Source organism: Phoca vitulina, unplaced genomic scaffold (genome assembly GCF_004348235.1).
Source record: "Phoca vitulina isolate PV1807 unplaced genomic scaffold, GSC_HSeal_1.0 scaffold35, whole genome shotgun sequence".
NCBI classification, from domain to species: Eukaryota; Metazoa; Chordata; class Mammalia; order Carnivora; family Phocidae; genus Phoca; species Phoca vitulina.
In genome coordinates, this window is record NW_022589738.1 from 19,984,475 (window position 1) to 20,053,275 (window position 68,801).

Sequence of the window (68,801 nt, forward strand, 5' to 3'; positions counted from 1 at the left end):
AAAATGAAAACCCAAATTCGAAAAGATATATGCACCCCTATGTTTATCGCAGCATTATTTACAATAGCCAAGACAGGGAAGCAACCCAAATGTCCACCCACAGATGAATGGATAAAGAAGATGTGGTACATATACACAATGGACTATTACGCAGCCATAGAAAAGAATGAGATCTTGCTATTTGTGACAACATGGATGCACCTAGAGGGTGTTATGCTAAGTGAAATAAGTCAGACAGAGAAAGACAAATACCACATGATTTCACTTATATGTGGAATCTTAAAACAAAACAAATGAACAAACAAGCGAAAAGCAGAAGCAGAGAACAAACTGGTTGGTTGCCCCAGGGGTAGGGGTGGGAGGATGGGCAAAATGGGTGAAGGGGAATAGGAGGTATAGGCTTTCAGTTATAGAATGAGTAAGTTATGGGGACGAGAGGCACAGTGTAGGGAATACAGCCAGGGGTATTATAATGTGTTGAATGCTGACAGATGGGAGCTACACTGGTGGTGAGCACAGCATAATGTATGGAGGAGTTGAATCACTATGTTGTACACCTGAAATTAGTGTCTCATTGTGTGTCAACTCTACTTCCATTTCAAAAATAAATAATAAAAAAGGAATTCCCACAATTCAATAAGAAAACCAACAACCCAATTTTTTAAATGTCCAAAGATTTGACCAGACCCTGAACCAGAGAGGAAATACAGACGGCATTAACATGTGAAAAGATGCCCTGCATCATTAGCCATTAGGGAAATGCAAAATAAAACCACAATGAGGGGCACCTGGGCTTCTCAGTTGGTTGAGTGCCTTCGGCTCAAGTCATGGTCCCAGAGTCCTGGGATCGAGCCCTGCATCGGGCTCCCTGCTCAGCAGGAAGCTTGCTTCTCCCTCTCCCTCCGCCGTTCCCCCTGCTTGTGCTCTCTCTTCTCTCTCTCTCTCTCTCTCTCTCTTTCTCTCTCTCTCAAATAAATAAAATATTTTAAAAAAATAAGTTAAAAAATAGGGGCGCCTGGGTGGCTCAGTCGTTAAGCGTCTGCCTTTGGCTCAGGTCATGATCTCAGGGTCCTGGGATCAAGCTGCGCATCGGGCTCCCTGCTCGGCAGGTAGCCTGCTTCTCCCTCTCCCACTCCCCCTGCTTGTATTCCCTCTCTCGCTGTCTCTCTCTCTCTGTCAAATAAATAAATAAAATCTTTTAAAAAAAGCTAAAAAATAAAACCACAATGAGATACCATCGTACACTTACTAGAATGACTAAACTGAAAAAGATCAACCATACTAAGTGTTGGGGAAGGACAAAACCCTCCTACAATGTTGGTGCGAATGTTAAATGGTAGAGTCACTTTGCAAAACAGCTTGGCAGTTTCTCAGAAAGAGAAACATACATTTGCCACATGATCCAGCAATCCCAATCCCAAAAATGATAGATGTCATTTATCCAAGAGAAATAAAAACTTATGTCCACACAAAAAAACGTACACCAATATTTATAGCAGCTTTATCTGTAATCACTCCAAACTGAAAACAACACAACCCAAGTATCTTCCTTTCTTTAAAAAAAAAAAAAAATTTTACTTGGGTGCCTGGGTGGCTCAGTCGTTAAGCATCTGCCTTCGGCTCAGGTCATGATCCCAGGGTCCTGGGATCGAGCCCCGCATCAGGCTCCCTGCTCGGCGGGGAACCTGCTTCTCCCTCCCCCTCTGCTGCTCCCCCTGTTTGTGCTCTCCAGCTCTCTCTCTCGAATAAATAAGTAAAAATCTTTTTTTTAAAGATTTTATTTATTTATTCGAGAGAGAGAGACACAGCGAGAGAGGAAACACAAGCAGGGGGAGTGGGAGAGGGAGAAGCAGGCTTCCCGCCGAGCAGGGAGCCCGATGCGCGGTTTGATCCCAGGACCCTGGGACCATGACCTGAGCCCAAGGCAGACGCTTAACGAGTGAGCCACCCAGGCGCCCCTAAATAAGTAAAAAATCTTTAAAAAAAATAAAAAATAAAAGATTTATTAATTTATTTGAGAGAGAGAGAGAGAGAGCACGCCAGCAGGGGGAGGAGCAGAGGGAGAAGGACAAGCAGACTCTGCACTGAGTGCAGAGCCCCACTCGGGGCTTGATCCCACGACCCCGAGATCATGACCTGAGCCAAAATCAAGAGTCGGGCGCTTAACCGGCTGAGCCACCCAGGAGCTCCCCAAATATCTTTCAACTGGCAAAGAAACTAATTTAGTTTCTCACTTAGTACTCAGCCATGAAAGACAAACTACTGATGCATACACCATAGACGAATCTCAGATGCACTATGCTAAGTGAGAGAAACCTGAATACTAAGGTTACATACTATATGATTCCGCTTACATGGCATGCTGGCAAAGGCAGGACTATGGGGATAGCAAACGGATCAGGGGGTGCCAGGGGTTCAGGGTGGGGGGAGGGGCTGACTTCAAAGTGGTCCCGCAAGGAACTCTCCTGAAGTGAGAGAATTGCTCTGTGTCCTACCTATGGCGCCAGTCAGCTGACGATTTCTGTTTGTCGAGCCTCAGAGAACTGTAGGCTACAGCGGGGAGATTTTAATGTATGGAAAATATATCTCAATAAACGTAACTTCTTACATGCAATATTTTGCAAACAATAAAGAATTCTTTTTTAAGAGAGAGCACAAGCAGGGGGAGCGGCAGGCAGAGGGAGAAGCAGGCTCCCCACTGAGCTAGGAGCCGGACGCAGGGCTCGATCCCAGGACCCCGGGATCATGACCTGAGCTGAAGGCAGCCGCTTAACCGACTGAGCCACCCAGGCGCCTGCAATAAAGAATTCTATGTCTATAAAAAGGGCACTTGTTGGGATGAGCACCGGGTGTTGTACGGAAGTGCGGAATCCGTATATTCTACCCCTGAAACTGATATAACACTGTATGTTAACTGACCGGAATCCAAACAAATACTTTTTCGGGGCGCCTGGGTGGCTCCGTCAGTTAAGCGTCTGACTCTCGATTTCGACTCGGGTCATGATCTCAGGGTCCTGGGATCGAGCCCTGTGCCAGGCTCCCCACTCAGTGGGGAGTCTGCTTGTCTCCATCTCCCTCTGCTCGCTCTCCCTGTCTCTCTCTCTCTCAAATAAGTAAATAAATCTGAAAAAAAAAAATAAAATGAAAACTTTTTCAAAAAAGGGCGGGGGGCAGCTGTGATCGTTCCTCTTGTTATGCCTCCTCTCCATGTGGTTTCTGCACAGACCTGTCTCAGGAATGCACCCGAGGAAAAGGAGGAGCTGTGGTCAGACTAGGTAGTGCTTTGTTGACTATTAGGATCTGAATTGTGTCCCCGCTACCAAAAAAAAAAAAAAAAAAAATTCACATGTTGTGCCCTAATAAAGGAGATAAGGCCTTTAAAGAGGTAATAAAGATTAAATGAGGTCATAAGGGTAGGCCCTCATCTTAGGGGACCGGTGGCCTTATGAAGGAAGTGGGAGAGCTATCAGCGCACTCTTCCTGCGCACGCGTGCACAGAGGAAAGGCCAAGTGCACCCACAGCGAGAAGGTGGCCATCTGCAAGCCAGGAAGAGAAACTTCACCAGACACCAACCCCTATGGCACCTTGATCTTGGACTTCCAGCCTCCAGACTGTGAGGTTATAAACGACTGTTGTTGAAACCCCCAGTACGGGGGCATTTTGTGATGGCAGCCCAAGCAAACCAACGCACTGCTTCTCAGTTTCAGATCTGACTTCAGGAGACTCATCTTGGCCGCAGCTGAGGGCAGCGGGGTTCCAGGGGGGAAAAAGAAGAATTTGGCGCATCCTCCTCGTCCAGGTGAAGGGGGCGCTCAGAGAAGGGCCACGCAACCCAAGGGAACCCCGCGGGTTGCAATCCGCCGCACTCCCGACGGTCAGCTTCCGGGAGCTGTGTCCACACTGCAGTATGAGTAAGAATTGTTTGGGAGATTTCAGAACTGCCCCAAGTGTCCCTCGAAAGCCCCACCCAAGCCTGGTTCATGCCAGACTGTTCCCCCACGGAACACGTATGCAGTTTTCAAGCTGTCAATGCCTTGCTTCAGGAGACCATCTGTAATGGTGTAATCTCAGGCCCAGCGGCAGCCCCAGGGAAGGGACAAATGTCTGCGTCTCTCTGGATGACAGGGGCTGGGGCAAGCTGGAGTGAATCATGGGTCACAGCCCACATCCCGTGTGAAACTTCTGCCAGATGCAGGATCTGGGAGCAATTACCAGCCAGGCAGGGGTGGTGAATGAGAGGCTCCAAGGGTAACTGGGTGTGCGCGTGCCTGCACGGCCGTGTGTGCACATGCATGTACATCTCAGCATGTGTAAAGGTACGTGCACCTGTGCATGCTGTGCTTCTGCCTGCGTGTGCGTATTTACGGTGCATTCTTACGTGCGTGCATGGGGGTACGTGTGTGCGCTCAGGCTTTGCTGGGTTGGACGCAGGTTGGACATGCGTACGTGTGCTACGCAAGGGCAAGTGTGCGTTCCCCCGGACATGCTCGGGTGCAGAGGAGCCCAGCAGGTGCAAAGGGGCCTGTACGCTGGCAAAGGTGTTTTTTGAAAAGTAATCGTGCGGATGCATGAGGGTGTGCTCGCGCACGAGATTGCGGCTCAAACTGCAAGCTGTCTGGGGGTGTACGTGTGTACCCCAGGGTGCACGTGCGTGGCTGGGTACGAGCGCACAGGTACAGGGGAGCCCACTGGGCTCTGTGCATGTATATACCCTGGGTGCCCGAGTGCGTGCAAGCATGAGGAAGCCCGTGCACACATGGGGATGGGAGCGGATGGCGACACACATGTACCCCCGGGAGCCTGTAATTGGTGCGGCTGTGTGCATTTTTGTTGGCCCTGGTCTGGGTGTCTGCGCTCATGTATCTTTTGGTGGCCATCAGTGCATACATGTGTGCAAAGATGCCACAAATGTCTAGGAGCCTGGACCATGATGTCTGCGCTGGTGTACCTCTGGGCACCGTGAACAGGTGCATGCATGAGTGCAGGTGGGTCCATGGGCTCAGGCCCGGGCGTCTATGAACGTGTACCCCTGGGTGCCCATAAACACGCGTGTGCACAGGTGCATATTTGCCCATGGGCCTGGGCCTGGGGCTTTGTGCACATGGACCCCGTGTAAGTGTGCATGTGTGTGTGTGCATGGTTTCGGGTGCAGCCATAGGCTTGGCTCGGGGCATGTGCGTATGTGTATCCCCAGGGGCCCGTGTATGGGCACGCTCACGAGTTCAGATGTGCCTATGGCTTGGAGCGTGCTGTGTGCATTTCTCCTTGGGGGCCCACGTACGCCGTCTGTGCGTGCCTATGTGGCCGTGTGGGGAGGATGGGTCTGCAGCTTCACTTCCACCTACACCTGGTGGGGGCTTGTAAGGGAAACCAAGGAATGCGCTTTCTAGAGGAATCCAGGTTTTGGCAGAGCCAGGGGAGTGAAATTCAGGACCATTTTGCTTTTCTTAAACCTGGTCACTTGGGGGCGCCTGGGTGGCTCAGTCGGTTAAGCATCTGCCTTCGGCTCAGGTCAGGATCCCCAGGTCTTGGGATCGAGCCCCGCGGCGGGCTCCCCGCTCAGCGGGAAGCCTGCTTCTCCCTCTCCCACTCCCCCTGCTTGTGTTCCCTCTTTTGCTGTCTCTCTCTCTGTCAAATAAATAAGTAAAATCTTTAAAAAACAAAACCTTGTCACTTGGGACACAGCTAGAGCTTGGAAAACGCCCCTTCCTTCATTCAGCCCTATGCTCCCAAGTTGAGAGCTATGCTGGGCTCTGTGGTAACCCAGAGACTGACTCCGGCCAGACTCCAGACTCCGGGAAAGATGAGCAATGCTTTTAAGCCACCACGTATGAAGCAGAAGCACCAGAAGCCACTCAGGGCAGGGAGAAGAGACTCAGGTAAGGCTTCCCAGAGGGTGGGGTAGGAAGGCGCAGGAAAAGGGGGGCCCATGGCAATGGGGAGGACGTGGACGCGCAGGGATGGGAGTAGGAGAGAGAAGCCAAGGTAAGGGAACCTCAGAAGACAAAGGCCTGGCAGTGAAATGGTAGTATTCATTTGGTCAGGAAGATGCTCCTGGCTCTCTGGTCACTTGGAAACCAAGTGCCCAGGCCTAGGAGGGGCCCAGGGGTGACGGAGGATTGGCGGGGGGAGCTGTCTATCTGTCCCCGGAACAAGCAGCTTACACTTAGGAAGCAGGTTAGGGTCCCATGGGCCCCTGGAACCTAGGGTAAGCTACCTGCCCTTTCTGAGCCTCAGTATTCTTCACGGTCAAATAGCTCGCCTGTCTGCAGCCCAGGCCCAGGGAAGAATTTCGCCTGAGAGAGTAGCCCAGGGGCGGTGAGCAGGCAGGTGCTCCCCAGGATTGGGCCACCCTCCTGCCCCTCTGCCATCTCTGCGTCCCTCCACTCTGCCCCCAGGGTCAAGGCTCGGAAATGGGCTGGGGAAGCAGCAGGGAGGCCAGGCCGGGTTGGTGCCGCACCCCTGGGCTAGGAAGGCATGCGTGCCTATACCAACAGCCCTGGTTCCCCACCACCCCACCCGAATATATCAGGGGAGGCATACGGACCCCGATACTCCTGGCTCCGGTTGGACGAGGAGTGACCGCCGCTCCTGAATTCCAAGTGTGGCCCAGATGGAGAGCAGGGTCTCCCTTTCCGCCTTTCCAGTCTCAGCCCCCCGGCCCCGCTAGCTTCCCCTGCAGAAAAGCCCCTCAGGCACGGCGGCCGGACCTTCCTGTGCTCCCACGTCAACCCCAAGCCGATGGCTTTCATCTAGACCCTCCAGGGGGTCACCGCGACTGACTGGGGAATGTCAGGCAGCCGCAGGCCACGGAGGGAAGCGGGGACAGAAATGCAGCCTGGGCTTCTCTTGCATCCCCGGGTCCTGGGCTTGGGGCTGTGCCCATCGGGAGGCAGGAGCATCCTTGTCTGAGGTTCACAGAGGCACTAGGCGAGCTAGTGGTGCCCCTCAGTGTCTGGGGCTTTAAAGGCAAAGTTGGGGGCGCCTGGGTGGCTCAGTCGGTTAAGCCACTGCCTTCAGCTCAGGTCTGATCCTGGGGTCCTGGGATCGAGCCCCGCATCGGGCTCCCCCTGCGCTATGGGGAGCCTGCTTCTCCCTCTCCCTCTCCCTGCCGCTCCCCCTGCTTGTGCTCTCCCTCTTTCTGTTAAATAAATAAATAAAATCTTTTTAAAAAAAAAAAAAAATAAATAAAGGCAAAGTCGGGAGACGAGTCCCAAATGTGGACGTCGCTCCCCGGGCTGGAAATGCCTTAGCCCGGGGATGCCTCTGAGCTGGAAAGCGTCTCAGTCATTGTCTGGTCCAGCCCCTTACATTGTCAGAAAAACCTCGAAAGACTCTTCAATGGACAAAACTATTCCCAGGTGTCCTTTCAAGGAACGCTGGTGTCATCGAGCAGACCTTTATGGCTTATCTGATCTACAGGGGGCAGCAACCTCGTCTGGGACTGGGCCATTTCGAAACTCTACAAAGACAGGAGTTAACGTGTGCGGGGCTGATATCTGCTCATAAACATGCAAATGGGTTTTGGCCTGTTGAATTACCACTGACGGCTGCCCTGAAGAAAAGATGAGTCCAAATATAATTATAGATTCCAGCGCATCTCTTGGCAACTTCTACCCACACCACTAGCCCTGGTCCCCACCCCCACCCCGCCCGAACCTATCCGGGGAGGCATAGGAACGGCAAATTCGTTTCAGTGTCCCAGGTAGCCCGTATATGTCAGTTCCCCAGACTTTCCTTTGAGTAGATTGCAACGTCTCACCAGTTCTCTCTCCTTCCCAGAAGACCTAACTAAAATCTTTGACACGTGTTGACTTTATATTTGTGTGAGTCATGATATTACCATTTGGGAAATTATCCTTTAACTGCATCTACCAGCTCCTAGCACAGATGAGATCACCCGAGGGGGGAGGGGAGGCCCTTGCCTGAAGTGACCCTCAGGGGCTGGGGCTGGGAGACAGAGCTGGATCCAGGCCATTCTGAGCTCTGTCCTGCTCCCTGAGTGGGGGTGGGGGGGTGGGGGGGGTCGTGCTTCGCACAGGCTGTGGAATGGGGGCTGTGACACATCCCCTACTCTGGGGATGTGGAATGACCCTCTGGGGTGAGGGCCACTCCCCCCCGCCCCGCCCCATTGGTTCCCACACTCTGTGTTGGGCCCTGATGCGAATCTAAGACAGAGCAGCTCCCCGACCCCAGGCCATCCTGGCTAACTGCCATTTGGGTGGGTTTATTGAGGACACACAGGTGCTGAAATGCACCCCCCCCCCCCCGCCCTTCTGGGCTGTTGCGCTGCTGATAACCCTGGGGGAAAGACTTTATTCTTGGGTGGGTTGTTTCGACTGCTGGGCTTCAGCTTTCTTATCAATAAAATGCAGGTAATTATGGTTCCTGCCTTCCGGCGGCAGCGTGGAGATAAGTGAGATAGTGGATGCGAAGGTCTTCAGAATAGTCTGGTGCAGAGTCCGCGCTCGATAAATCTCAGCTGTCAGGCATTCAGTCTGTTAGCTTTGCACAACTTCCAGGGGTAGACATTTTTTAAAAGATGCTTCGAGACGCCTTCCAGATTCTGGCCTAGCAGGACCTCGCTCCCCTATCCTTGGCTCAGATCCCCAGTAAGGGCTCCCTGGGTGGTGGTTCGGTGAGTCAGAGCCCTGGCCGGCAACGACACGCCCGGCTTGCTCTCGCAGGCGCCCCCATGCCGCCACCCAGGAGATCCCGGGACCCAGAGGACACAGCGGGAAGAGCACAGGGAAAGGTGAATACCTGCCAGGTAACTGTGGGGTGCCCTGGGGCAAGTCACCTGTCAGGGCCTCGGTTTCTCCCTCTGTACAATGGGCCCGTTGGAGCTGGGACTTTGCTGAGGACCTTGGCAGCCACCATGTAGGGAGAAGCAGACGGTCTCTGAGAGCATAACAGCTAGAAGTCGAGGTTCTCCCAGGCCAGGACTTGCTTTCAGTTGACAAAGCCGAGCAGACAAAAAGGGAGAGGCACTCCCACGCACACCACAGGAAGTGGCCCAGCAGGTTGATTGGGAGAGTTGGCTGAGAGCCCAGGTGGCCAAGTTTCTTGGCTTAGTGAGGAGGAAGATTTGGTTCAGCTCACTCCTGAGGCCTGCCAGGGGAACTTAAACAGAGGCCAGGGGACAGACTCCATGGCCTGAGGGGGTCCAAGGTGGATGTATTCTTCGGGGATCTCTGGGCTGTGTCAAAAACACAAGCCAAATCAGCCGAAGGCAAAGGGACTTACTCAAATGAAGAGACCTGGGCAGGGGGTGGGGGCGCGGGGGCATGCACCCGCCTCTCACCGGGAGTGAGCTCTGTGTTTGATAGCTTCATCCTCAGTGGGCTCCCCTCATGTGGTGGTCGCCTCACCTCCACCCGAACAGGACCGAGAGACATCGTTCCCTGAAGTCCCAGCTTTAGGTCATGTGGTGCGGCTGGGGTCACACGCCCCTTCCTGACCTGTGGTCAGGAGGACAGATTGCTCTGATGGACCAGGCTAGTCGTGGATCTACTCCTGGAGCTTTGGGCAGGGTGGGGCCAGGGGGAATTAGCCCCATTAAAAACCACATGCCCTGGGGTGGGGTGGGGAGTGTTAAAGGAAGAGTGAAGGGGTGCTGAGTTTGACCAAAAGAATGCCTGCTTACTGCTGCAGGCCACCACTGAAACCTTAAATGGGATCCCTGGTGGCCTTGGTCCCTCTCTGCCCACCTTTTGGAGATCCTGGGGTTTATGCAGTAAAGCCGCCTCATTTCTCTCAGCCACCAGAAATTCTGCCTCCCGTGACAGATGAAAAGGTCGTTTAGATTCAAATGTCAACAATCTTCCACAGTGTTTTGTGACAGAGGCTGTCCAAAGCACAGGAAAAAATTCGATCTCATGGTGGGATTTAGGGCAGTGGGGTGGCCAAAGGGCAGGGGAGATCTCCGGGGAGATATCCAAGGATGCAGTGGACGAAGCAGCATAAAGGTAGCCCGGGAGGAAAGAGAAACCTTCCCATCTTAGATCTCCGTGCAAGACGGATGGTCCTCCCGGGCATGTCTGAGTTCTAGGCTCTTCTGCTCCCTTCCTCTGAGGGATCTGTCTGTCCAGCTGTCAGCCCGTCCTTTCAGCTCTGCTCCGAAGCTATTAGATTGGTGTGTATTCATCAAGCATCAATTTCTAACACGGAGGAAGGATCTTTCTAAAGAGGGAGAAGGTCTGTTCTGGATGATTACAGATAAGTTCTGTATGGGAAGGCCAGAGGGGAGGCTCCTGGAAGCAGATAGGACAGGTTAGAACATTAAAATAGTCATGGTCTAGCCTTCTGTCCGTCCACCCACTCACCGATTGCCCAGCCACTCACCTAGCCTTGCACCCATTCATCCACCCATCAGTGACCCACCTACCCATTCTTCTTTTCATTCATCTACCCACCCACCCATACACCTACCCAACCATCCACACGTCCGCCTACCCACGTAATAACTGGTGACTGCTGTGCTTCCATCTTGGGCCATTCATTGGGAACACGGAGATGAGTCATGTCCACCCCCTGCCTTTTAAGCCTCCCAGTGTAGCTGGAGAGAAATCCTCGGGCATATCTCACTTCATGATTCTCTGATCAATGCTGTGGAAACCCCAAGGAGTGTCGTGACAATGACACGTTAGCTGGATGTTGATAGATCCGTTGGTGTTTGCCAAGAGAGAGGAGGAGGAAGGGCATTCTGGGAAGCAGGAAGAGCATGGGTGAATTCTGGGAGGTGTAAGAGTGTTTGAAACATAGGGTAGATGGAGGGCTGAGGCAGAAGTTGACATTAGAAAGCTGAGCAGGGACCTTTAATTCCTGGCCCCAGGAAGCCAGGGACGACATCTGAGCCAAAGAGCCAGCCCACAGAGAGTGTGGCCAGAGACCTGGGAGTGGCCAGCCCACTCTTGCTCCAGGCCTCGATGAAACACGCCTGCCAACCCACAGTTCAAAGAAACAAAAGACTCCAAACCTCAGGAAGGATGCCGTTAAGGGAACGGTCCCTGAAATGGACGGACAGAGGGACGGATAGATGCATAGAGCACTGGTTGGTATGCAGATGCAATTAAGAACTCTGGTCCAGGGACGCCTGGGTGGCCCAGTTGGTTAAGCGTCTGCCTTCGGCTCAGGTCATGGTCCCAGGGTCCTGGGATCGAGCCCCACATCAGGCTCCTTGTTCAGCGGGGGAACCTACTTTCCCCCTCTGCTTGCTGCTCCCCCTGTTTTTTTTTTTTATAAAAAAAAAAAGATTTTCTTTATTTATTTGACAGAGAGAGACACAGCGAGAGAGGGAACACAAACAGTGGGAGAGGGAGAAGCAGGCTTCCCGCCGAGCAGGGAGCCCAATGCGGGGCTCCATCCCAGGATCCTGGGATCATAACCTGAGCCGAAGGCAGACGCTTAATGACTGAGCCACCCAGGCGCCCCTAAATAAATAAAATCTTAAAAAAAAAAGAGAGAGAGAGAGAACTCTGGTCCATTCCACGCGCTCTGGGTTCATGTGCCAGGGACCCAATACGGTCTGGGGCATTAGGCATGAGCCTCCCAATGGAGCTCGCTCTACAAGGCTGGGGGGCTCACAAGAGACATGGCCATATTGCTGAGGGAAGAGAAGGGAAGGGGTCTGAAGGCCGTGGCCAGGGCAGCCGTGCTGCTGAGCGTCCCTCCCCAGAACGTGGAGGCCTCACCCAGCTGGGGCTCTAAGAATTTCCTTGAGCAAAGCAGCTCCTGGTTTTTCCTGAGCATAGCTGAAGTTTTATCTAAAAGACCCATCCTAGGCCTCTCGTCGGCAGCATCCCCGATTCTGTCGGGTGGCATTGTCTTCCACAGGGAGCGCGAGCCAGGAGGACAGTCGAGGATGTGCCCCGGGGATGACATCCCTGGCAGGGAACCGGGCTCAGGGGCTAACAAAACCCCGTGCGGCAGACTTCCAGGGTCAGGCCCAGTCGGGAAAGTGCCACGGCATTAACAGCTTGATGTGAGGTCAGTGCGGTCAGATCTTGGGGCACCAGAGGGAACTGGGGCAGGGGACAGGAGCCGTGGAGAGGCCCACGCTGGCTCTGGAAGGAAGGAAGCAGCAGCTTGAGGGTGGGGTGGTGCAGGAAGCTGAGGGCAGTAAAGCTGCAGCGTGAAGAGGAGCCTCAGTGTCCCCCCCAATCCAGAGATGGATTTGGGGGCCCCATCCCAAGTACAGAGGCCAGCAGCAGCCACCCTCCCGCACTTCCGCTCTCCAGTTACTTGATGGAGTCCTGTAGTCAACACTTGCTGGACAGGCCCCGGAAGCCCAGCCCGGCCCAGTGCAAGCACTAGGGTCCCAGGTAGACAGAGGCGCAGGCCCTGCCTCGTGGGGACACGGGCACTTCTGTATGATGAGGCTTTTGAAGAGAGGGTCTGTCAGGGTGTGGGCGTCACAGAGGCAGGAGGTGGGAAGGGCTTCCCCCACCTCAGAGGTAATACCGAGCTGGATCCTTTTTTAAGATTGTATTTATTTATTTGAGAGATCGAGAGTGAGAGAGAGTGCTCACAAGGAGGGGGGAGGGGGAGAGGGAGAAGCAGACTCTCCACTGAGCAGGGAGCCCGATGCGGGGCTCCATCCCAGGACCCTGGGATCATGACCTGAGCCGAAGGCAGACGCTTCACCGACTGAGCCACCAGCTACCCCACCGAGGTGGATCCTGAAGGGAAATTATCAGAGCTCAAGGATGAGAAGCGGAAGGCATTCCAAGCAGAGGGCATGGCATGGGCAAAGGTGGGAAGGTGTGCAAAGGGAAACAGAGACAGGAATTCGGTGTGCTCCTGATGACAGGTTCTGTGAGGGACCCGACTGTAGGACACGGAAGATGGAGCCTCTTTGGGCTGAGACCTCACTGCCTGAACCTCCTTGAGGGCAACCCAGGTGTGGGGGTTCCCTTATTCCTCACCTCAACCTGGAATCTTATTGCTCTACAGAAAGAAAACAAGGCAAAGAGGAAAAGAAGCCATGCTTCAGAGATGAGCATGTGTGTGTCCTGCAGAGACTTCTGTGGCCCATGCACGAGGGACCACGTGTTCGAACTTGCCTGGGCCAGAATGGGCTCGGGGATAGGCCCTGTGTCTGCTGGACAGACCTCCCCTCGGGGTCAGCCACCATGGTTGTCAGTTTCCACCCAGCTACCAGCTCGTGGTGGGGCTTTGAGGAAGTCACTGTCTGTCTAGACCTCGGTTTCTCAATCTGTTTAAGGGCATTACTGATGCTCTAGGCTCAAGGCCACTTGATTAGGAGTCTGTGGACTAGTGGCTCCAAAGAGGCCTTGAACTTGCAGCAAACTCCGTAAGTGCCACCAAAGCCCTCCAACCAAAGACCCCCAGGAATACATCTGTGGCTCAACAAGTTGGGTTGCTTGCTTGTTGCAACGAGAGAGAGAGCACACTGTGGGCAATCATGGGGTGTCTCAGTCTCAGGTGTTGGAGAGGACTTCTTCTAGGATTTGGGCTGGTGTTAGGTGATTTGGTGGCAGGTTTAAGGGAGCAGTGCTTTGCTCTGGATTGGAAGAAGGGCATTCTATGATTGGGTATCTTAATAAATCTTATCTAGAAGGAGGGAAGACGAAGTGAGGCTAAATTTGAAATTGGTAAAGGGGCACCTGGGTGGCACAGTCGGTTAAGCGTCTGACTCCTGGTTTCAGCTCAGGTCATGATCTCAGGGTCGTGAGATCAAGCCCTGTGGCAGGCTCCACGCTCAGCACAGAGTCTGCTTGAGTTTCTCTCTCTCCCTCTGCCCATCACCACCACCCCCCCACACCCGCACTCACATGTGCACTCTCTCTCTCTCAAATAAATAAATAAATCTAAAAAAAAGAGGGGCACCTGGGTGGCTCAGTCATTAAGCGTCTGCCTTCGGCTCAGGTCATGATCCCAGGGTCCTGGGATCAAGCCCCGCATCGGGCTCCCTGCTCAGCAGGAGGCCTGCTTCTCCCTCTCCCACTCCCCCTGCTTGTGTTCCCTCTCTCGCTGTGTCTCTCTCTGTCAAATAAATAAATAAAATCTTTAAAAAAGAAAAAAAAAAGAAATTGGCAAAGAAGCAGCCTATTAGCCAGGTTAGGGGACTGTTTGGTCACTTTTGTGGCTTGGACAATGCTCATGTTCCGTCTGTTTTCAGACGCAGTTATGGAGTGGTCTTGTTTTTGTCTTGATCGATTGCAGTTGTAGAGTGGCCTTCTCTGAGGCTGATGTTCTATGAAATTGTTCATGTTCAGCAGGAGGACACCAGGGGCTGGCTGTGTGTGCAAGGCCAGTTCCTGGATGTGAGTTTTTTTCCTCTTTCTCGGTGTGTTCCTAAGGAGAGAGCTTTGATCAGATTTTCTGGGATCTCACAAAAAAACAAATGCTTAATCTCTAGAATCACCTATAGCCCAGACAGGCTTTGCATCACAGATATCTGTTCATTGATGGCGCCTCCCACGGCTTATCACACGTGACCTCAGTGGCTGCCTCTATGAAATGGGTGGTTCCTGTGACAGCATCACGTTGTGTGGGGCAGGGTGCAGCCACCCACAGAGGCTTCAACAATGCTGGTGAAATTAAATCACTCTGGAAAAGCCACTTTTTGTGAAATTAAATCCCTCAATCTTAAAACCAACATGGACTATTGAATGGCAGCAAGAAAGTCTGTTTGGTTTCTCTTGTGAATAGTAGCTTTTCTTCTCTGTGTGTGTGTGTGTTTTTTTTTAAGATTTTATTTATTTATTTGAGAGAGAGAGAGAGAGGGTGAGCTAGCAGGGGGAGGGGCAAAGGGGGAGGGAATGAGAATCTGAAGCAGACTCCGCACTGAGCACGGAGCCCATGGAGCCCGACTTGGGCCCAATCCCATGACCGCAAGATCATGACTTGAGCCGAAACCAAGAGTCGGACACTAAACCGACTGAGCCACCCAGGCGCCCCTCTTCTCTGTGCTTTTATAAATGTCCTTTTTACAACCCAAATGGAGGGGAATTTGGCATCTAATAAAAATGCATACGTGTTTCTCTTTTGCCCCAGCAATCCCACTTCCAGCAATTTGCCCCTGAAGATACACCTCCAGCAATGTGAAAATATATAGGCACCGAAGCATGGTTAGTAACTGCAAAATATTGGCAACAATATCAGTTCCTATACATAGGCAGTGGTTGAATAAACTGTGGTACATTCATTCATTCATTCCATAGAGTCCTACACAGCTCTAGAAAGATCAATGCTACAAATTGATGAGGAGTGATTCCAAGACATATGTTTTTTTTTTTTTTTAAAGATTTTATTTATTCATTTGAGACACAGAGAGAGAGAGAGCATGAGCAGGGGGAGAGGCAGAGGGGGAGGGAGAAGCAGGCTCCCTGCTGAGCCAGGAGCCCGATATGGGACTCGATCCCAGGACCCTGGGATCATGACCCGAGCCGAAGGCAGACGCTTAACCATCTGAGCCAGCCAGGTGCCCCTCCAGGACATATGTTAAGTGGAAAAAGGAAAGTGCACAGAAATATCTGGACCTAGAGGGTATTATGCTAAGTGAAATAAGTCCCACAGAAAAAGACAAATACCATATGATTTCACTTATATGTGGAATCTGAAAAACAAAATAAACAAACAAACACAGAAATAAACTCATAAATATGAAGAACAAACTGGCAGTTGCCAGAGGGGACGGGGGTGGGGGGGTGAAATAGGTGAAGGGGATTAAGAGGTACAGACTTCCAGTTATAAAATAAAGAAGTCACAGGGATGAAAAGTGTAGCATAGGGAACATAGTCAATAATACTATAATAACTTTGTATGGTGATACATGGCATCTACACTCATCATGGTGAGCATTGTACAATGTATAGAATTGTTAGGTATGTTGTATACCTGAAAGGAATATAACATTGCATGTCAACTATACTTCAATTAAAAAAAGAGAAAAGTGGGGCATGTGGCTGGCTCAGTCGGTAGAACATGGGATTCTTGATCTCAGGGTCATGAGTTCAAAGCCCCACACTGGGCATAGAGCTTACTTAAAAAAATAAATAAATAAATAACATTTTTTTATTTAAAAGATTTTATTTTTATTTATTTGACAGAGAGAGAGGGAACACAAGCAGGGGCAGAGGGGGAAACAGGCTTCCCGACTAGCAGGGAGCCCCATGTGGGGCTCGATCCCAGGACCCTGGGATCATGACAACTGAGCCACCCAGGTGCCCCATAAATAAACATTTTTTTGAAAGAGAAAACTGTCTACAGTATGCAACCCTTCATGTAAGAAACAAGAGGATTTAAGGAAACACGTATATTTGCATATCTTTACAAAAAGAAACATAGGAAGGATAAACCAGCAACTATTAAAGTTGGTTGCCTAGAGGGGCTGGGAAGGAGCCGGCTGGAAAGAATAGAATGGAGAAGGGATACTTCTCTGAGTATACTTGTTGGTATAGTTATGACTTTTGAAAGCACGTTAATGTTTTACATACTTAAAAAATAAATAAAATTAGGGGGACCTGGGTGGCACAGTTGGTTAAGCGTCTGACTCTTGGTTTCGGCTCAGGTTGTGATATCAGGGTCATGAGATTGAACCCCATGGTGGGGTCCGCACTCAGTGCAGAGTCCGCTTGAGACTCTCTCTCCCTCTGCCCCTCCCTCCCCAAAATAAATAAATAACTCTTTTTAAAAATTAAAATAAATAAATAAGTAAAATTAACTTATTTAGGATGGGGAGGATCCTAAAAAGGAATACAAACAGAAACAAATTAACCTTCACTGTATTTCAAACACAGCCTCACTGAAGGAGAGCAGGAAGAACTAACCCAAGTAACTTTTGAATATAGTATCCATAAGGCTAAAGACAAAAAGGACTATGACAAATATTGACCCCTGGTTGGTAGACTTGTCTTCCACAGTAGTATCAGTTAGTGAATCTGAAACTACTGAATGTGTATCTTGGGATTGAGATAAGTAAATTCTTGTGGATAAAGAGAATCAGGATTCTCACTGCTGGAGAAGGGAGTTAAAAATACAGAAAAGGAAAAGGCTAGGATGAATACTCTGGTGTTGGATTGGTATTGTAGATATCAGTAGGAACTCATAGATTTTAATATATAAGCAGAAAGATAGATGTGTATATGGACTTATATATGCATGTGTATATGGATTCACTACATATATGCATCTATATTTATATCCTACCTCTGTCCTTTGAGAGGGCCTAGAATCAGCAACACTATTAGAAGCAATGAGCACTTCTAGTGCCCAGATCTTGGTTTCCTAAATGCCATTCTCCATTAAAAGGAAACAAGGCTTCTTGGGGGAAATGGCTGAGCCTGAAACATCCTGATGTGATCTAAAGGAAAGATGTACTCAAAAAAATGATGGAGATAGGTCAAAAGGACACAGGAACCAACTGGAGGAGACTCCCACTGGCCAAATCTAAAACAGTTTGAGCATTAAAATAAATGAGCATTCCTTTCAACAAATGGTGCTGGGTAAATTGGATATCTACATGCAAAAGAATGAAGTTGGAATCGTACCTCACACCATGTACAAAAATTAACTCAAAATAGATCAAACATCTAAATATAAAGGACTTCTTAGATGAAAACATAGGGGAAAGCTTCATGACATTGGGTTTGGTAATGATTTCTTGGATATGATACCAAAAGCACAGGCAATGAAAGAACAAATGAATAAGTTGGCTATGTCAAAATTAAAACCTTCTGGGGCACCTGGGTGGCACAGTCAGTTGAGCATCCAACTCTTGGTTTTGGCTCAGGTCATGATCTTTGGGTTGTGGGATCGAGCCCCACATCAGGCTCTGTGTGGGCACAAGGTTTCTTTTTGGGGTGATTGAAATGTCCTAAAAATAGATTGTGGTGAACTTTATACAAGTCTATAAATATACTACCATTGCATTGTACAACTAACACGGGTGAGTTTTACAGTATGTAAATTATATCTCAATTAAGCTACTTTTATAAATAAAGATAGGAACTGACATTAACCTTTTTTTTTTCAAAGATTTTATTTATTTATTTGACAGAGAGAGACACAGCGAGAGAGGGAACACAAGCAGGGGGAGTGGGAGAGGGAGAAGCAGGCCCCCCGCCGAGCAGGGAACCTGATGCGGGGCTCGATCCCAGGACCCCGGGATCATGACCTGAGCCGAAGGCAGACGCCCAAAGACTGAGCCACCCAGGCGACCCTGACTTTAACCTTTAAATTAAAAGAAGAACCCATGAGCCCTATACTAATACAAATAAACAAATGAATAAATAAAGACATGGGGAGGGAGGGAAAACTCTTCCTTACCGTAAAATCCAAGCTATACATGTAAAAGAAAATCATCATTTGGCCACCATCATAGTAGTAATTGTTTCAGGTAAGAATCACCAACGGATGCTAAATTAGTAAGTGGAAATTCGAGGAACAGTAGCAGAGTTATGTAATCTCAAAGTATGTCCCTACAAGATACACATTTTTTTTATGTTCTTTATTTTTTCTAATTTTTTAAAAATTAACATGTAGTGGGCGCCTGGGTGGCTTAGTTGGTTAAGCGACTGCCTTCGTTCGGCTCAGGTCACGATCCCAGAGTCCCAGGATCAAGTCCCGCATCGGGCTCCCTGCTCAGCAGGGAGTCTGCTTCTCCCTCTGACCCTCCCCCCTCTCATGCTCTCTCTCTCTCTCTCTCTTATAAATAAATAAATAAATAAATCTTTAAAAAATAAACAAATTTAGGGGTGCCTGGGTGGCTCAGTCATTAAGCATCTGCCTTCTGCTCAGGTCATGATCCCAGGGTCCTGGGATCGAGCCAGGCATCGGGCTCCCTGCTCTGCGGGAAGCCTGCTTCTCCCTCTCCCAATCCCCCTGCTTGTGTTCCCTCTCTCACTGTGTCTCTCTCTGTCAAGTAAATAAATAAAATATTTTAAAAAAATAAAAAATAAATTTAAAAAATAAATTAACATGTAGTGTATTATTAGTTTCAGAGATAGAGTTCAGTGATCCATCAGTCTTATATAAAACACCCAGTGCTCATTACATCCCATGCCCTCCTTAATGTCCATCACCCAGTTACCTCATCCCCCCAACCCCCTCCCCTCCAGCAACCCTCAGTTTGTTTTCTAGAGTTAAGAGTCTCTTGTAGTTTGTCTCCCTCTCTGATTTCGTCTTGCTTTATTTTCCCCTCCCTTCCCCTATGATCCTGTTTTGTTTCTTTTTTTTTTTTTAAAGATTTTATTTATTTATTTGAGAGAGAGAGTACAAGCTGGGAGAGAGGCAGAGAGAGGGGGAGAAGCAGACTCCCTGCTCAGCAGGGAGCCCGATGTGCAGCTCGATCCCAGGACCCTGGGATCAGGACCTGAATCGAAGGCAGATGCTTAACCGACTAAGCCACCCAGGCTCCCCTCTCTGTTTTGTTACTTAAATTCTACATATGAGTGAAATCATATGATATTTGTCTTTGTCTGACTATTTCACTTAGCATAATACCCTCTAGTTCCATCCATGTTGTTGCAAATGGCAAGATTTTATTTTTTGATGGCTGACTAATAGTCCATTGTGTGCGTGTGTGTGTGTGTGTGTGTGTGTGTACCACATCTTTTTTTTTTTAAGATTTTATTCATTTATTTGAGAGAGAGAGAGAGAGAGCGCAAAGCTGGGGGGAGAGGGAGAGGGAGAAGCAGACTCCCCCTGAGCAGGGAACCTGATGCAGGGCTTTATCCCAGGACCCTGAGATCATGACCTGAGCCAAAGGCAGCCACTTAACCAACTGAACCACCCAGGCACTCCCACATCTTTTTTATCCATTCATCTGTCAGTGGACATCTGGGCTCTTTCCATAGTTTGGCTATTGTGGACATTGCTGCTATAAACACTGGGGTGCAGGTGCCCCTTCAGATCACTATGTTTATATCTTTGGGGTAAATACCTAGTATTGCAATTGCTGGGTCATAGGGTAGCTCTGTTCTTAAGTTTTTGAGGAACCTCCATACTGTTTTCCAGAGTGGGTGCACCAGCTTGTGTTCCCACCAAAAGTGTAAGAGGGTTCGCCTTTCTCTGCATCCTCACCAACATCTGTTGTTTCCCGACTTGGTAATTTTAGCCATTCTGACCGGTGTGAGGTGGTATCTCATTGTGGTTTTGATTTGTATTTCCCTGATGCCGAGCATTTTTTCATGTGTCTGTTGGCCATTTGTATGTCTTCTTTGCAGAAATGTCTGTTCGTGTCTTCTGCCCATGTCTTGATTGGATTATTTGTTTTTTGGGTGTTGAGTTTGATAAGTTCCTTATAGATTTTGGATACTGGCCCTTTATCTGATAAGACATTTGCAAATATCTTCTCCCATTCTGTCGGTCGTCTTTTGGTTTTGTTGGCTGTTTCCTTTGCAAAAGCTTTTTATCTTGGTGAAGTCCCAGTAGTTCATTTTTGCCTTTGTTTCCCCGGCCTTTGGAGACGCGTCTAGCAAGAAGTTGCTGCAGCCGAGGTCCCAGAGGTTGCTGCCTGTGTTCTCCTCTAGGATTTTGATGGATTCCTGTCTCACGTTTAGGTCTTTCATACAAGATACTCATTTATATTTTTTTAAGATTTTATTTATTTATTTGAGAGACAGAGAGTGTGAGCGGGAGAGTATAAGCAGGGCGAGCAGCAGAGGGAGAGGGAGAAGCAGGCTTCCTGCTGAGCAGGGAGCCCGACGCGGGACTCGATCCCAGGACCCTGAGATCAGGACCTGAGCCAAAGGCAGACGCTTAACGAACTGAGCCAGCCAGGCGCCCCACAAGATACTCATTTAATTACAAAGGGGAAATAGTGCTTTTACAATGGAGAAACCTGGAAGGCACCACCTTAATCAAATGATCAAAGCTAACACCAACAATTTTGCAATTAACCAGTACTTTGAGCTTCCGGATACGCGGAAAAGAACACAGTCACTTCTGTGGAATTCCTGCCAAAAATGCATAATGCAAATCAAATCCTGAGGAAACATCAGATAAACCCAAATTGAAGGACATTCTTCCAAAGAACTGCCCTGTGCTCTTCAAAAACATTAAGATCATGCAAGTTAAGAGAAGACCGAGACATTGTTCCAGATTGAAAGAGATTAAAAAGACCAGATAACAGAATGTATCTTGTGACCTAGGATTTCCTTTAACTATAAAAGGATACGGGTGAAATAGGTGAGGGAAATTAAGAGGTACAAACTTCCAGTTATAAAATAAATAAGTCACAGGGATGAAAGGTACAGCATAGGGGATATAGTAAATAGTATTGTAATAACATTGCATGGTGACGGATGATAACTACACTTATAGAATAGTCAAATCACTGTGTGTACACCTGAGATTAACCGTAACATTGTATGTCGACTATACTTCATTTAAAAAAAAAAGAACATTATTGACACACTCACTAGGATGGCTATAATCAAAAAGTCAAATAACAAAGTGTTGGTAAGGATGTGGATAAATTGGAACATTCCTACTTCGCTGGTAGGAACGGAAGAAAATGTCCTTGTTCTTAGTAAATTCATATTAAAGTATTCAGTTGAAAGGGTATCACGCTTGCAACTACTATCAAATAGTTTAGAGAAGGGAAGCCTGGGTGGCTCAGTTAAATGTCTGCCTTCGGCTCAGGTCGTGATCTCGGGGTCCTGGGATCGAGCCCCGCATTGGGCTTGTTGGTCAGCGGGAAGCCTGCTTCTCTCTCTGCCTGCCGCTCCCCCTGCTTGTGCGTGCTCTCTCTCTCTCTCTCACTGACAAATAAATAAATGAAATCTTAAAAATATATATAAAAATAGTTTAGAAAAAATATAGATAGAGATGATAGAGATATAGAGGCAGAGACAGAAAGAAAGAGAGAGAGATGTTGTTATTATTATGAGACTTGCATTTTTTGCCAATCTAATAAGTGAAAAATGGGATCTCATTTGTCTTAATTTGCATCTCTTTAATTACCGGGAGACCATTTAAAATGCCTCAGGAACCATAATCTGGAATGACCACAAAGGCTAAAAGATTTGGCAGATAACCCCACCCTTTACTAAGCTCCAGTGATAAAAATATGAAACACCAATCCAGTAGATGCGAAATGGAATCTAACTGTTGTTTTAATTTTTTTAAGATTTTATTTATTTATTTGACAGAGAGAGAGCACAAGCAGGGGGAATGGGAGAGGGAGAAGCAGGCTCCCCGCTGAGCAGGGAGCCCGATGCAGGGCTTGATCCCAGGACCCTGGGATCATGACTTGAGCAGAAGGCAGACACTTAACCGACTGAGCCACCCAGGCACCCCTAATTGTCATTTTAATTTTGCATTTCACTGACAACTAAAGAGATCGGGTTATTTTTTCATATACTATACATGTTGGTCATTTCAGGTGTCTTCTGCTCTGAATTACCTACTCGTGTCCACATTCCATTTTCTAGTGTGTTGTTTGTTTTTCTCTTATTGATTTGTAGACGTCCTTTAGATGTCCTAGAGTCTAGATACTAGTTCTTTGTCACACACATCAAAAGACTAGATGGAAACAATTAAGTCTGTGAAGCTCAGGGGCATCCATAGTGAGGATCTTCCAGTTTAAATGCTAGGTCTTACAACTAAGGGAAATATTTCTGGCATATGGTGCCGGTCACTCTTGACTCTACTTGAGTATGTTTGAAAACTGAGGAAAAAATTAAAATGATAATTCAAAAAATGTATGGTCTGTATTCTGCTGTTAAGGAAAGGAATTAGTGTTTGTGTCTGGACCATGTAATCATTCATTATACATATGTGTATATATATATATATTCTTACTGTGTTAAATATTTTTCACTTATAATATATGAATATTAATTTTATGAGTTAAATGCCTATTTAACTTTATGTTAACATTTTTTATTTTTATTTTTTAAAGATTTTATTTATGTATTTGACAGAGAGAGAGAGAAAACAAGCAGAGGGAGCAGCAGAGGGAGAAGCAGGCTCTCCGCTGAGCAGGGAGCCCCACGTGGGGCTTGATCCCAGGACTCGATTCCAGGACCCTGGGATCATGACTTGAGCCTAAGGCAGACGCTTAACCAACTGAGCCACCCAGGCGCCCCTATGTTAACATCTTTTAAGGAGTTGAAGCATCCATTCTCTTCAACTGCCATCGGTATTTCCAAGCAAAGAAGAGGTAATCCCACTCCTGTTTAACAGAAAGGGACACTGAAGCCCGGTGTTTTATCAATCTGATTAGACCCTGTTTTCCTTAGTCCCTCAGGTCACGGTGGGGTCCAGCTTGACCTGGGCTTCCTTCTCTCTTCCAACTCCTGCTAAACATGCAGTATGTGCCCAATAAATGCCCCCCTTTGTAATAATAAACCCTTCATCAGCCTAGGGACAGAGTGGAGTGTCAGACACTGCAGGGTAAGGGAGGTAGACACCAGGTGCAGCATAAATCCTCAGTGTCGGTGCAGAAGAAACCCACAAGAAATCATTGTTGAGGGGAACTGTTAAGCGCTTTTTAAACATGCTCCCGGATTGATGCTCTGTGCTAGCCTCCTAGTTCACAGCGAACACTCACTACTAGTTGCTGGGGTCACCCTCAGGGCAGGAGTGAGTCCAGTAGGGAGTTATGCAGGCGTATCAGTTCTCAACGACAAGCCAAGTGCTCACGAGGAATCCCTAGGGGAAGCACAGGCGCCTAATTCGTGCTCCTAGGTGACACAGTGATTACGCTTCTGGCCCGTCTCTGCGGGTGGGTAGGGCTGGAGATTCCTTTAGTTCCCTCACTGGATGGGGAAGGAGCGATCTCGATTTATTTTCCCATCTGGGAAATGGGGGGGGGGGGGACAAAAGTGGCCAGAAGACTTGCGCGGGTGGGCAGTCTGGCCGGGTCGCGGGAGCGGGCTTTCCTTCTCCCTCCCCCATCTCTCCCGTCTCAGCTTCTTCAAGGATTAGGAATCTGACGCCTGGAAAGTTTGTTCCCGGGCCGCCAGAAGACCTCCCGGCGCGAACCCTCAAGGGGCTGGAACGGCCCCAAGAGGCCGGATAGGTGCGGGCGCAAACGTTCCGCGCGCCGACGTCCTCCTGCGCCCCGCTCCTCTCAACCTCCCGCTCCTCCTTCCCTCGCTCCTCCGGCTCCCCTCCTCCTCCGTCCCCGCCCCTCTCCTGCCCTCTCATTGGCCGAGCTGGCCGGCCGGGCCTCCCCGGGATTTAAAGGGCCCGCTCTCCGCGCCGCCCAGGGAGCCGCAGCTGGTCCCGGCCTTGCGGCCTGCGGGGGAGGCTGCCCGGAGGAGGCGGCGACGGTGGCGGCGGTGCGTCCCCGGCCCCCAGGACCGCGGCTTCCTTCCTGCCAGGTAAGTCGCCAGCAGTCCGCGTGCGGCTGCCCGGCTCCCATCCTGAGCCGGCCTCCCCGCGCGGGTCTGCAGCGCGTGTCCTGGGGCCCCCTCTCCATCACCTTTCCCACTGCTCCAATTGCTACATCCCCTAGTGCCAACTTCACCTCCCTGCAGCTCCGGGGCTTGGGCAGAGCTTTGTTGGCGGCTGCAAGAGGCCAGGTGGGGGTGAGATGGGGCGCGCGGGGGATACAGGACACCCCCCACATCCGTAGAAGAAGAGATGCACACGGCCCCCAAGTGTCACAGGATCTCCCTCTCTGCCCTCCACACACAGTGACTCTACCTTGGAAACCAGGGGGGCCCCCGCATTTGATATGTGGGCCTAGAATGTACACCGTTCAATTACATCGGACCCGGACTGTTCACAGCATACGAGAGACACGGGTCCTTCATTCACCACAGGTCATGGGCTGTGTGTGTGTGCACCCAGGACGCCCATTCACACACACAGTTGGTGGCTCAGTCTGATGTACCTGACGTTCACACCCTCCCCCAGCCCCCCAGGACCACGACTCCACATGGACAGCCCCAAACTGAAATCTGAGTGTTCAAGTCCATCCCTTGAGCATGGTCTGCCCCATGGACATCCTGGCTCCCTCTGTCCCCACTTTGACAGGTCTGTCCATCTGTCCATCCATCCGTGGGGGTCCGCAATGGCCACTTTCAGCCGCCAGGAATTTTTCCAGCAACTGCTGCAGGGCTGTCTCCTGCCTACTGCCCAGCAGGGCCTTGACCAGATCTGGCTGCTCCTTGCCATCTGCCTCGCCTGCCGCCTCCTCTGGAGGCTTGGTAAGTGCTTGCCGCACCAGGTGCCGCCACACGAGGCCATATCACACCTACCACATTTCATCCATCCCAAGCCACATTTTATCCTGCTATATCTTGCCATGCCAAGCCGGACGCCAACGTGTCTAGCCCACCACATCCCACCAGCCCAAGTGCCATTCCATTACACCACGTCCCGCTATGCCCAGCCACCCCATGCCACACCACACCAAGCCACGTCCTGCCATGGCAAGTCATGTCTTTCAGTACACCTGGGTTCTGGGATTCTAGAAAGCTGAGCTTCTTGGATCTTGGGATCCTGAAATGTCTCCATCCCAAGGTTACAAGATTCTGGGATGCTGACGTCAGCTATAGAATCCCAAAGTACCATGTTACAGGGTTTGGGCATTTTGACAAATTGAAATTCTCACATCCTAGCCTTCCAAAATGCTGGCATTCTGGATTTCGAGACTCCGGGCATGATGAGATTTCTGGATTGTAGGATTCTGGAATGTTTCCACAATCGTGGCAAGCCTATATCCAAACGATAAGATTCCAAGTTCCCAAATTTCCCATAGGATGCTGAGAATTTTAGAAATCTGAGATTCAAAGCTTCTATTACTTTCTTTTTCTTTTCTTTTTTTTTCAAGTTTATTATTATTATTTTTTTTAAGTAATCTCTTCACCCAAGGTTTGGCTAAAACTCATGACCCAAGATCAAGAGTTGCACGCTCCTGGGCGCCTGGGTGGCTCAGTTGGTTAAGCGACTGCCTTCGGCTCAGGTCATGGTCCTGGAGTCCCGGGATCGAGTCCCGCATCGGGCTCCCTGCTCAGCGGGGAGTCTGCTTCTCCCTCTCCCGCTCCCCCCTCTTGTGCTCTCTCTCTCTCCCATTCTCTCTCTCAAATAAATAAATAAAATCTTTAAAAAAAAAAAAAAAGAGTTGCACGCTCCCCTGACTGAGCCAGCCAGGCGCCCCCCCCTTTTTTTCTTTTATTTTAAATGGATGTTTTTTTCCCCAGGTTCATCATTTTGAAATATTTCGAAGTTACTGAAAAGTTAAGCTGAGAGAATAATGTTATGAGCACCGATATATGCATTACCAGATTCTCCAACTGTCAACATCTTGACACGTTAGCTCTATCTATATATCAATCTACCTATCATCTTCCTAAATCTTGTGAAGAACGTGCTGACACTTCACCCCAAACCCTTCAGTGTGTGCGCCCCCCAAGAACAAGGACATCTTCCCCCAACAAGCACACCCTCCACCCTCACGTCTCAAGAAATGTAATCTGGGTGCAATAATAATTATCCAACAGAAGTTGATATTCACATTTCCCCCAGGGTTCCCAAAATGTCCTTTATAGATGTTCCTTTCCTTTAAACCCAAGCCCTGCCACCTCTCCGGCTCCCCTCTCAAACTCACTCGCTTCAGGGGCCCCCCTGCAATCTCACCGAACGTTCCAGCCTCTCTTCTGCCCTCTGCCCACTTGCCCTCCCTTCCTCCCAGCCCACCCAACTTCCCTTTCCTGTTCTCTTTCTCTCTCTCTCTCTCTCTCGCCCCCGAAGGGTTGCCATCCTACCTGAAGCATGCAAGCACCGTGGCAGGTGGGTTCTTCAGCCTCTACCACTTCTTCCAGCTGCACATGGTTTGGGTCGTGCTGCTCAGCCTCCTGTGCTACCTCGTGCTGTTCCTCTGCCGACATTCCTCCCATCGCGGCGTCTTCCTCTCGGTCACCATCCTCATCTACCTACTCATGGGGTATGGGCGCGAGTCCTCCTCCCCGCGCCTTCGGCCAAGGGGCCAGCGGGGCCCCCAGGCCACTCCTCCGTGAGGCTGTCCAGGACAAGGAGGGCATAGGGGATGGGGGGGCAATCTGGGAGACTGGTGCTTTCTGAAGGCTCCGGTACTGGACAGGCTGGGCTTGGGCTCCCCCTGCAGGAGGCAGTCCTGGAGAATTATTCCTCCAGGAGATTGTGCGGGACGGGAGCGGGCGGAATATATAGCCTTCTCTGCACCGTGGTTTCCCCCACTTTGTGGTCTCTGAGACTGTGGGAGTCATGGAGCCAAGACCACCTTTTTTCCGTAGTGAGATGCACATGGTGGACACTGTGACATGGCACAAGATGCGAGGTAGGCAGCCCTGGCCCTCTCACCTGCCCTGGTCGTCCTGCCCCACTCCACAGCTCCTGATTCCCCCAACCCTGTCTGTCCTTCCCCGCTTTTCTCCCTCATCCACCCGCCCCAGTGGACATGCGGGCCTCAGATTCCCCTTACATCTGTGTCTCTCCCATGCCTCCCCCCCTCCCCGCCGTCCATCTGTCCTATCTCATGTACGCACGCGCCTGACACTTGAGTCAGGGCGTCTGCTGGTCCTGGGCCCACCTGCTCACCTGCCTGTCTGACACCGTGCCCACCTGTTCACACTTGACCTCCTCTTTTCCTACCACCTCTCACCCGGTGCTCCCCATTCCCCAACGCGGACCTGCTCTTTGCCTGTCCACTTGACCATGGGCGCCACACATAGGGGCCCAGATGATCGTGGCCATGAAGGCGGTGTCTCTGGGCTTCGACCTGGACCGGGGCGAGGTGGGTGCCGTGCCCTCGCCCATGGAGTTCATGGGCTACCTCTACTTCGTGGGCACCATCGTCTTTGGGCCCTGGATATCCTTCCACAGCTACCTACAGGCTGTCCAAGGCCGCCCGCTGGTGAGGTCCTGGGTGGACAGGTGGGCAGGAACTGTGGGAGCCACCGTGGGACAGTGTTCATGGAGTCTTGATCCCCACAGAGCCGCCAATGGCTGCAGAAGGTGGCCCGGAGCCTGGCGCTGGCCCTGCTGTGCCTTGTGCTGTCCACCTGTGTGGGCCCCTACCTCTTCCCATACTTCATCCCCCTTGATGGTGACCGCCTCCTTCGCAAGTGAGCACAGCCTTTGAGGCCTCTGCCCAACAGTGAGGGGGTTGGGTAGGGACTTGGGGTCTCCCCGGCTCTGAGTCTGTCTCTTAATCCTTCTATCTGTCTTCTGTTACTACAGCAAGAAACGCAAAGCCAGGTAAATGAAGGCAGGTGCTAAGGGCGAGTGGGGCTGACTGGGGGTTGGGGGGGTCGCAGTCTGTGGCCGGTTTGTTCTGTAAGTCCGAGACTGGCCGACCATCTGTCCCACAACTAGACAGAGACTTGAGTGTCTATGGCTGTTGTTTGACCACGATTGGCTCTGTGACTCTATATGACTGACACTCCAACACATAACTGTGCCTGGCTGTCCATCTAGTCCATGGCTAGGAATAAATTATGTGACGACAATGGGGAGTGACAAGTATGTATTGGTGGGTGACGCCAACCTGCCTGTGACGCTGGCTGGGGGTGTATATGGGTTGTTTGCCTGTCAGCCACTCACCCTCCACGTGGGACTGGTGTTCCGGCTGTCTCGCTGTGCCATCGTCGATGATGGGATGTGTGCCTGTCCCTGGATAAGATAAAGCGGGGTCGTCCATAACTCTGACTGGGAATGGGTCTGTTGTGTGTCTGTCTGTGATGGATTCCGCCTGTGAGTCTGCCTTCTCTGGCCATCTGGTGCTGTCTGGCTGAGGGCTCATGACCGACCGTGTGTCTGTGCCTGTCTGTGGGACCGACCATCCACCTCTGGTGCGACTGTAGGATTTCATCCGGCTGTTTGATTGTATGACCCAGTGCCCCACTCACTGGCCGCTGATGGTGGCTGATGCTGAATGAAGCTCCCAAAGGGTGGAGGGACTTGCCTGGTGTCACCCAGCTAAGCAGCCGGACATTATTCCCAGGCCCGATTCCAGAACCTACACTTTTTCCGAGACGCGGTCTCTTTTTCACCATGTCTGATTGTTCAGCTGACAGGATGACTGGATTGAGCGTAGCACTGTGTACGTGTGCAAAGCAGGGTGCTTGGTGGTGTCTGTGCCGGAGTAAAGGACTCCGGGGTATCTTCCGGTCACTGGGTCAGACTGCAGAGCTGCGAGGCTGGGAGTCTGAGAGCGTTTGTGCCCGGCCCCGTGGCTGTGTCGGTGTGTGGCATGGTGAGGTCGGGCCTCTGACGGTGGCTGGGTCTGGATGTCTGGCCACGTGAGGCTACAGGACCGGGTCATACGGTAGGGCGGCTCACACTTCTGTTTGGGGCGTACGTATGCGTGTGACTATCTTTTGCCGCCATGTTTCTGTCTTGTCTACAAACAACTCCAGCCAGCCTCCAGGTCCTCTCTGACTCTCTTTCCTTTCTTCTCTGCTGCCTTCCTGAACCCTGGGGGCCCTAGGGGCACCATGGTAAGGTGAGTCTGCAGAGTGGGGCTGGGGATGCTGACACGTGGCGGGGTGTCATGCCGGGGGCCTAGGAGTGATCCCTCTCTCCCCCCCTACTTTCTCCCCAGGTGGCTGCGAGCCTACGAGAGTGCTGTCTCCTTCCACTTCAGCAACTATTTTGTGGGCTTTCTGTCCGAGGCCACGGCCACGTTGGCAGGGGCCGGCTTCACCGAGGAGAAGGATCACCTGGAATGGTGGGGAGGGCTGGGGGGGCCCCCCCTCCCACAGGGTGCTGCCTAGAGGAGCTGCAGGGAGGGGGGAGGGAGTCCTGGGGGAGGGAACCTCCAAGACGAAAGTATGGAGGTTAGATGGATGGGTTGAGACCCCAAATGAATTTGCAGGTCTCTTTTGCCTATAGGGACCTGACGGTGTCCAAGCCACTGAACGTGGAGCTGCCCCGGTCCATGGTAGAAGTTGTCACAAGCTGGAACCTGCCCATGTCTTATTGGCTAAATAACTGTGAGTCACCAAGTCACCACTCCAAGAGAGCTGGGAGTCCTCAACCCAGGCCCTTTTCCATTCATATAACAAACATTTACTGAGAACCTATTGTGTACTAGGCACTGAAGATACTGCAGGGACGAGAAAAAAAAAAAAAACCAAAGTCCCTGGCCCCTGTGGAGTTGGCATTTTCGTGGGGAGAGCAGACAGAGAAAAAAAAAATACGTAATAGTTCAAGTAGTGACAGGTGCTATGGTAAAAAAAAAAAAATGAAGCAGGTAAAGATGATCTGGGAGTGTTGGCAGGAGTGGGGGCAGGGAGTGTTGCAATTTTAAATAAATTAGCCAGAGCAAGTCCTACTGAGGAGGTGACATTTGAGCAAAGACCTGAGCAAGGTGAAAGAACAAGCAATGCTGATGTGTGGGGCAGGAGGGGAGCAGATGGAGGGAACAGCCAGTGCAAAGGCCCTGAGGCAGCATACTGGGCATGTGTCTGAGGAACAGGGAGGAGACCGGTGCAGTGGGAGCAGAGTGAGCGGGGGGATCAATGGCAGGAGGGGAGGGCAGAGAGGTGACAGGGGCCTGGAAGGCTTCACTGGCCACGGTGAGGATTGGGGCTTTTTCTCTGAGAAATGGAGGCACAGCAAGGGTGTGAGCGGGGGTGGGGGGGGTGGCGCTGAGGGCTGACTCGGGTTGTAACAGGGCCTTCTGGCTGCTGTGAGAGCAGACAGGGTGGAAGCTGTAAGGAGGCCATGGCAGTAGTCCAAGCAAGCTACGGTGGTGGTGGCAGGGGATGTGGAGAAGAGAGGGCAGATTCTGGATACGTTCTGAAGGTAGAACTGACAGGGTGTGGTGGGAGTTGGCGTGTGGAATATGGGGGGGGGGGGGCAGAGCGAGGGTGATTCTAGGATTTTGCCCTGAGGACCTGGACGAGTCTCTTGGACATTGGCTGAACTTGGGGGCGCTATGGGAGGAGCAGGTGGGGAGGGAAGATCAGGAGCTAAGTTTTGGACATGGGACGTTTGGGGCCATTATAAAGATTTTATCCTGGGGGCTCCAACAGGTTGCGGGTTCCTCGCCTTGCCCTCTGGCCCCCCGGGGAAGGGCAGAGGGGATCCCAGGAGACTCTTGACCCGCATCTCCCCCTTCCAGATGTTTTCAAGAATGCTCTCCGCCTGGGGACCTTCTCAGCGGTGCTGGTCACCTATGCGGCCAGTGCCCTCCTGCACGTGAGCAGGGCAGAGCGGGCTGTGGGGTGGGGAGAGAGAGCTGGGCGGGGGGTGGGGGCAGGGCCTCCTCCTTACTCACCTCACTGCCCCCTGGGCCCTCCAGGGCTTCAGCTTCCATCTGGCCGCGGTGCTGCTGTCCCTGGCGTTTATCACTTACGTGGAACACGGTGAGTGTCGAGCCCAGCCCAGCAGATGGGACGGAAGGTGGGGGCAGGGCTAGAACCACTGTCCCCTGAGGCTAACCTGACCCCCCCCCCATTACCTCCCGGCATCCGCCCCAGTCCTCCGGAAGCGCCTGGCTCGGATCCTCAGTGCCTGCGTCTTGTCGAAACGGTGCCCACCAAACTGTTCGCACCAGCATCGCTTGGTGAGGGTTCAGCCCGGGCAACCTCATGCCCAACACTCCCCCTCAAAAACGTTACTTCCGTCTCCATCTTGTATCTGTCTCAGGGTGCCCAGCTTCCTCTTCTGGTGCCTGAGCAATCCCCAGAACCTCACTTCTACTCACTGGCATCCATTTCTCTCACAAACATTTATCAAGCCCCTGCTGTATACACACCTGGCATCCGTCTGCCCCTCCCCCCCCGTGAACATTTATTGAGCACCTGCTGACATCAGGCACTGTTCTAGGCACTGGAGACACAGTGGTGAACAAAAAAGACTAAAGTCCCAGCCCTATGGGACAACCATTTTAACAGATGAGACAGTAAATGTTTAAAGTCAGTAAAGTATAATAGTTTCTTAGATTGTGATGAATGCCAAGGAGAAAAGACATGAGGGAAAGGGGAAGGGAAGTATGGAGGGGGTGAGTGTTTTCAATTTTAAATAGGGAAGTGACTTTTGAGTTCTTTAACTGAAGGAGATGAGGAAGAGAAGCATTCCAGGCAAAGCGAGAACAATGGGTGTAAAAGCTCTGACATGGGAGAGAGGCTGGAATATTTGAGGGACAACAAGGAGGCCAGTGTGGCTTGAGCAGAGCAAGCGAAGGGGTAGAGTGGTGGGTCTCGTAGGTCATGGTGGGAATTTGTTTCGGTTTGTTTTTTCATTGTTTGCAATAATATGGACAACCTCAGGTTTGCCTCCCACCCGGCAACCGACGTTTATCACCATAAGCCCCCAGCTCAAGCCCCTCCATTCTTCCTCTTCTGCCTGAGCAGTCGCATCTCCCCCTGGATGCCCTCAGGCTAACAGTACCCTCATCCTTGGATACCTCTGGAGCTCCCATAGGAAGTTCCAAACCATCTTTTTCCTACCCCAGGGGGTGCCCTGTGCCCTGGACATCCTCATTCCTGGGACCCACTGGGCCTTGTGCGTCTCCCTGGGCTCCCCTGCCCAGGTGGGGCTGGGGGACAGTGAGTAGATCCAGCTGCCAAGCATATCCATCTGTCCCCCACAGGGCCTGGGGGTGCGAGCCTTAAACCTGCTCTTTGGGGCCCTGGCCATCTTCCACCTGGCCTACCTGGGCTCCCTGTTTGATGTCGATGTGGATGACACCACAGAGGAGCAGGTGAGGTGGGGCCCTGGGCTGGAGGTTACTTAGGGATGTGCTACCTGCCCATGGGAACCATGAGAACAAAGGTGAAGAGGCTGAGGCATTGAGGACCTGGTGTCACGTGTCCATCTAGCTTGCAAAGCTAGTGCTCCTCGCTCCTTCTTTCCCAGGGTCCTTCTGGTTGATTTGTCCTGTAGGGGCTTTTATTAGGGTGAAGCGTGCAAACTATGTTTATTTTACTTATAAAATTTATTTTATGGAGATGGTGTGCAAAATCCAGGTTTTACCTTTTTTTTAAGATTCTATTTATTTGAGAGAGAGAGAGAGAGAGAGAAAATGGGAGCAGAGGGAGGGGCAGAGGGAGAGGGAGAAGCAGGGTCCCTGCTGAGCAAGGACCCCAACGCAGGGGCTTGATCCTAGGACCCCAGGATCATGACCTGAGCCGAAGGCAGCCTCTTAACCAACTGAGCCACCCAGGTGTCCCCAGGTTTTACTTTTCAAAATATTAATTATTTCATCATATTTTTGTTTAGGTAGAATTTGCAAGGTTTCTTTCTTATTTGATTAAGGAAGTATTTTTACTCAGGTTGAATGTGCAAACTCTGGATTCTGCTTTAAAAATGCACATTAAAATATATGTACTATTTTTATTCATGTGGAGTATGCACATTCCAGATTTTACTCCTTTTTAAATGAAAGACGATTTTAAAAATACTGTTTCTTCATATGGCTCTTGCAGGATCCAGGTTTTGCTTCTCTCTTAGTTGAATTTTTAATTTTTAATTGAAAATAAAACTTTTATTTTCTATTTTGTCATTAAAAACAATTTTTAATCTTCATTCAGGTTGAGTGTGCAAAATCTGGGTTTTGTTTTATTTTTATTAAAACATTTAAAAATAGCTAATGCATATATCACAAGGTTCAAAAACAAAACAGTATTCAAGATGTTCAGGGAAAAGTCTTGCTCCTACTGTCTACTTCCTCCCCTCTTACAGGTAACTACTTTTAATCATTTTATTAAAATATCCTTCTAAAATATAAGTGCAACAGTATATTTATAATATATTTTAATTCCCTCCCTTACCCCAGGTTTTACCCTAAAATAACTCATGAATGAAACTGTTCTGCATGTCGCTGTTTTCACATAATAGTTCTTGAAAATCTTCCACATAAGTACATGGAATGTCCTCATTCGTTTTCCATTGCGAGGATATGACAATATGACACAGTGTAGTTTGTCCCTTATCAGTGAACACCCAGGCGATTTCCAGCCCTTTCCTATTGCAAATGGTGCTGCAGCAAGTAATAATACCCTCGTACCCATGTGGATTCACACAGGTGCAGACAGGAACTATAGGATCTAGCCTCTATAGTTACAATGAAAAAGTTTCTTTTTTGCCTCCCCCACCAACCGTGTGTGACCATATCTGTCGCCCTACCAACAGAGTGCCTCTCAGACTTCCTGGATTGGTTTGCTGGTTTGAGAGGAGGAAGATTATGAGTGAAGCTGAGTATCTTTTCATATATTTAAGAGCCAGTGGGGTTTTTCCTTAGTGAGAATGGCGTACTCCCCTCCTTTGCCAGTTTTTTTTTCTTTTTGAAAAATCGCTTTCTAGGAGCTCCTTCTGTATTAGGGAGAGTACGGGGCAGAGGATGGAATTGCCTTGTTTTTAAAATAATATTTAAAGAAGAAAACATGAAAGAAAAAAAAACACACACACACACACCGGAATCTGCTTACCTTTTATATGTACCCAGTCTCTTCTCTGGGGCCTCACCTAGGGTTACCATGGAGTCACAGAAATGTCCTGGAACAAAGGATGGGTTTTCCTGAGACCTTTTTTCTTGCCAAGTGGGACTGTCACCTCTTTCTCTCCCACAGGGCTACGGCATGGCATACACTGTCCACAAGTGGTCAGAGCTCAGCTGGGCCAGTCACTGGGTCACTTTTGGATGTTGGATCTTCTATCGTCTCATAGGCTGAGGCACATCTGTGGACCCTCATAGCTCCCTCAAGACCCCTCCTCAGGGTGCCAGCTCTGATGGGGGATGAGGGAAGGCCCTATCTCTAATTCTTGACCCCTCTCCATCCTTGACCCCCTGACACCCCTACACACACACACACACACACACACACACACAATTTCCATGCCTGTCGATCCCCACTCCACCACGAGGCGGGAAGGGGGTGGTCCCTGCTGGGGCCTGGGGTGGAGGATGCTCGGGGAAGCAGAGAAGGGGAGATCCAGGGCCTCCCCGCCTTCCTTCTCCCTTTTTATATACAGTTTGTTATTGTCAAATAAAAGTAGGAAAGATACAAAAGGCTCTTTCTTCACTGCTCAGTGGGGAATAGAATTGAGTGAGGAATGGGCACAGCACGGATAAAGGTTTGGAAGCTGGAAATCCTGAAGAGGGAGCAGGTCGTGTTCGGTTCATGGTTAATTTATTATTGTTCAGGGTTGGATGATGAGCCCGAGGACTGCACAGCCTGATTTGAGTGGAGCCAGGACACACGGGATGGTTGCATGTGGAGGGGGGGGGGGGGGGGGGGGGGGGGGAACCTGATACTAGCTGGCTGGGAAACTGATTGGTTTTCTGATTGGTTATTCTGACTAGGACAGGGAGGGGGAAAACAAGACAGATTGTGGGTTCTAATTGGATAGGAAGGTCTGGGATAGGTCTGGGTTTGTTTTTTTTTTTAAGATTTTATTTATTTATTTATTTGACACAGAGAGAGAGAGACAGCAAGAGAGGGAACACAAGCAGGGGGAGTGGGAGAGGGAGAAGCAGGCTTCCTGCCGAGCAGGGAGCCCAATGCGGGACCCGATCCCAGGACCCCGGGATCATGACCTGAGCCGAAGGCAGACGCCCAACGACTGAGCCACCCAGGCGCCCAGGTCTGGGTTTTGACTGCGCAGTCTGGGGTGCCCGCTGGCTTAGAGTTAGGGAGTTCGGGTTGGCCCTTTAGAGTTGGCACAGGGAGACTAAGGGTCTCCATGCCAATTGGCCAGCAAGGCTGAGGAGCCTGGGTGTTGTTTTTTTTTTTTTTTTTTTTTTTAAGATTTTATTTATTTATTGGAGAGAGAGAGAATGAGAGACAGAGAGCATGAGAGGGAGGAGGGTCAGAGGGAGAAGCAGACTCCCTGCTGAGCAGGGAGCCTGATGCGGGACTCGATCCCGGGACTCCAGGATCATGACCTGAGCCGAAGGCAGTTGCTTAACCAACTGAGCCACCCAGGCGCCCGGGAGCCTGGGTTTTGACTAGTTCTTCTGACTTCAAGTCGGGAGAGGTGGAGATGCCCGCTGAGGAGTTGAGCGCCCAGGGAGAGGGCAGAGGCACAGTGTACAAGATGTGATCTGCCTGTCATATTAAGTTTCCTTGCCGGTTCTGGCATTAGTATTGAGAGTGCGAGAGACTCATTGCTCTGCCTAAAAAACGAGGGCAAAGGTGAGCGAACACAGAGCAATGCTGACTTAACAGCAGATGGAGGATAAACACCCAATTTTCCGATACGACTGATTGGCAATGGGATAGGGAAACTGAAGCCCGGACTCACTGCTGACGGGGTTCAGCCCCAAAACGCCCACCAACCTTGGCGGGTCCCAGCCTTCCCGCAACTCCTGACTGGGTCTCAACCAACAGCGAAAATGGCACCACGCATGGGGGCGGGGCCGGCGGCACAGGGAGAGCTCCTATTGGTTAGGAGCGGCACTGGCCGCCTTCCCAGCCCCTCCATTGGCCAGCTCCGTAAGGTGAGGAACCTGTGAGGGGATAAATCGGAACGAAGGAGTTTACGCAGCCAGCGCGCTAGCCTAGAGAGAGCCCGGAGCCTGCGAGCGAGGCCGCCAGGACCACGCCGCTGGGTGAGTGTCCTCCGCCCAGCCTGCCGCTCCATCCCCTAGCTCTCAGCTGCTAAACAGCCGGCCCTCGACGCCTGCGCTCGACCCTTCCTCTCCCCGCCCCCGCGCCGCCCCGTCCCACGCAGACACACTCCCACCGCCCACCCTACGCGCCTGCGCGAGACCCCCCTGCTACCGCGCGGTTGTCCGGACGACAGAGGATCTGCCTTCTCATTGGGCAGCTGTCCCAGAGGCTTCTAGTTCTGATTGGTGGTCTCTGAATTTGACCCTCGTTTTCCTGTTTAGAACTGCGCCCAAGACCCCAGCCTTCCGCTTTCCTCTTTCTCTCGCAGGTCGGTGGCCTTATGCACGATTTCAGGAAGGGTCTGGCTTTCCACACACTGAACCTGAGGGTTGTAGTTCTGATTAGTTTTCTCTCTCCTGTCCTGCAGTTTCCAGGACTATGGGGGAGGGAATAGCTTTCTGTTGAAAGATGCTAGACCCTGACCCCTGCAGTGGAACCCAGCCTGGTCGCTGTGTCTCCCCCAGCCGACTGTGACCCGTGAGGGTGGGGACCACGCCAGGCCCATGTGTGTCCCCTATCCGGGCATGACCAGTGAGAGCTGGGACCTAGTCTGGTTCTTGTGTCTGCCCACCAGACTGTGACCAATGAAGGCTAGAACTTGGCCTGGTTCCTGTGTCTTCCACATCATAGGACTCTTGGAGGACTTAAACAGCCTTATAGTCATGATTTCAAAACAGCATATAATTAGATTATTTTTAATCCAGTCTATTAACTGATAATTTTAGTCCATTTACATGTCTTGTGGTAATAAATTATTTGGATTTGATTTTATGATCTCATTCTGTGCGTTCTATTTGCTCAGGTTTCTCTCTCTCTTTTTTTTTTTTTCTCTCCTTTCTACTTATCCACACACAGCCATCAGCCTACAAAGACATGACCACCAACGCCAGCCCCTTGCACCCATACTGGCCTCGACACCTGAGGCTGGACAACTTTGTGCCTAATGACTGCCCCACTTGGCATCTCCTGGCCGGCCTCTTCTCTGTCTCTGGGGTCTTGGTTGTGACCACGTGGCTGTTGTCAGGTCGTGCTGCAGTCGTCCCCCTGGGGACTTGGCGGCGACTGTCCCTGTGCTGGTTTGCCATGTGTGGGTTCATTCACATGGTGATTGAGGGCTGGTTCAGCCTCTACCACGAAGACCTTCTTGGAGACCAAGCTTTCTTGTCCCAACTCTGTGAGTCCTGAGTTCTTTGATGTGCTGTGGGAGGGAATTTTCTGGGCAGGGATTGGCTTAGATGTTTATTTCACCCACCAACTCTAACGTTAATTTATTTTAAAAACGTATTCAACTTTTTTTGTTGGATATATATTCATATGGGTCAAAAAAAACCAAACCATTTAAAGAGGTGTGCAGTGAAAATCTACCTTCTGTCTACCAAGTTTCTGTAGTTATTAACCAATGTTAATAATTGTGTATGGTTTTTTCCAGGATTTATTTACACAAAATTACACGGATAAGCCTCAATTTACTATTTGTAAAAGAGGGATAACGGTAATACCCAAATATCTGTAAGTCACTTACAACAGTGTTGGCAGGGGAGCCTGCATGGCACAGTCCGTTAAGCATCTGGCTCTTGGTTTTGGCTCAGGTCATGAGATCGAGCCCTGTGTCAGGCTCTGAGCTCAGCCTGGAGTCCACTTGAGATTCCCTCTCCCTCTCCCTCTGCCCCTCCTGCTCATGCACACACACTCTCTCTCTCAAATAAATAAATCTTAAAAAAAAAAAGACTTTAAGAACAGTGTTGGCAGATAGTAGATGCCTTAACTGTTTATTGTCATCATCATCATGGTTTTTTTTTTCCCCTTCTATGCAAACAAATAGTAATATGGTATATACACCTCTGAACTTTGCTTTTTTTCAACGCGGTCACTCCTCATCAGTTCATAAAAAGCTTTCAAAGCATGGATGTTACAGAATTATTTGACTTGTCCAGTATTTTGGGGTATTTCCCTCCAATCTTTTTTTTTCTTCAAGATTTTATTTATTTATTTGAGAGAGAACAAGCAGAGCGAGAGGGAGAAGCAGACTCCCCGCTGAGCAGGGAGCCCAACACGGGGCGTGATCCCAGGCCCCTGGGATCATGACCTGAGCCAAAGGCAGGTGCTCAACCGACTGAGCCACCCAGGCACCCCCAATCTTTTGCTATTATAAATAATATTCCTTTTTGGCCTCATGAATAAATTATTTTTCTGCTGTTCTTTTTTTTTCCCAAAGATTTTATTTATTTGAGAGAGAGCACATGCGCACGAGCACACGAGCAGGGGGGAAGGGCAGAGGGAGAGGGAGAAGCAGACTCTTCACTGAGCAGGGAGCCCGACGTGGGACTCCATCCCAGGACCCTGAGATCATGACCTGAGCCGAAGGCAGATGCTTACTATTCTTACATAAAACTTTGATCTAACACAAGTCTGTGTGGAGATCTGCTTTCATTTCTCTTGGGTAAATATGGAAGAGAAGAATGGTAGGTGTGTGTTTAACTTTATGAAAAACTGCCAAACGGTTTTTAAAAATGGCTGCACCATTTTATTTTCCCACCAGCAGTATATGGGAGTTCTAGTTCTTCCACATCCTCACCACCACTTGGTATGGTCAGGTGATTCTTCAATTTTAGTCGTAGTGGATGCGAGTGATATCTCATTACGGTTTTAATTTGCTTTTTCTTAATAACTCATGAAAGTTTGAGCATGTTTCATATGTTGACTGACCATTTTGGAATCCTCTTTTATTTTATTCTTTAAATTTTTTTTTAATCCTCTTTTATGAAGAACCTATTCTTGTCTCCTGTCTGTTTTTATATTGAGTGGTCTTTTTCTTATTAATTCTCTGCTCATTTTTCATTCACTCATCTGTTCACCTTTGTGCTTGCTTGCTCGCTCGCTTGTGCACGCTCTCTCTCTCTCTCTCACGCTCTCACACTCACTCACTCATTGGCTACTTCACTCACCCCATCACCTACACTTGCCTTCTTTTATTCCACATTTACTGAATACCAGACATTCACAGCATTACTTATTGTTCTATGTCAGGTCCGCACACATTATCTTGTATACATATGTTCACTCTAGAATCCAGACAGCTACCCCGCTTCTCAGATGAGGAAACTGAGGCATGGAGAGGTTATGAAGCCCACCTTACATGGGCCCTTGACTCTTGCACATCCGAGTTCCTTTTCTTGCTTTTATTCTTCATGTATGTCTCTTACCTTCTTCAGGGAAAGAGTATGCCAAAGGAGACAGCCGATACATCCTGTAAGTATTTGCCTCCATCAAGGGAGACCTCCATTGATTGGGGTGGGGGGTGAGTCAGGGAGTACTCATGGGGTGCCCTGTGGGTAGAGCACAGTGATGCCAGTGTTCCCCAACCCTTCCTCCCCCCACAGGAGTGACAACTTCACAATATGCATGGAGACCATCACAGCTTGCCTTTGGGGACCACTCAGCCTATGGGTGGTAATCGCCTTTCTCCGCCAGCAGCCCCTCCGCTTTGTCTTACAGCTCGTGGTCTCTGTGGGTGAGGAGAGGGCCCACACTGGGTGCTGGAGGGGTTGATGGGGGATCCACAGACACAGGGTATCCCTGCAGGGAGCATCGCTCAGTTGTGCCCATCCAGGGCTGAGTCAGGCTGAATGACATCCCCCTGAGGTTCTGGAACAGCCATGACCTTCTCAGTCTGTGTTCTCAAGTGGGAAAGGTTCATTTCCCCCTCCTCCTCCTTCATCACAACGTCTCCTGTGAAGGTTACATGAGGTGGTGGGAAGCCCCTGGATCCTCCAGGGTTAGGATTCTGAGCTCCCTTCATCTGGCATTCAGTCCTCTTATGTTCTTACATTGCTAGCTTTCTTTAGTTCTGGAATCATGCGCTGTCTTGAATTAAAGGATTTTGAGCTTTCCTTAAATTCTGGAGATGGGAACTCTCCTGAGTTGAGAAATTCTCCGCTTCTGATTTCTGGAATTCTCACTTTTCTAATTCCTCAGATTTTCAGCTATATGATTTCAGAATTCTTAGCTCTCTAAATTTGGGAATCCTGAGCTCTGAGACCTTGAATGATGACTTAGAAAATGCCTTGGAATACCTTTTCCTCCTGACTGGGTTTCCCCTTCCCCTTCTGCCTCCCACAGGTCAAATCTATGGGGATGTGCTCTATTTTCTAACAGAGCACCGGGACGGATTCCAGCATGGGGAGCTGGGCCACCCACTCTACTTCTGGTTTTACTTTGTCTTCATGAATGGCCTGTGGCTGGTGCTGCCTGGAATCCTCGTGCTCGATTCTGTAAAGCAGCTCGCTCATGCCCAGAGCATGCTGGACACCAAAACCACAATAGCCAAGAGCAAGCTGAACTAATAAGTAGTAGGCTGGGCTTGAACACTGGACGATGAGGAACCCTCCACCAGGAAGAAGAGTCCAGTCCCATAGGTTGGAGGAACAAAGCAAATTGATCTGTCAAACTCGGGTTAATGGGTAAGCACCAGAAGGGCCAGAGGCAGGGGCAAAAAAGGAGCTGTGTGGAGCTACGGCCAGGAGCCACTGAGACAAAGGTACAGAAGAAACTAGAAGGGCCATAATAGTGGCAGTTTTTAAAATCAGGAAATAAAAGATCTTGACCCTAACACTGAGAGATCTTTAATTACTAACCCCAGAGATGCCCTATGACTGACCCCACAAACCCCTCCCTCACTCACTCATTTCACAGACCACTGTTCTCTCAGCCATAGACCCCCCCCATTATCATCACTTAGACCTCCAATCTATAACCTCATGAACCCCTATCACTGACCCCACAGAGTCCCGTGATGACTAATTAGATCCACGAGATGCCCATTATCTCTCTTAAGAAGTGATCGTCCACTCACACCCTCGGTGTTCTCTCCAGAACACACTTTCTCATTTTTTGTAATATGGACAGGCTGAGAACTCGTGTCTCCTGATCAGGTGCCCCACAGACACCCCATCAATAACTCCATAGATCTTTCCTCACTCACCTCAGACTCCCCCATTACTCCAAAGACCCCACATCACTTACCCCACAGACATCCATCAGTACCCTAAAGATCCCCATCACTCACCCCAGAGACCCCAGAAAACTCACACAAGACCCATCACTCACTTCACATACCCCATAACTTACCCCAACAGGCCTCTAGTCATACACCCTACAATCCCATGACTCACCCCATAGACCCCCCTCATCGTGTATAACACAGACCCTCTCAGTCTCCCCACAAATCCCCTATTATTTACCCTATAGGCTGTCATTACTTACCCTACAAACCCCTCTAAACTCACCTTGCAGAATTTGTCCCCTCATGCCCCACAGGTCCCCAATTACCCCACAGATCTTCCATCACTCACCCCGCATCCTATCCTGCAGACCACCTACCTATCATGTATCCACAGATTCTCATCATTCACCTCACAGATACCTCTCACCCTATAGACCCACCCCCGTCGCTCCTCCCTTAGTCTCTCTGTCATTAACCTCACAGACCTTGAGTCATAAAACAAATGGGTACTTGAGGAATTTTGAGGAGATGACAAAGAATGAAAAAAAACTGCAGATACCTGTAGACTGGCTCCTGGTGACCTGTACAGAGCAGGACTTCAGTTCAAATCCTGGTTCTGCTCAAGCCTCCAGTATAGCTTTTGAGAAATGCCTCACTGTTAAAGCCAACGCAGGCAAAGCCACCTTCTGTCCATTGCACCTACTCTCTGTGCCACTTACTATCCCCTTGACCTTGAGCATGTTTCTCCCTGACCTTCAGTGCTCTCATATGTAAAATTCTAATTAGAGTACCTACCTCATTGGATTTTTATGCAGATTAAATGAATTAATATATGTAGACCACCTGGTATACACTTTGTATTTGTTGAATGGAAGAATAAATAAATGAAAGAGAAAGTTCTCCCCAGGACTATGATAAGGACCTCCTTTTTTGTCTCCTTGCTTCCAATAAGCAGTCTTTCCATCCAAGGCCCTCTCCACAACCAAGACAGGCATCTGACCACATTATACCCCCATTTAAAACCTGGGCTCCAGGGCCATCAGGATTGAACTCCAGGCTAGTGTTTTGTTCATCCCACCCTATGTTAATTGTAATGAGAAGCAGACTCTCAAATATCTAATTTCCTTCAGAAAATCCAGCAGAGCCATAGGAAGTGTTGTTTACTCAAGCACATGGGTCCGAAGAAATGTGCCAAAAACTCTTCTCTGGCTTTCAAAAAAAAAAAAAAATTCCCCATTATTTATACCTTCTAAAAAATTGACATCTATCTAATATTAATACCAAGGAAACAAATTATTTAAAAAGATACCAGAGTAGGGGCACCTGGGTGGCTCAGTTGATTAAGTGTCTGCTGGGATCGTGATCCTGGGGTCCTGGGATCAAACCCCGTGTTGGGCTTCCTGTTCAGCAGGGAGTCTGCTTCTCCCTCCACCCCAGCTCGTGCTCTATCAATCTCTCTCTCAAATAAATAAAATCTTTTTAAAAAAGATACCAGAATAGAATTGCAGACTTCTCTAAAAAGTTAAGAGTAGCATTCATACAACACTGCAACAGTAACTCAAGTCCAGTCATCTTACAGGACTCCTTTGTTAGAAATTACACTTGTAAGGGCAGTCTGTATTTTGTCCAAACCAGATGGGTATGCAATGAAGTGAGAAGAATGCCTTCATGTATTTTGTGATTTGAGGAATCTATAAAATGTTCAGTCATTCAGCTGATATTTAGTAGACATACACTGTTTAAATTTTTTTTTTTAAGATTTATTTATTTGACAGCGAGAGAGGGAACACAAGCAGGGGTAATGGGAGAGGGAGAAGCAGGCCTCCCGCGGAGCAGGGAGCCCGATGTGGGACTCGATCCTAGGACCCCGGGACCACGACCCGAGCCGAAGGCAGACGCCTAACGACTGAGCCACCCAGGCGCCCGACATACACTGTTTAATAACAGGACTGACCTCAACGTGTTGCGAGGATTAAATAAAATGAAGGCAAACTTAAAAAGCTAGGACCTGGGGCGCCTGGGTGGCTCAGTCGTTGGGCGTCTGCCTTCCGCTCAGGTCATGATCCCAGGGTCCTGGGTTCGAGCCCCACATCGGGCTCCCTGCTCAGCAGGAGGCCTGCTTCTCCCTCTCCCACTCCCCCTGCTTGTGTTCCCTCTCTCGCTGTGTCTCTCTCTGTCAAATAAATAAAATCTTTAAAAAAAAAAAAAAAAGCTAGGACCTCCAGAGAGCATAAAAATAGCTTTTTTTAGTGAGTTATTTATTGAAATATATCATGCAGGGGCGCCTGGGTGGTTCAGTCAGTTAAGCATCTGCCTTCAATTCAGGTCATGATGCCGGGGTCCTGGGATCAAGCCCCACGGTAGGGCTCTTTGCTCAGTGGGGAGTCCGCTTCTCCCTCTTCCTCTGCCCCTTCCCCTGGCTTATGCACTGTCTCTCTCGCAAATAAATACAATCTTTAAAAAAAAAAGAAATATGCAGACAGAAACTGCAAAAGTCATAAATGTGCAGCTCCATGAATTTTCACAAAGTGGAAACTATTTTTAAGAGATTGTGGAAAAGGATTATTTTCCATTCAGCAGACTCATTTGAAGCAAGGGCCACAGGCTTTTGAAATAGATGACATCATCTGTTAAGCAGAGGCACGAGGCAACTCGGGGCGGGACGTGGGGCCTGACGTCATCGCACAGCAGCTTCTTTTCCCCGCCCACTTCTCTCGCCTGAGTAGGTCGTCATTGTAATACGTAGGTGAATCGGGAATTATGCTGCCCAGACAACCGAACCGCAGGCTCGGGGAGGTGGGACCTCAGTAGACGCCTGCGTACTGGTGGAAGTGAGGCACAATGCACCGCTTTTGGGGGCGGGACACCTGGCAAGAGCATCTTAAGCGCGTGCGCAGAGGCCATCTCCACCCTGTGCTGGGTGGGAGGGGCAGTGGGGGGGCAGGGTCGCACAGCGCCCTCTGCGCCTGCGCCCGGGCGCAAGGTGGGGCCGCGGGCGCCCGCACTGTGAAGTGCTCACAGAGGTGGGGGGCAACGGTCAACCGTCGCCCTGAGGCGGGTGGCGGCGGGATGGCGTCGGCCTCTGGATCCTCGGATTTGGCCGGCTCTGGAGCGCCCCCACCTGGTGGGGGAGCTCAGGCGGCGGCGGCTGAGGAGGAGGAGCGAGAGGTGGTACGGGTCCGAGTCAAGGTGAGGCTGACAGTTGGTTGGCCTGCCCTCCTGGGGTGCCCAGGGGAGGGGAAGGCGGTGACTCTCCCAGGTTGGAGGGCGGGACCCGAGATTTGGGGTGTTAACCTGAGGGGCGAGGCTTGAGGGCAGAGTGATAGTGGTGAGGACGAGCTGGCGGCGGGGGGGGGGGGGGGGGGGCTGGACCTGGAAATGCTGGGCAGGGCCTGAGGATGTAGGGACTGAAGATGGAAGGGTAGGGGGCCTAAGGAATGGATAGGTGGAGATTATGGGTAGAGAGGAGGGGCCATAGGGCTGGAGGAGGGGCCTTAAATAGTTAAGGAGTGAGGGGGGCTGTTGGTGTCTGAAAAGGAGGTGCTGAAGTCAATTAACATGTATATTGAGACTGCACTTGTGTGCAGATTTACAGTCTCACCCAGGATGAGCTGACCTGCTTGTCGGGAAGACAGCTAAATAAATGAGATGCTTTGGACACTGGTGAATGTTGTGAGGAGATAAGGAAAAAGCTTCTGAACTAGGGAGTTACTTTAGCCAAGGTTGTAGCGGGAAGTCCCTAGAGAGGTATTGAAGGAGCAGAGACCCAAATACAGAAGGAATCAGCCCTGTGCGTTTTGGAGGAAGAGTGGAAGCAGAGAGAACACCAAGGGCAAAGGCTGGGAGGTGGGGATGAGTTTGGCATGTTACCTTAGGTTCCCACATTGCTGGAGTGAGAGAGCAAGGGCAGGAGTGGGTAGGGGGTAAAACAATGAGGCAAAAGAGGGGCAGATTGTGAAGGGCCTTTGTCATGTATTCTAAGAAAGCTGTTGCCATAGCTCCAGCAAGTGGTCATGGTCGCTGGGACTAGAGTGGTGGCACTGGTGTTGGTGAGAAGGTAGATTCTGGAAAGAAGTAAACAGATTACCTCAGGGTAATACAGGAAGCTCTAAGGTAGAGGTTTGGGAATTCAGAAAAGAGATGATGGCCGAGCTGTGGGTGAGCCAGTTGGAAGAAAGTGGGAAGGACTTTCCAAACAGGGGGATCAGCACAAGCAAAGTCCTGGAGCCAGGATGTGTTCAAAGTAACTTCCAGCAGTTTGGTGGTACCAGAGTGTAAAGTTCAAAAAAGCTGACTGAAGAGAGGCTGGCCAGCGTCCTATAGGCCCACCTTCTGGGGACGCTGGGGTTGCCTTTGAAGAGATTTAAGCAGGGTAGTATTGTAGATAGATGTGCTAAATTGATGCAGCATGGAGTATTGATTTAACGGGGGCCAGACTGGACATGGTGATCCTGACAACCATCGTTGGGGGAACAAAGAAGAAGGATTGGGTGCTTGGACCATTGCAGTAGCCTCCTCCTCACTAGACTGCTGCTTTCTCCCTTGCCCCCCATAGTCTGTTCTTCTAAGAGCAGCCAGAAAGATCCTGTTAAATGCTAAGTCAGATCACATCCCTCCTCTGCACAGAACCCTCCAAGTCTTACCCCTCACTCAGAGCAAAAACCATGACCCAGAACACCCACCTCCATGTGCCCCTGCCCACAACTTGTCTGACCTTGCCTCCTATCCCTCACTCTGCTTCAGTGTGGTGATGTGGCACCTGATGGCCCACCCTGTGTCTTCTCTCCCCAGAAGTGTGAGAGCTTTTTGTCACCTGAGTTCCGCTCTTTTGCCGTCGACCCCCAGATCACCTCACTCGATGTATTACAGCACATCCTCATCCGAGCGTTTGATTTGAATGGGTGAGTTATGGGATGCTGGGGGACCGACCATGGGGCCACCTACCTCAACAGTGGTTGTTTGGCTTTTTTGTTTTTGTTTGTTTCATTATTACAAATAATCCCACAGTGAACTGCCACATTTGCATATCCTGGGATATTTGGGGAAATCTAGTCATAGGATAAATTCCTAGCAGTGGTATTGCTGGGTTAAAGGGTGTATGCTTTTTAAAATTTCAATGGATGTTTCCAAAATGCTCTCCAGACAGGTTTTTGCCAATTTACAATCTCCCAGCAGCATATAAAATGCCTGTTTCCCTCAGAAACACTGGTTACTAGAAAACATTGGAAAATTTGCTGACCTGATGGATGAAAAGTGGTGTCTCTTGGGGACAGGTGTGATGGTTATTTTGTTGTGGTTGTTATTTTGGAGGAATACATGCACATAGTAACAAAATCAAAGAGTACACAAGTGATGTCTACTTAGGACGTTTCCCTGGTTATAGTAGTTACACAACATACTTCATCACACAATTGCTCAAGTGTATCTGAAGAACAAATTCTTAGTTGTTATTTGACTTTTTTGCATAAACATTTTTTGTTGTGAAAAATAACAAACACACAGCTTGCTTTATTTTTTATGCAGTAGGAAGGCTGCTTTCTTCCCACTTCTATCCCTCAACTACCCTGTCACCCTCCCTAGAAGGGATCAACATTTTAAGTTTTCAGTGTGCCCTGTAGATACAAGCAGGTGTGTATCCGTTTCTGTGTTTGTGTAACAAAGTAGAGGTAAACCATCTGACCTCAGGCAGCTCGAAATCCTTGGCACAGTACCCAACACATAGCAGAGAGTTGTTCAGCATCATTTCTGCCTTCCCTGGCTTTTTGTGGAAACTGTCCCTGAGGCCTCCAGGGCCCTGGGGGCACTTGAGAGCTGCCACACCTCCTCTGTCCAGGAAGAAGAACTTTGGCATCAGCTACCTGGGCCGGGATCGGCTGGGGCAGGAAACTTACCTCTCACTCCTGTCTGACTGGGACCTCAGCACAGCCTTCACCACAGCCTCCAAACCTTACCTGCAGCTGCGGGTAGACATTCGGCCCACCGAGGACAGTGAGTACCTGGCTCCGGGCCCCACCCTTTCCCCATGGGATGACTCCCCCCATTACAATACACTCCCTCACAGTGGGCTTGAAAGGAAGAAGGTATCCTAGGTCCACGTCCTGGCTTGGCCACTGGGCCTCGATTTCTTTACCTGTAAAGTAGAAATAATGGTATCTTAGGGCCATCGTGAGGATTAAACAGGGAAATTCATGTAAAATGCCTGGAACAATGCATGGCTGCATAGTGAATGGTCAAAAAATATTAGCTCTAGGGGCGCCTGGGTGGCTCAGTCAGTTGAGCATCCAACTCTTGGTTTCAGCTCAGGTCATGATCTCAGGATCATGAGATCGAGCCCTGTGTTGGGCTCTGCGCTGACTGCAGAGTCTGCTTGAGATTCTCTCTCTCTCTCTCTCTCTCTCTCTCTCTCTCTCCCTCTCTCCCCCCTGCCTCACCCCCCCCAAAATAAAAATTTTTTAAAAATATTAGTTCTAACAATAACTTATCATATTATATTTATTATTATATAATCTACTAATATAAGTTATAATTATATAATGCAGCATAACAATGGAAATGTAGTATTGTATGTTTCCATTATAATAACACCTAACTATATAATGCTGATTATAATAATGATGGTTGTATTCATTCATTCATTCATTCATTCATCCTGCACTCATATTTGTTTGGACTCTTGCTCACTCATTCATTGTTCCCTTGATCTCTCAGCCACTTCCTCTCTTCTCATATTTGTTCCCTGACACTTACCTGTGTTGGTCCCTGGGAGCACACAGATAAATTAAGACATGGGCCCAAAAATTTGATTACAAACCATACATTAGATGATAATATTGTATCAGTGTTAAATGTCCTGGGTATGGTAATGGTATCATGGTTATTGAAGGAAGATGTCCTTGTTCTTGGGAAAAACACAGTTAAGTATTAAGGGGTAAAGTGTCATGATGTCTGCAAATAATTCAGCAAAAAAATAATATGTATTGGGGCACTTGGGTGGCTAACTCAGTTAAGCAGCCAGCTCTTGATTTCAGCTCAGGTCATGATCTCAGGGTCCTGGGATCCAGCCTCACGTCGGGCTCCACGATCTGTGGAGAGTCTGCTCAAGCATTTTCTCTCCCTCTGCCCCTCCACCCATTTGCTCTCTCTCTGAAATAAGTAAATAGTTCTTTAAAAAAAAAACAATATGTATCTATACAGAGAGAGCAAGATGAAGCAAGTGTGGCAAAAAATGTGAATAGTTAGGGGAGCTAGATGAAGGATGTATGGGTATTCAATGAATTCATCTTTTTAACTTTATTGTAGATTTGAAATTTATTTCTTTATTTGACAGAGAGAGAGCACGAGCAGGGGGAGTGGCAGGCAGAGGGAAAGGGAGAAACAGGCTCCCCGCTGAGCAGAGAGCCCGAAGTGGGGCTCAATCCCAGGACCCCAAGATCACAGCCTGAGCTGAAGGCAGATGCTCAACCAACTGAGCCACCCAGGCTCCTCCAAATTTTTATTGGGGTACCTGGGTGGCTCAGTTGGTTAAGCATCTGCCTTCAGCTCAGGTCATGATCCCAGGGTCCTGGGATCGAACCCTGCCTTGGGCTCTGTGCTCAGCGAGGAGTCTGCTTCTCCCTCTCCCTCTCCCTCTGCCCCTTCCCCTGCTCATGCTCTCTCTCCCTCTCATTCTCTCTCAGACAAACAAATAAAATTTTGGGGCGCCTGGGTGGCTCAGTCAGTTGAGCGTCCAACTCTTGGTTTTGGCTCGGGTGATAGTCTCATGGGTCATGGGATCAAGCCCCACGTCAGACTCCATGCTCAGCGGGGAGTCTGCTGGAAGATTCTCTCCCTCTGCCCCTCCCTCCACTCTGTCTCTGTCTCTCTCTCTCTAAAATGAATAAATAAATCTTTTTAAAAAATAATAAAATAGAGGGCACATTCTGCGTGGAGCACTGGGTGTTATGCACAAACAATGAATCATGGAACACTACATCAAAAACTAATGATGTAATGTATGGTGATTAACATAACAATAAAAATTAAAAATAATAATAAAATAAAATAAAAAGTTGTGGAGTGGAAGACATGGTTCCCAGCCTCAGGGAATTCATATGCTCATTTGGGATGACTGAGGTCTTTTATGGATGTCATAGTAACATATAAATAGCTAACATGTGTTGAACACTTAGGACCATTCTACACACGTAATATTTATTCATTGGATTGTCAAAACAACCTTACAGGGTAGGCATGATGGTCATCCCTATGTTATAGTTGAGGAAACCGAGGCTCAGAGAGGGGAACAGGACTTGCGCATGTCACACAGACAGTAAATGTAAGAGCAGGATTTGAACCCAGATGGTGGCTCCAGATTCCTTGCTTTTAACCATTTGATTCTATGAAATTGTGGGCTTGTTAAGATTGGCAGCCTTGAGAAAAAGAGCAAGAGGTGGAGAGAGGGAGAGAAAAACTGGAGTCAGGGAAAAAGATAGTGACAGAGATGGGCAAAAGACAGAAACAGGTTTGTTTACAATGCAGGAATGTGGTAAATGAGACAACAGTAGGAAAAGAATGGACTCATCAATAACTGGAAAGTTGATTCTCTAAAAAAAATAGCGTTTAAATGTCTTTTTGCCAAATTGAGAAGGGTCCGTCTCTCTGCTTTATTTGCATTCCTCTCAGTTCTTTTTATTTATTTAATTTTTTTTTAATTTAATTTAATTTAATTTATTTATTTGAGAGAGAGAGAGAGAGAGAAACAGCATGAGAGGGGATAGGGTCAGAGGGAGAAGCAGGCTCCCCACTGAGCCGGGAGCCCGACGTGGGACTCGATCCCAGGACTCCGGGATTATGACCTGAGCCGAAGGCAGTCGCTTAACCAGCTGAGCCACCCAGGCGCCCGTATTTATTTAATTTTTAAAAAAGATTTTATTTATTTATTTGACGGAGAGAAAGGGAGAGTACAAGCAGGGGGAGCGGGAGAGGGAGAGGGAGAAGCAGGCTGCCCGCTGAGCAGAGAGCCTGATGCGGGGCTCGATCCCAGGACCCCGGGACCATGACCTGAGCCGAAGGCAGACGCTTAACCGACTGAGCCACCCACGCGTCCCTGCATTCCCCTCAGTTCTTATGCAGTTGGGGTTTTCTTCATGTTTATTAGCTGCACAGATTTGATTTCTTTACTGAAACAGTGCTACTGTGTCTATTTTGCAGGTGAGGAAACCAAGGCTTGGGGAATTAGTTAAGTGACTGAGCTAAGCACACAGGGCTACTCTGGCAGAAGTTCCTGTCTCTGGCTACCTGTCTTTGCCATTTGTCTGAATTGCTGGTCTTCTTACAGTTGATCTCTTTGTTAAAGCCAGACCAGTTCATGTTGTTTCAATCACATAGCTTTATGATAGGTTTTAATGTTTTCCTTTTTTTTTTTTAAAGATTTTATTTTTATTTATTTATTTTTTTTTTAAAGATTTTATTTATTTATTTGACAGAGAGAGAGAGACACAGTGAGAGAGGAAACACAAACACAAGCAGGGGGAGTGGGGAAGGGAGAAGCAGGCTTCCCGCGGAGCGGAGAGCCTGATGCGGGGCTCGATCCCAGGACCCCGGGACCATGACCTGAGCCGAAGGCAGACGCTTAACGACTGAGCCACCCAGGCGCCCCAAGATTTTATTTTTATTTATTTAACTGACAGAGAGAGAGAGAGAGACAGCGAGAGAGGGAACACAAGCAGGGGGAGTGGGAGAGGGAGAAGCAAGCTCCCTGCTGAGCAGGGAGCCTGATGCGGGGCTCGATCCCACGACCCTGGGATCATGACCTGAGCCAAAGGCAGTCGCTTAACCAACTGAGCCACCCAGGCGACCCTAATGTTTTCCTTTTTAAAAATTTTTCTTAAATATTCTTGTGCACTTACTGTTCTTTTCATCTAATAGAATTAGCTTATCAGTTCATTAAAATCCTAATGGGAATTTGATTTAAGTTGCATTTTTTTAAAGAAATTAATTTTTTAGTTACCTAGTAAATAAATTTTCCTTATGAAAAATGAAAACATTTCAAATAATGCTGAAGTCTCCTGGAACCACTGTGCCTAACCTTTTTTTAAAAAAAAATTTATTTGTTTATTTGAGAGGGAGAGAGAGAGAGAGAGAGAGCGAGCAGGAGCCCGGGGAGAGGGGCAGAGGGAGAGGGAGAAGCAGCCTCCCCGCTGAGCAGAGAGCCTGATGCGGGGCTCAGTCCCAGGACCCTGGGATCATGACCTGAGCCCAAGGCAGCTGCTTCACTGACTGAGCCACCCAGGCACCCTGCACTGTGCCTAATCTTGATCCCCTACCCTTTTGCCCTACAGGAACCACTTTGATTAGCTTGATGTGTAATTTTGCAGTTCCTTTACTTATTCGTACACACACACATATTTATCCACATATAAACCTAAGTATATTTGTATTTGTATATATACACAAATGGTATGTGTTTAACATAAATGGTCTCAGACTCTGTAAGTATCCAATAGATGCGGCTGTCATTATAAATATTATTAATGATGTTCTTGTGATCATGTTCATGACTGTGAAAGCAACAGGCATGTTGTGACAACGTGGACGGCCAGTCCCTCTTTCTGGGAAGAAGCCCGTTTCTGCCATCTCTACAGATGGAAGATCACCCAGCCTAGACCTTCAACCACTGTGTGCAGCTGGGATATGAATCCTCTCTCTGTCATATGTACTGCAAACATTTTTTCCCAGCTTATCATTTGTTTTATGACTTTGCTTACAGTGTCTTTTTTTTTGTGCTACTGAAAACTATAATTTGTATGCAGTCTTATACATAATACCTATCTCTCCCTTTATGATTTCTGAGTATCTCTCCTTACTTTGGAACATCTTCCCCATCCCCGAGCTTATACAAATATTCTCCTACGTTTTCTTCTAATGTGCTTATTATTTTCTTTTTTTACATATAAATCTCTACGCTGTGAACATTGTGATAAGTACACCTGGTTCTTTAAAAAAATGCCAGATAAACAGTTATGCCAGCATCATTTATTAAAGAACCACCATGTTTACACTGATTTGAAACTCAGTCTATGACTTTTATCATAGACTGAGTTCCCGTGTGTACTTGGGATTTATTTCTGGGCTGTTTACCACATTCCACCGGTTGACTCCATTTGTCTATTGCTGTGCTAACACCATATTTTTATCACCGTGGTTTTGTGGTTAATTTTAATAAGGCAAGCATTGCCATCCTCCCACTGTTCTTTTCCTGGCTCTTTTTTTTCTTAACTGTTCTTAAATGTGAATTCCTCCATATGATCGTTAAAATAGTTTTTATCCAGTTCCAGGAAAAACCCCATTAGATTTCTGATTGGCATTGCACAGAATTTATGTATTAATTTAGGGTTTGGGAAGTTTGACAATTTTAGGAAAATGTAGTACGCATAGCATCTATTATGTAATACCATAAGTAGGGCCTGGGCGGCACCCCATAATGAGACATTTGGATGCTTCTCCAGGGAAATGTGTATGCATTCATGCTTAGTAGGTTATATAAAGACTTTATATAGTCTTATGGCAGTTCAGATCAGGCTTTGCCACTGGATGAGTTTGTGCTTATAGAAATCCTTTGTCCGTCCTATTAATGGGTTCTGTCTTTTTTTAATCAATATAGAATGTCTTTCTTTTCCTGTAATACTTTTGGCCTCGAGCGGTGCTTTTTCTGACATTCACATGGCTGTGCTTGCTTTCTGTTTGTTGATGTTTGCCAGGAATACCTTTAGGTTTCTTCAGCTTTCAGCCTTTCTTTGTCACTTAGTTTTAGATATGTCTCTCACAAAAACCCCATACCAGGATTTATGTTTTCTTAAGCAATTGACAGTGAAATCTTTTTCCCTCCAGTCTCTCCCACCCTCCCAGGCCCTTGAAATGGAAGCTTTAGAACACTTTTAATTCTTATTTTTACTCTGATCCCTAACCTTTAACTTCTGGGTTTTGGTTAGATAGTAATTTCTTTTTAAATTCCAGGCTGTCATATTTTCTTTATAGTAGTTCACTTATGTTTCAGGAATCCTACAAACTCCCAATCACAGTACCTTTGTCTTTCATGTGTAACTACACATATTAAAAACTTGTGGCCTGTTGCCATTTACCCTCCCTTTTGCCTTTCCCCACTTGGAGCCCTGGTAGTCATTCAGGAGTCATTTGCTTAGAGAACTTCTTGTTCTCCAACAAGGTGCGTGGATTGGATGTACTCCAATGACCAAAAATGTCTTTCTTTGGCCATGATAGATATGTACTGTCTTGGCTGGGCGGGGGGGCTTGCATCTCAAGGCTTTCTTAACAGTGCTCCATGGGCGCGGGAAGCCACTGTCTTCTTGCTTCCAGAGTTGAGGAACAGCACTACTTGCATCTTAAGTCTCCTGGACTTGTCTTCCGGGTCTCTCTACATTTTCACTCAAATCATCAAGCTGTAGCTCTGCACCTTGAAGGGGTTCTTCTATTTGGTCTTTCAGACCATTAGTTTGACCTTCTTTCTTTTGCCTGTTAAGTGTTTTCATACTTTATTTCCAAAGTATATACTTTCTTTCCAAAGTACCACTCTGGCAGCTGTTGGGAGAGAGTGGAGAGGAGCAAAGAGGCAGTTTCAGGTGAGAGATGTGGTGGCTCAGACAGGCGACAAGGCAGAGATGAGAGAAGAGGTGGAATTGAAGTATGTTTTGCATGCAGAAGCCATGGGGCTTAGCGACAGTTTGGCCTTGGGAGTTGAGAGAGTGGGAGGCGGCAAGGATGTCTCTGAGGTTTCTGGCTCAAGCAAATGAACAGATAGAGGAGCAGAGGAGGAGGTCATGTCCAGAGTGGATCTTTGGCTCTCCTTTTGGACTCTGTAGGTTCCCAGTGCTCTATGAGACATCCAGGGAGAGGCATCCACATATGGCCGAGGGTTTGCTCCTCCCTCAGCTCTGTGGGAGAAGGTACAGTGGACTCTACGGACAGGCTGCTTAGGGACAGCATTGGCCTGCAAATGACGATGGCTGAAACAAATCAAAGCTGATTTGTTTCATATAGTAGAGTTTGAAATCCACTGGGCATTGCTGTTGTCAGCTTAGCAGCTCTGTGGCACCGGGGCTGACATCTCTTAAGTCTCTCGAACTTCCCTTCACGTGGCCACTGCCACTGCGGCCATCACATCACAGTTGAGGCGGGAAGAAGGGCTGTGAGGGCAAGTGAGGGAGAGAGGGAAGGGAGAGACTTCTGCTGATGCTCCAAGGGCCAGAACTGCGTAGAGTCAGGAAAGCACTATTTCCTCTGTGTAAGATACACGAAATTGCTGTTCCACAAATACCTCTCCTTAAAATATGTCTGGGCTCTGGAGTAAGGTAAACAAGGTACAGATCTAGCCAGCCCTCCCATTTCCCAGCTGTAGAATCTTGGCTCATTGTTAATTGTCCCAACCTTTTTTATCATCATCTACAAAATGAGAATGATACAGTAATCTGTACCAGCTGTGGGCTGGAGACTAGCGTGAATATAAGATTAAGAGTTTGGGCTCGGGCGCCTGGGTGGCTCAGTTGGTTAAGCAACTGCCTTCGGCTCAGGTCATGATCCTGGAGTCCCTGGATCGAGTCCCGCATCGGGCTCCCTGCTCGGCAGGGAGTCTGCTTCTCCCTCTGACCCTCCTCCCTCTCATGCTCTCTGTCTCTCATTCTCTCTCTCTCAAATAAATAAATAAAATCTTTAAAAAAAAAAAAAAAGAGTTTGGGCTCGCGAGCTTTGGGCCTGGGCTGCAAATTTCGTTCTTTCACTTACTTAGCTGTGAGGCCTTAGGCAACTATCTCATTTTTTTTTTTAAAGATTTTATTTATTTATTTGACAGAGAGAGACACAGCGAGAGAGGGAACACAAGCAGGGGGAGTGGGGGAGGGAGAAGCAGGCTTCCCGCCTAGCAGGGAGCCCGATGTGGGGCTCGATCCCAGGACCCTGGGACCATGACCTGAGCCGAAGGCAGACGTTCAACCACTGAACCACCCAGGTGCCCCAGGCAACTATCTTATATTGACTGTGCCTATTTCCTCATAGAAAGAATGGTGTTAATAATAGTGCCTAACTGGGGGCGCCTGGCTGGCTCAGTCAGCGGAGCATGTGACTCTTGATATTGGGGTTGTGAGTTCAAGCCCCATGTTGGGTGTGGCAGTTACTTAGACATAAAAATATTTATAATAGGGCGCCTGGGTGGCTCAGTTGGTTAAGCGACTGCCTTTGACTCAGGTCATGATCCTGGAGTCCCGGGATCGAGTCCCACATCGGGCTCCCTGCTCAGCAGGGAGTCTGCTTCTCCCTCTGACCCTCCGCCCTCTCATGCTCTCTCTCTATCTCATTCTCTCTCAAATAAATAAATAAAATCTTTATAAAACAATATTTGTAATAATAATAATAGGGCGCCTGGGTGGCTCAGTCATTAAGCGTCTGCCTTCGGCTCAGGTCATGATCCCAGGGTCCTGGAATTGAGCCCCGCATCGGGCTCCCTCCTCGGCGGAGAGTCTGCTTCTCCCTCTCCCTACTCCCCCTGCTTGTGTTCCCTCTCTCGCTGTGTCTCTCTCTGTCAAATAAATAAATCAAATCTCTAAAAATAATAATCATAATAATAATAGTAGTAGTAGTAGTAGTAGTAGTAGTAGTAGTAGTAGTAATGGTGCCAGATGCCTGGGTGGCTCAGTCGTTAAGCATCTGCCTTCAGCTCAGGTCATGATCTCGGGGTCCTGGGATCGAGCCCCGCATCGGGCTCCCTGCTCTGTGGGGTATCTGCTTCTCCCTCTCTCTCCCTTAGTGCTCTCCCTCCCTCTCTCTCTCTCTCAAATAAATAAATAAAATCTTTTTAAAAAATAGTGCCTAGGGGCGCCTGGGTGGCTCAGTCGTTAAGCATCTGCCTTCGGCTCAGGTCATGATCCCGGGGTCCTGGGATCGAGCCCCACATTGGGCTCCCTGCTCGGCGGGAAGCCTGCTTCTCCCTCTCCCAATCCCCCTCCTTGTGTTCCCTCTCTCCCTGTCTCTCTCTGTCAAATAAATAAATAAAATTAAAAAAAAATAGTGCCCAACTTATAGAAAGGATGTGAATATTAAATGAGTCAGTATTTGCAAAGGGCTCAGAACACTTCCTGGTATAAAGTGAAGCCCTTGTCACAGTGCTTGGCACATAGTAAGTGCTCAATAACTACTACTTTATACCATTAAAGTACTGCTTAGAGTCTGCCGAGCCATTTTGTGGGACAGTTACCACTGAAGAATTATTCACGGTTTTATGTTTTGCCTGATTTAGATGACATGGGAAGAGAGGGTGGAAGTCATTCATTGCCCCGGCGGGGGGGTGGCCTGGCTTTGGTAGGAGAGGAACCCAGCTCTGAGGTGTGGGACTCTCACCCTGTTCTTGAATCGTGTCATTCTGTGTGCCTAGGCCCTCTGCTGGAAGACTGGGACATAATCAGCCCCAAGGATGTCATTGGTTCTGACGTGCTACTGGCTGAGAAAAGGTCATCGCTGACGACAGCTGCCCTGCCCTTCACGCAGTCTATCCTCTCTCAGGTGGCTTCAGGGACCCCTGTGGCCGGCTGCAGGGGGGGGGCAGGCCTACCTGGCACCCCCGATCCTGAGCATGCTTGTTGGCACCTGCCTGTAGCCTGCCCAACTGACTGGTGGCCTTTCTCCCTCCTTCTTTCACAGGTGGGCCGCACCTTGTCTAAGGTCCAACAGGTGCTAAGCTGGTCATATGGGGAAGATGTCAAGCCCTTCAAGCCTCCTCTGAGCGATGCCGAGTTTCACACATACCTGAACCACGAGGGCCAGCTCTCCCGCCCTGAGGAGTTGCGCCTGCGGATCTATCACGGTGGTGTGGAGCCCTCCCTGCGAAAGGTGAGCCGCCTCGGTCACTCATCGGATCCGTCACTCCTGCAGTCCATGACTAGCTCACGAGACACAGGCAGCGGACCACGCTGTCACAGGATGGCGTGGCACCATTCCAGGACAGCCAGCTCTCCTTTGGGACGGGCTGGGAGGCAGAGGTGGGAAGGCCGACTTTTCCGAAGGAAGACAAAGGCCCCAGGGCAGCAGGGTGGGTGGCAACGGATAGCCACTGGGATGTGGTGGCTCATTTGTAGAAGCTCCGCCTTATCCCTTTTGTCCGTGGCCAGGTGGTGTGGCGGTACCTGTTGAACGTCTACCCAGATGGGCTGACGGGCCGCGAGCGGATGGACTACATGAAACGCAAGAGTCGCGAGTATGAACAGCTCAAGAGTGAGTGGGCACAACGAGCGAGCCCTGAAGACTTGGAATTCATCCGCAGCACAGTCCTCAAGGATGTGCTGCGGACGGACCGGGCCCACCCCTACTATGCAGGGCCCGAGGACGGCCCACACCTGCGGGCGCTGCACGACTTGCTCACCACCTACGCCGTCACCCACCCGCAGGTGTCCTACTGCCAGGGCATGAGCGACCTCGCCTCGCCCATCCTTGCCGTCATGGACCACGAAGGCCATGCCTTCGTCTGCTTTTGTGGCATCATGAAGCGCCTGGCCGCGAACTTCCATCCTGATGGCCGCGCCATGGCCACCAAGTTTGCCCACCTCAAGCTGCTGCTACGACATGCCGACCCTGACTTCTACCAGTACCTACAAGAAGCCGGTGCCGACGACCTGTTCTTCTGCTACCGCTGGCTGCTGCTTGAACTCAAGCGCGAGTTCGCCTTTGACGATGCCCTCCGCATGCTCGAGGTCACCTGGAGTTCGCTGCCCCCCGATCCTCCTGAACATGAGGTAGAGCTCGTCGGACCCCCCAGCCAAGTGGCAGACCCTGGCTTCAGTGGCCACAGGGGGCGGCCCGTGAGACAGAGGCACATGCTGAGGCCTGCCGGGGGAGGGGGCAGTGCTTTCGAAGATGCTGTTGACCACTTGGTCACGACCAGCCAGGGGCCTGGTGGCGGGGGCCGTCTCCTGAGACAAGCCAGTCTGGATGACCTCCAGCAACTCAGGGATAACACAGGCTCCAGGAGGGACCCTCTGGTCCAGCTGCCCCACCCAGCTGCCCTCATCAGCTCCAAGTCCCTCTCCGAGCCCTTGTTGAACTCCTCAGACCCACTCTCCTCCTCTTCCCGCCCTGATTCCCCATCCTCTTCATCTCCGCCATCCACCCAAGAGGCCTCTCCCGCTGGTGATGTGGCTGTGGGATCCCCCTTGATGCCAGAGTTGGGCTCCCCACAAGAACCTGGAAAGTCCCTGCCACCCCCACCCCCACTGGGCTTGCCCCCACCCCAGGAATTTGGCCGAGGGAACCCATTTATGCTCTTCCTCTGCCTCGCCATCCTGCTGGAGCACCGTGACCACATCATGCGCAATGGGCTAGATTACAACGAGCTGGCCATGCACTTTGACCGCCTTGTGCGAAAACACCACCTGGGGCGCGTCCTTCGCCGGGCCAAGGCTCTCTTTGCTGATTACCTGCAGTCAGAGGTGTGGGACTCAGAGGAGGGGGCCGAGGCCACAGCCCCGTCTTGATCAGCCTCCTTGCAGCCCACCGTGAGCCCCACCTGATCTCTGTTCTTTATCACGGGGGCCTATACATGAGACCCCAGCTCCCTGCCTGCCAGCCCTCAACCTGTTGGAGTGCAGGCCCCTTTCTCCCCAGGTCTGAGAGTATGGGGCTCTGCCTTGGCACTGCCCCATGGAGGCCACGGCCTTCTTTCTCAGTTTATGTTGTATCGTTTTTAACAACTGGACTTTGCACACATGAAGGTCACTGTGGTCTGTGTATTTCTCTGCCCTCTCTCTGGTTTTTGTTATAGACGGAGTCCCCAGGGGCTCCTGCCCTGAGGGAGCGGAAACACCTCACATGGTGGAGGGTGGCCCCCGCTTCCCCAGTGGCAGGAGAGTGGGTGCTGAGAATTGGTTCTAGAAGGTGAGCCCAGGTCGAGGACTGCTTGGGGGAGGCCTGAGGCCATTTTGTGGTACATCTGTCTGCCGGTAAGGGTCTGGATTATGGCTGTGAATGTACGTTTTCAGGACAGGTCCCCAAATGAGGCATGAGAGAGGGAGTTCCTAACTCCAAAAGGGCAAGTCTCATTACACAGACAGGCTACTTAGAAATGTTGGGCCAGCCACTTCTGCCATTCCACGTGTCACCATTTCTAGGATCCAGACCCTCCCCTGTGAGTCTCATGCACTAATGCTGGCGGTCCTGGGCAGGGGTCTGAGGCGCCTATTCTTATCACTTGCTTTGGGACCAGTTCAAGGGATGGTGGCCTTGCCATGTCTAGGGCTCTAAGCCCTAACTTGGGTCTGCAGCTCATGAGGGCCTGTCTTAACCATGTTAGCAACAGAAACCATTCCTTAGCCTTCTCCATCCCACTTATGTTGGCACACAAATCAAGCACTGATAAAACTCAGGCCCTAAAAGATGTCACCTACTTACTGGGAAGATAATGATCAAAAAAAGACCCTTTTCCCCACTTACCTTCTCAGAAGGTGGATTCTTCCATGGGCCAGGTGCTGTTCTCCACAAAGGACATGGCAGATGATGGGTTAGGTAACTGGGTTCCTTCAGGTTATGGCCTGGCTATGGCAGGTTCTGGCCAGAAGTCGCTGCTGCACTAGGCACAGAGATGAGAGGCATTGGGGCAGCCATCCTCTCATCTGTCTCCCCCAAGAATGCCATATGAAGCTGGAGAGAAACCCTTAAAAGGTTCCCATCATGCCCCAGTTTTAGGGGGGAAGCTGACCACTCCTCCGATGAGGGCTCGCTTCACTGGAAGAGCAGGACAAGACCATCCTGTGTCCAGGGTACTCCAAGACTATGGGTCTAATGAGTACGGAAAGGTGCTCAGACACACACATCCCATCCAAGGGCCATCCAAGATACGAGGGTATCTGGCCCTCTGAGGACCTGAACTGGCCCCTTTATCAGGCACCAGCTGATACCCTCTGGGTGCATTCTGTGATTGATGAGCTCAGATATTTGAGGGGCCAGACACGTCAATTCTGTGTATGGCAGCTTGGGACCTCTGAGGGTCAGAGGAGTCCTTTCTGTGAATAGGAAGCTCAGAGACACTGAAGGGCAGAAACCTCTTATTAGTCCCCGAGAATACTTGGGGCTTTTAGTTCCTGCCATAGTGGCAAACAGCACAAGGCACCGACTCCCTTGCCCAAAAGCAACCCAGGAGAAACTACAGAGGGAAATGTGAGTTCCAGAAACCACAGCACAGCTATGGAGACCTATGGGAAAATGGAAGGCTGTCTCTAAGTGGCCTACGTTTTGAGTGGCAATGGCTAAAGGCAGCAAATACAGGATAGGTTTAAATTCTGGCTCTTAACCTCTCCCCCATGTTGTGTTGGGAAGGTCCTTGTCTGCCCCTCACTGCAGACATCATCCAAACCACTTACAGTTGTCAGAGGGGGGGACTACTATCAGGGCAGCAAGAACCCTGTTGAGGGGAGGAAATGAGCAGCCATAGGCCATCATTCTCCCACCTGTCCCCCTCCAGACACCAGGGCTGGTGGTGACACTTAGAGAGATGGCCTCCTCTTAGAGTTTAAAGATGAAACTCCTATCAGAGGAACTGCCAAGCAGTGCGCCAGCAGATGAGTGGTAGCTGGCCTGTGGTGCGCGGGGCTGCCCACCCTCTGGCTCATCTCCCCACCCGTCTCTTTACACTTTGAACTCCTGGGGGTTGAGCAGAGTCCAGTCTGGCCTTCAGCCTTCCCTCAATACATTGTACGTGCCACAATAGCTGCTCCCATCCGGGGAACATGAGCTCACCACCGAAACGACTAGACACCAGGGCAGCAAAACCGCCTCCAGAGAAAATTAAACTGGAGGTATTAGTTATCCACTGCTGTATAACAAATGACCCCCAAACTTGGCAGCTTAAAACAACAAACATTTATTTTCTCAGTTTCTGGAGTGTCAGGAATCTGGGAGCCACTCAGCTGGGTGGTTTTGACTCAGTTCTCATCTGAGGTTTCAGGCAAGTTGTCAGGACTGAAGACATGACCACTTGGCTAAAGGACCCACCTCCAACATGGCCCACTCAGGAGGCTGTCGGGAGGAGGCTTCAGTTTTTCACCACCTGAGCCTCTCCACGGAGCTCCTCACAACACGTGGTCCCAACAAGCAGGCAGGAGACCATGAGCAAGACGGAACTGTAGTGTCTGTTATAACTTAACCTCAGAAATGACATACCATCACTACTGCTATATTTCCTTGGTCACACCGACCAACCCTAGGACATGGGAAGGAACTACACAGGACGTGAATACCAGCAGGCACGGATCATTGGGTGCTATATTGGAGGCTGGCTACCATACCGGGTGACATATAATATCCAAAGCAGAAGTATTGGGACACACGTAAAGAATTTTAAGTAAATACAATAAGTAAGAGATGAAAGTAGAATATAAAACCAGAACAAGTGATATAAAAGGGACCTAAGGAAAATATTAGGTGTGACTATGATAGGAAAAAAGGGAACAGAAAAGTACTATAAATGGAGAATATGAAATGGGATGTCAGAAGTTTTACTATAAATAGCAATCACAAAAATATTTAGAACGGGGTGGGGGGATGGGTTAGCCTGGTGATGGGTATTAAGGAGGGCACATATTGAATGGAGCACTGGGTGTTATATGCAAACAATGAATCATGGAACATGACATCAAAAAAAAAAAAAATTTAGAACACCGAGACCCTCATTGGATTAAAAAAAAAGGTCCAACAACACCCACACAAAGATTGGTAAATGTTGAAAATCAAAGGATGGGGGCGCCTGGGTGGCTCAGATGGTTGAGCGTCTGCCTTCGGCTCAGGTCATGATCCTAGGGTCCTAGGATCGAGTCCCGCATCGGGCTCCCTGCTAGGCAGGGAGCCTGCTTCTCCCTCTGCCTCTGCCTCTCTCTCTCTCTCTCTCTCTGACTCTCATGAATAAATAAATAAAACATTTTAAAAAAAATAAAAAAAGAAAAGAAAAGAAAAGAAAATGAAAGGATGAAGAGAGGATAGAGCACATTAATAAAAGCCCAAAGAAAGCTGGGATAGCCATCCCAATAGTTAACAATAAAATTTAAGATCACAAAAGACAAAGAAGGACATACACTCATTGACAGGAAGATACATCTACCACAAACACATATACACCTAAGGAGCACTGAACAATAAATTTTTTTAAGATTTTTTTATTAGAGAGTGCACAAGGGGGGGGCAGAGGGAGAGGGAGAAGCAGGAAGCAGACTTCCTGCTGAGCACTGAACCTGACACAGGCTCGATCCCAGGACCCTGGGATCATGACCTGAGCCAAAGGCAGACACTTAACCGACTGAGCCACCCAAGCGCCCATGAACAATACATTTTTAAGCTTGATATTTTATATATATATGTATAATATATATTATACATAATATATATGATTTATATATTAACATATATATAAGAACACATTCCTGTATAACCCACACTTAACAAAAGGAGAAGACTACTTTTTTTTTTTTAAAGATTTTAGTTATTTGACAGAGAGAGAGAGAGAGATAGCAAGAGCAGGAACACAAGCAAGGGGAGTGGGAGACGGAGAAGCAGGCTTCCCGCGAAGCAGGGAGCCCGATGCGGGGCTCGATCCCAGGACCCTGGGATCATGACCTGAGCCGAAGGCAGACGCTTAATGACTGAGCCACGCAGGCGCCCCTGGAGAAGACTACTTTTATGCTTACACTTAAACAATTACAAAAATAGACCACGTTAGGGCACTAACACCTCGATGAATTCAAAAGTATCAATATTAAGCATTATCTCTTACCATAATACAATGAAATTAGCACAGCAAAAAGCTAAAAAAAACCCACCATCTTTGGAAACTAACATTACTAAATAACCCTTAGATGAAAGAACAAATCATAAAGGAACTTTAGAAATATTTACAACTAGGCAGCATCTCGGTGGCTCAGTCGGTTCGGCAACCGACTCTTGGTTTTGGCTCAGGTCATGATCTCAGGGTTGTGGGAACAAGCGTGTGTCCAGCTCTGAGGTGAGAGCTGAGTCCGCTTGAGATTCTCTCCCTTTCCCTCTGCCCCTCCCCCCGCTCGCACTCTCTTTCTCTCTCTCTAAAATAAAATAAATAGGGGCGTCTGGGTGGCTCAGTCAGTTGAGCATCTGCCTTCAGTTCGGGTCATGATCTTGGGGTCCTCCAATCGAGCCCCGCATTGGGCTCCCTGCTCGGTGGGGAGTCTGCTTCTCCCTCTCCCTCTGCCTCTGCCCTGTTCATGCACTCACTCGCTCTCAAATAAATCTAAATAAATAAATAAATAAATAAAAATATTAAAAAAAGAAAGGGGGCCCTGGGTGGTGCAGCCGGTTAAGCATCTGACTCTTGGTTTCAGCTCAGGTCATGATCTCAGGGTCTTGAGATCAAGTCCTGAGCAGGGCTTCGAGCTCAGCAAGAAGTCTGCTAAAGTTTTTCTCTCCCTCTGCCCCTCCCTGTGTTCGTTCTCTTCCTCTCTCTCTCAAATAAATAAATCTTAAAAAAAAAAAAAAAAAAAGATTAACAACTAGGGTACCTGGCTGGCTCAGTCCGTAGAGCATGGGACTCTTGATCTTGGGGTCGAGAGTTCAAGCCCCATGTTGGGCATAGAGCTTACTTAAAAATATAAATAAATAAGGACGCTTGGGTGGCTCAGTCACTTAAGCATCCGACTCTTGATTTCATGACTCAGGTCATGATCTCAGGGTCCAAGGGTTGAGCCCCACATAAGGCCCCATGCTTGGTGGGGATTCTCCTTGGGATTCTCTCTCTCCCTCTTCCTCTGCCCCTCCCTGCCCTGCTCCCCCCGCCCCCACGCTATCTCAAATAAATAAATAAATAAGAATCTTAAAATAATAAAATGTTAAAAAAGGAAATATTTACAACTACATAATATTAAAACACTACATGCAAAATTTGTAGGACACAGCAAGATCAGTTAATACAAGAAACCTGTAGCTTTAAATACATTTATCAGGAAAGAAAGGTTGAAAAAAATACACTTTAGGGGCACCTGGGTGGCTCAGTCATTAAGCGTCTGCCTTCCGCTCAGATCGTGATCCCAGGGTCCTGGGATCGAGCCCCGCATTGGGCTCCCTGCTCCGCAGGAAGCCTGCTTCTCCCTCTCCCACTCCCCCTGCTTATGTTCCCTCTCTCGCTGTGTCTCTCTCTGTCAAATAAATAAATAAAATCTTAAAAACAAAATACACTTTAAATCCAATAAAATGGTTAACTGTGGAAGGAAGAGAACAAAAGTTGGGTGCAGGATTAAAAGAGAATAAATAAAATAAGAGGCTTTTCATGGAACAACAATGAGGATGTGTCATGAACTGTAGAGTATGATCAGAGCTCAGACACTCTGAGAGGCAAGCAAGTACTTCTTTTTTGCATGGGGGCTCAGATTCTCCAAAGGCTACCTAAGACCATTATGTATATGCACAATGTGAAATCTAATCATGTCCATCCTGGGCATAGGAGGCCTGGATATGGCAAAAGTCAGACAAGTTCATTTTGTGGATGCATACAATTGTGCACTCTGAAAGTTAACAAATCTAGTCTGTATTTGGAGGGCTGACCCTTAGAAAGCTGGACAAGTCCATCCTATGGATAAGAAATGTAGAGTTTCTGAGAGCAGACTAACCCAGTCTTCCTTGACGGGGAGCTTAGACACCCTTTGAAAGCTGGACAAGACCAAATCGTGGGCAGTGAGCTCAGCCCCTCCTTGCTTTGGGTAAGTCCACTGTGTACTGTGAAAGTCTTTTCTGTGGATCAAGGGCTCAGGAACCCTGAGTGACAACAAAAATTGTTCTGTGGATTGGAATTTACTCCCTCTGAAGATTGGAGCATCCTGTTTTGTAGAAAGCATCTCGGGCAGTCTACTGGCGGGGAAATCAAAGAGACTGGCTTCAGGAGGCTGTCCGATAAGGAGGAGGGCTGAAGTCAGAAATGAGAGGGAATGACGCCAGGCAAAAGGATCCCAGGACAGGCGGCTAGATGCTGGGCAGAGAAGAAAACGTAGGGATCAGCATCAGACACTGAGAAAACGCAGGATCTGACGTTAAGGGCTGTGAAGGGTTAGGACGACAGGGAAAGTGGCGAATAAAACATCGGGCCCTTGAGGGATATGAGAGGACTGAGAGGTGAAGGAGGTTACAGTAATTACATCTTGGGGACCTACAGGAAAATGACTGAGATGGTGAGGAAGACGCCAGAACCAATGGGGGACTATGACGTCAAGGATGGCCAGGGTGATGTCAGGGCCGGAAAGGGGCGTGAGAGCGAAAGGGTTCGCGCGCATAAGTGAGAAGATGGCTGGGCCAGCGAGCGTATACGACCCCAGGGTGCACCAATCGCACAAGGCTCGCCTCCATTCCCGGAAGCATGCTGAGCTTATTGGTCCGTTTGCTCTGCCGTCCCTTCCTCCCACCCCCTTGCTGGCTTCAGCCAATAAGCATGAACGCTGGTGCGCGCGGGGGACGTTTCGTGACGTGTACGCTACGTACGCTTTATCAAGCGTCTTCCCGCGCGGCAATCTTCCCAGTCTCTCCGCTCCTCGACCGTAGCTCTTCTTCTGGTCTTTTTTGCTTAATTTGCAGGTAAGCAGCACATGTCTTGTGAGGCGGCTGCTCCTCGCCTCACTGATGTGCGCCGCGCCGGCCAGGAGCTAGGTGCGCGAGTAGGGAGAGCAGCGGCTTCTGACACGTAGGCTTGGGCTTCTCCCGAGTGGGCGGGTCCCGTGCTGAGAGGTGACACTTTTCTGTTGGTGGGAGGCTGGCGCCTTATATCAGTGCGAGGAATGCTGGGAAGGACTGGCGACGTCGGTGGCGGGAGTGACCGCGCGACAGCCGAGATTTGCGGGCGCCCTTCTCCCCCCCCCACCACGTGACCGCCGCCATCTTATTCTGCGGGCGCAGAGAGAACGCGAGGGTGTTCTGGACTTGCGCAGCGGCACAAAATGACGGGCGTGGTGGTGATGATATGGGCATGCGCGAAGGCCGCCCCCAAATGGCTGCCTCCTTGATACGGCACCTCCAATTCCCGCCTTTTCTGCTTTCCTTTTTGGTCTGCAGCCGCCTGTTTCCTTCTTTCTGTGGTCTCCTCTTCTTTTCTTCATCTTTTCTTGGTCCTGCTTTTTTCTCTCATCTCCACGGTTTCTCCCACCCCTTTTCGTACTCTTCTCCGCAGTACTCGAATTCGCTGCCATGTCTTCTGAAGAAGGGAAGCTTTTCGTGGGAGGGCTCAACTTCAACACCGATGAGCAGGCTCTGGAAGACCACTTCAGCAGCTTCGGTCCTATTTCCGAGGGTGAGATATGGGCCAGATGTATGATGACCTGGGTATTTGTGAAAGTCTGGGGCCCTTGCGTTTCAAGGAATGGAAGGAGAAAAATCAGGACCCTAGACTTTCACGTACTCCTTTTTCTGTTCTTAGGTCTAAGGTGTAGTCTTACGAGAACTCCCTAACTTTCAATTGAGGACTGGTGGGAGGGGTCCATCCTCTACCTGACACCCTTTGTCGCTTATGTTCTTCTTACCCACATTCTCTCTTTTACCCAGTGGTCGTTGTCAAGGACCGGGAGACTCAGCGATCCCGGGGTTTTGGTTTCATCACCTTCACCAATCCAGAGCATGCCTCAGATGCCATGAGAGCCATGAATGGAGAGGTGAGGTCTCCTACCTACATAGGGGCCCTGCCCCCATCTGCCACTTCCACCATTCTTTCTGTTTTTCCCTCTGTGTCTGCTAGGGGCAGCGCGGCCACCAAACCCCGCAGTGCCCACTCACAGGAGCATGACTGCCTTCTGTTCTAGGGGGTGGAGGGCAGCGGCAGACAGAGCCGGGCTGCCTGGGAGGCGACGACTGGTCCTGCATGAGGCCGAGAAGCCACCTGTGGATGGTTGACCTGCCCTGGGCTTAGGTAGTAGAGTCTGCAGACCTGCGGGCCTGGCCCGGAGAGGACCTCGTGAGTCTTCTGGGATGGACTCTGAAGTCTCAAACCAAGAGAGGTGTCTATCTAGCCCTAATAGTGGGGCAGCTTATAGGAGTGGGGAGGAGAACTCAGCCTGAGTTCAGTCAAGATGTAAGTAGTAGCAGGGGGAACACGGTGGATTTAGGTCATTTTGTGGGGTTCTGTAGCTCCTGATAAAACCATTCTGGTCAAAGGAGCTTGTTATGGAACATGGCACCCAGAACCTGGTGCCCAGCAGGAGTTTCTGGGCTCTTTTGCCTACCTGCCCTACCCATTCTTCCCTTACTACTGCCCTGTTTGACCACTAACCCATCCTCCTTGTGTCTCCCCACACGTAGTCTCTGGATGGTCGCCAGATCCGTGTGGATCACGCGGGCAAGTCGGCCAGGGGAACTAGAGGGGGTGCCTTTGGGGCCCATGGGCGTGGTCGCAGCTACTCTAGAGGTAAGTGCAGTAGTAAGTTTGGATATGGGGGAAAGTGGCTTATTAGTGACTTAATCTGGACAGCTGCCTTTAAACTTTTTCTTAATCTGCTATAGGTGGTGGGGACCAGGGCTATGGGAGTGGCAGATACGACAGTCGACCTGGAGGATATGGGTATGGATATGGAAGGTCCAGAGACTATGGTGGCAGGTGGGTAGCCAAGGGATTGGGGTACTGTGCTGGTGCTGCTTTCTTTTTAAGAGCTCAGCTGCCTGAGAGTTCATACATACCTCATTTTGGTGTTAGCTCGTGTTAGCTTTTACAAATTATAATGAAACTCTTTTTTAAGTATGTCACTCAGTACGTTTTGAGTTCTGTGTAATGCACTAGTAAATTGTAAGATGATGAAGTTGTAATATGGTAGATGGTAATAACATGTTTATCGTGTCATGTTGGTTTTATGTTTATATTATTAGTGTTTAATATGTTGTATGCAAGTTATATGTCAAGTAATTATGTGATTTCTGTACTGTATATGTTTGATACATTTGTTTTACATGTTAAAGTATGTATAATAACGTACAGAACATGGTAGGATGTGTAAATGCGTATGGTTTTTAATACTAAGGTGTCTAGGATATATTCGTGCTAACTGCTATGTATGTTTTCTCCCAGAAGCCAGGGTGGTTATGACCGCTACTCAGGAGGAAATTACAGAGACAATTACGACAACTGAGATGAGGCATGTGCACCTAATGTAGGTGAGGCTTATGTGTTGCCACTGAGTGGACCTCTGTCCACCAGCCCTGTTATGTTCCACTCAACCTTTCCTCCTGCCTGCACTTAGTTCACCTGGCCCACCTGACACCA

The 68,801-nt window shown here is 49.4% G+C and overlaps 4 protein-coding genes across 8 annotated transcripts in view; all 4 read left to right on the plus strand.

Moving 5' to 3' along the window:
* The first annotated feature begins 24,174 nt into the window (after positions 1 to 24,174).
* Positions 24,175 to 34,914, plus strand: PORCN (porcupine O-acyltransferase). 3 transcript variants are annotated; one of them, XM_032426791.1, is made up of 15 exons: positions 24,175 to 24,300; positions 24,959 to 25,131; positions 26,678 to 26,870; positions 27,199 to 27,242; positions 27,637 to 27,818; positions 27,899 to 28,029; positions 28,145 to 28,162; positions 29,394 to 29,408; positions 29,508 to 29,633; positions 29,798 to 29,898; positions 31,032 to 31,108; positions 31,212 to 31,275; positions 31,390 to 31,475; positions 32,505 to 32,615; positions 34,483 to 34,914. In XM_032426791.1, exons 2-15 carry the CDS (start codon positions 24,996 to 24,998, stop codon positions 34,582 to 34,584), a joined length of 1,386 nt encoding a protein of 461 aa, XP_032282682.1. In that variant the 5' UTR covers positions 24,175 to 24,300; positions 24,959 to 24,995; the 3' UTR covers positions 34,585 to 34,914. The 3 variants fall into 3 exon arrangements, with proteins under 3 accessions (XP_032282682.1, XP_032282683.1, XP_032282684.1); XM_032426792.1 differs by lacking the exon at positions 28,145 to 28,162; XM_032426793.1 differs by lacking the exons at positions 28,145 to 28,162; positions 29,394 to 29,408.
* Positions 34,915 to 36,326: 1,412 nt separating this feature from the next.
* EBP (EBP cholestenol delta-isomerase) lies at positions 36,327 to 41,134 on the plus strand. Of its 2 annotated transcripts, none has more exons than XM_032426785.1 (5): positions 36,327 to 36,464; positions 37,381 to 37,699; positions 39,738 to 39,774; positions 39,906 to 40,036; positions 40,645 to 41,134. In XM_032426785.1, exons 2-5 carry the CDS (start codon positions 37,399 to 37,401, stop codon positions 40,866 to 40,868), a joined length of 693 nt encoding a protein of 230 aa, XP_032282676.1. In that variant the 5' UTR covers positions 36,327 to 36,464; positions 37,381 to 37,398; the 3' UTR covers positions 40,869 to 41,134. The 2 variants fall into 2 exon arrangements, with proteins under 2 accessions (XP_032282676.1, XP_032282677.1); XM_032426786.1 differs by lacking the exon at positions 36,327 to 36,464 and adding an exon at positions 36,694 to 36,793.
* Positions 41,135 to 44,494: 3,360 nt separating this feature from the next.
* On the plus strand, positions 44,495 to 59,286 carry TBC1D25 (TBC1 domain family member 25). Its single transcript, XM_032426771.1, has 6 exons — positions 44,495 to 44,716; positions 46,319 to 46,428; positions 47,361 to 47,515; positions 56,946 to 57,073; positions 57,212 to 57,400; positions 57,679 to 59,286. The coding sequence occupies exons 1-6, from the start codon at positions 44,597 to 44,599 to the stop codon at positions 59,035 to 59,037; spliced, it is 2,061 nt and encodes a 686-aa protein (XP_032282662.1). The 5' UTR covers positions 44,495 to 44,596; the 3' UTR covers positions 59,038 to 59,286.
* A 6,739-nt stretch (positions 59,287 to 66,025) lies between these two features.
* The window catches only part of RBM3 (RNA binding motif protein 3), a 3,547-nt gene continuing 771 nt past the window's right edge, over positions 66,026 to 68,801 (plus strand). Inside the window, exons 1-6 of one of the 2 annotated variants that reach the window (XM_032426689.1) lie at positions 66,026 to 66,136; positions 66,726 to 66,845; positions 67,097 to 67,203; positions 67,847 to 67,952; positions 68,048 to 68,141; positions 68,607 to 68,692. In XM_032426689.1, the coding sequence (XP_032282580.1) occupies positions 66,743 to 66,845; positions 67,097 to 67,203; positions 67,847 to 67,952; positions 68,048 to 68,141; positions 68,607 to 68,667 (471 nt within the window). In that variant the 5' untranslated portion in view covers positions 66,026 to 66,136; positions 66,726 to 66,742 and the 3' untranslated portion in view covers positions 68,668 to 68,692. The remainder of the gene's footprint in view (positions 66,137 to 66,725; positions 66,846 to 67,096; positions 67,204 to 67,846; positions 67,953 to 68,047; positions 68,142 to 68,606; positions 68,693 to 68,801) is intronic. The other variant, XM_032426690.1, reaches the window with a different exon arrangement.

Bases quoted from the DNA above. Each gene is read 5' to 3' on its own strand.
- PORCN (XM_032426791.1), top strand. From the start codon at position 24,996: ATGGCCACTTTCAGCCGCCAGGAATTTTTCCAGCAACTGCTGCAGGGC. The intron at 27,819-27,898 runs GTGAGGTCCTGG...TGATCCCCACAG, and splicing joins CTGTCCAAGGCCGCCCGCTG to AGCCGCCAATGGCTGCAGAA. The intron at 31,476-32,504 runs GTGAGGGTTCAG...TGTCCCCCACAG, and splicing joins GTTCGCACCAGCATCGCTTG to GGCCTGGGGGTGCGAGCCTT.
- EBP (XM_032426785.1), top strand. From the start codon at position 37,399: ATGACCACCAACGCCAGCCCCTTGCACCCATACTGGCCTCGACACCTG. The intron at 37,700-39,737 runs GTGAGTCCTGAG...TACCTTCTTCAG, and splicing joins AGCTTTCTTGTCCCAACTCT to GGAAAGAGTATGCCAAAGGA. The intron at 39,775-39,905 runs GTAAGTATTTGC...CTCCCCCCACAG, and splicing joins GGAGACAGCCGATACATCCT to GAGTGACAACTTCACAATAT.
- TBC1D25 (XM_032426771.1), top strand. From the start codon at position 44,597: ATGGCGTCGGCCTCTGGATCCTCGGATTTGGCCGGCTCTGGAGCGCCC. The intron at 47,516-56,945 runs GTGAGTACCTGG...CTGTGTGCCTAG, and splicing joins CATTCGGCCCACCGAGGACA to GCCCTCTGCTGGAAGACTGG. The intron at 57,074-57,211 runs GTGGCTTCAGGG...CTTCTTTCACAG, and splicing joins CGCAGTCTATCCTCTCTCAG to GTGGGCCGCACCTTGTCTAA.